Below are 72,089 nucleotides of genomic sequence, written 5' to 3' on the forward strand. Positions count from 1 at the left end.
GGCTTGAGATTTTAGGAGATACATCTTGGGGTCATATAATACCGTTTGGAACCATATATGAACCATATATGTTGTCATAAATGTTCGTGGTAGGCTTGAATTCATGAAATCGGTGCAAGTTGTAAATCGGTAAATTGGTCGTTTAAAGGCGAATTGGATGGTTCCACCCAACCAATTGGACTCCTAGAGGTTATTAGGGACCATGGTAAACTTTTCGGGAATTTTTATTTTCGGGCAAAAAAAAGACAAAAATTTCTAAAATTGAAGGCGATATCCACGCTTTTTGAGAATTTTTGGTGTTTTCGGAGAATGGTGTCAAAAAGGCTTGAGATTTTAGGGGATATATTTTGGAGTCATATAATGCCATTTGTAACAATATATGCTCATTATATATTGTCATAAATGTTGTGGTAGTCTTGAATTAATGAAATCGGTGTAAGTTGTAAATTAGTAAATTGGTCGTTTAAAGGTGAATTGGGTGGTTCCATTGCACCCAACCAAGTGGACTCCCAGTGGGTATTAGATACCATGGTAAACATTTCGGAAATTATTATTTGCGGGCGAAAAAAAGTCAAAAAATTCAAAAATTGAAGGCTAACATCTGAGAAATTTTCGAGGTTTCGGGCCTGGTGTCGAAAAGTCTTGATACTCTATGGGATATATCTCGGGGTTATATATTGCCGTTTAGAACTATATATGATCATTATTTGTTGTCATAAATGTTTATGGTAGGGTTGAATTAATGAAATCGGTGCAAGATGTAAACCGGTAAATTGGTCGTTTAAAGACAAATTGGATGGTTTCAACCAACCAATTGGACTCCCGGCGGGTATTAGGGAACATGTTAAACATTTCGGTAATTTTTATTTCCAGGAGAAAAAAAGTCAAAAAAAATTCTTTAATTGAAGGCTATCCACGCGTTTTTTGAAATTTCTAAGGTTTCGGGGCCAGCTGCTGAAAAGAAATGAGATTTTATTAAATACATCTAGGGGTCATATAATGATGTTTGAAACCATAAATGACCAATACATGTTGTCATAAATGTTCGTGGTAAGCTTGAGTTAATGAAATCGGTGCAAGTTGTAAACCGATAAATTGACTGTTTAAAGGCAAATTGGATGGTTCCACTCACCCAATTGGACTCTCGAAGGGTATTAGGGACCATGGTAAAAATTCCGGCAATTTTATATTCGGGCGAAAAAAAGTTAAAAAATTCCAAAATTGAAGTCTAATATCCACGCTTTTTGTGAAATTTTGGAGGTTTTGGGAACAAGTTTCGAAAAGGCTTGAGATTTTAGGAGATACAACTGGGGGTCATATAATGTCGTTTGGAACCATATATGATCATTATATGTTGTCATAAATGTTCCTGGTAGGCTTGAATTCATGAAATCGGTGAAAGTTATAAATCGGTAAATTGGTTGTTTAAAGGCGAATTGGATTGTTCTACCCAACCAATTGGACTCCTAGAGGGTATTAAGGACCATGGTAAGAATTTCGGCAATTTTTATTTCCGGGCTAAAAAAAGTTTAAAAAAATCCAAAATTGAAGGCTAATATTCACGCTTTTTGAGAAATTTCGGAGGTTTCGGGGCCCAATGTCGAAAAGGCTTGAGATTTAAGGGGATACATCTTGGAGTCATATAATTCCGATTGGAACCATATATTCTCATTCTATGTTGTCATAAATATTCGTGGTAAGCTTGAATTCATGAAATCGGTGCAAGTTGTAAATCGGTAAATTAGTCGTTTAAAGACGAATTGGATGGTTCCATCCAACCAATTAGAATCCTAGAGGGTATTAGTGAGCATGGTAAACATTTCGGCAATTTTTATTTTCGGGCAAAAAAAAATGAAAAAATTACAAAATTGAAGGTTAATATCCACACTTTTTATGAAATTTTGGAGGTTTCCGGGCCCGATGTCGAAAAGTTTTGAAATTCTAGGGGATATATCTCGGGTCATATAATGCCGTTTGGAACCATATATGATCATTATTTGTTGTTATAAATGTTCGTGGTAGGATAGAGTTAATGAAATTGGTGCAAGTTGTAAACCGGTAAATTGGTTGTTTAAAGGCAAATTGGATGGTTCCACCCACCCAAATGGACTCCCAGCGGGTATTAGGGACCAAGGTAAACATTTTGGCAACTTTTATTTTCGGGCGAAAAAAAGTATAAAAAAATTCCAAAATTGAAATCCACACTTTTTGAGAAGTTTGTGATGTTTCGAGGCCCGGTGTCGAAAAGTTTTGAGATTTTAGGGGATACATTTCGGGATCAAATAATTTCGTTTGGAACCATATATGATCATTATATGTTGTCAGAAATGTTCGTAGTAGGTTTGAGTTGATTAAATTGGTGCAAGTTGTAAACCGGTAAATTGGTCGTTTAAAGGCAAATAGGATGGTTCCACCAACCCATTTGGTCTCCCAGAGGGTATTAGGGACCATTGTAAATATTTCGGCAATTTTTATTTCCGGGCAATAAAAAGTAAAACAATTCAAAAATTGAAGGCTAATATCCATGCTTTTTGTGAAATTTCGAAAGTTTCGGGGCTGGTGTCAAAAAGAATTGAGATTTTAGGGGATATTTCTCGGGGTCATATAATGTTGTTTGGAACCATAAATGATCATTATTTGTTGTCATAAATGTTCAAGGTAGGCTTGAGTTAATGAAATTGGTGCAAGTTGTAAACCGATAAATTGGACATTTAAAAGCAAATTGGTTGGTTATTATATTAGGGGATACATCTCGGGGTTATATAATGCCGTTTGGAACCATATATGATTATTATATGTTGTCATAAATTTTCGTAGTAGGCTTGAGTTAATTTAATCATTGCGAGTTGTAAACCGGTAAATTGGTCATTTAAAGGCAAATTGGATGGTTCCACCCACCCAATTGGACTCCCAGAGAGTATTAACACTACAAAAAAATGAGAATAGGCAACACTTAAGATTGCAACACTTACATAAATGTTACTCTTAATAATCTAACGCAACAATACTTATTTGTTACCTTGAACTAAAGTAATAACAGAAAAAAAAAAAAAAAAAAAGTGTTGCTCTAGACTATATAAGGAAACAGTCGCTGAAAGTGTTACCTTTTTCTTGTTTAAGACAACAAATATAATAATTGTTGCATGAAAAGATAATAATAATAAAACTATTGTTTGAAAAATGTAAATTAATATCTATGTTGCCATCTATAGCAACATTTATATTAAAATGACAACACACACACACACACACACACACACATATATATATATATATATATATGAGCAAGTTTGGTAGAGTTGGTGGAGAACTCACCTTGTGACTCTGAGGTCACAAGTTCAAGCCCTACCAACTACTAAATGCTTGGGAGTGACAACGTTTTTCATTTGTTGTCTTTGTTAAAGTGTTGCCTTATGTATCATTTTACCTAAGCTTTCAAAATTAGTGCCTTTGAATAAAAATGTGATGCCTTATGAATAGACAATGGGGGCATAAATTACGCCTCATATGTGTTGTCTTAGCTACAAGGCAACACTTTTTTTATATTAGGCAATGGTTTTGCATTGTTACCTTTGCTTTATTTTTTTGTAGTGTAGAGATCATGGTAAATCCTTTGGCAATTTTTATTTCCGGGCGAATTAAAGTCAAAAATTCAAAAATTTAAGGCTATATCCAAGCTTTTAAAGAATTTTTGAAGTCTTCGGGGCTCGGTGTTGAAAAGTGTTGAAATTCTAGGGAATACATTTCGGGGTCATATAATGTAGTTTGGAACCATATATGATCCTTATTTGTTGTCATAAATTTTCGTGGTAGGCTTGAATTAATGAAATCGATGTAAGTTGTAAAACGGTAAATTGGTCGTTTAAAGTTAAATTGGATGGTTCCACCCACCCAATTGGACTCCCAAAGGGTATTAGAGATCATGGCAAACATTTCTGCAATTATATTAGGGCAAAAAAAAAGTTAAAAAATTCCAAAATTGAAGGCTAATATCCACACTTTTTGAGAAATTTCGAATGTTTCGGGGCCAGGTGTCGAAAAGCATTGAGATTTTAGGGGATACATCTTGGGGTCATATAATGCCGTTTGGATCCATATATGATCAATATATGTTGTCATAAATGTTCGTGGTAAGCTTGAGTTGATGAAATCGGTGCAAGTTGTAAACCGGTAAAGTGGTCGTTTAAAGGCAAATTGGATGGTTCCACCCACCCAATTGTACTCTCGGAGGGTATTAAGGACCATGGTAAACATTTCGGGAATTTTTATTTTCAGGTGAAAAAAAGTCAAAAAAATTCCAAAATTGAAAGGTAATATCCACGCTTTTTTTTTTGAAAATTTGGAGGTTTCAGATAATGCTGCAATTCGGGTTTGTGTCGGTAAGAGTGGGTTTGGTCATCTCGGGTCGGGTCAATTCGGATTAATTCCATCACCTATGCGGGTCGGGTTTGGGTTAGGTCATGCTTGTGTCGGGTCACGTCAGGTCATACTTCTTATCGGGTTTAGGTTGGGTTAATAAAAAGTCCGGTTACATTCGGGTCTGTTGAACTATAGGTCGGTTTAATTCAGGTTTTCACGGTTTAAAACGGGTTAGGGTAATTCTAGGGTTTGAGTCAGGTTTGGTTTAAGTCAATTATTTGCGGGTTAAAATTAGGTCGGGTCTTTTTCGGGTTTTAGTCAAGTTCGGTTCAAGTCAATAATTTGCGGGTTATAACCAGGTCGGGTCCTTTTCAAGACGGGTCATTCTCGGGTTGAAGTCGGGTTTGGTTCAAGTTAATAACTTGTTGGTTATAATCAAGTTGGGTCATTTCCAAGTCGGGTGATTCTCGTAGTCATGTCGGGTTATGTTCAAGTCAATAATTTGCAGGTTACAATCAGGTCGGGTCATTTCCAAGTCAGGTCATATTCGGGTTCAACTAACTATAAATAGATAATTATCATTTTTATCAAGCTAATTATTTCCTTTGACTATAATATATATGACAATATAATAGGGAACTATAGTTTATAATTTAGGAAGATAATTATCTCCTTTGACCATGCAACAAATTAACTCTTAAATTTGAGGATGATGCTCTTTTCTTTTGCTGGCCTGGACCGACTTGGTCTCCCAAGGCAAAATGCTTTGATCAACAATAATAAGGTGGTCTAAATTGCATTTAAGGTGATATGAAATCGGGTCAGTAACAATTTGGGTTGAATTTAGGTCGGGTCAATAACAAGTTGTGTTGATTTCGAGTCGGGTTAGTAACAGATTGGGTTGAATTTTTTGGGTCGGGTTATTAATAGGTTTGGTAAAATTCGGGTCGGGTCAATAACAAGTCAGGTTGAATTTGGGTCAGGTCAATAACAAGTCGGGTTGATTTTGGGTTGGGTTTGTAACAGGTTGGGTTTAATTCGGGTCGGGTAGGAACGGGTCGGGATGAATTCAGGGTCAGGTTAGTAACAAGTCGGTTAAATTCGGGTTTTGACGGGTTAAAATGGGTTTGAGTTAATTTCGGTTCAAGTCGGGTTCGGTTCAGGTCAATAATTTACGGGTTACATTCGGGTCGGGTCGGGTCATCTCCAGGTCAATTCATATTCGGGTTCGGGTCTCACATATTCGGGTCAACTCGGGTCTTGGGTTAGTTCCAGGTCGGGTTTGGGTCACCATTTTTTTCGAGTTCAGATGGGTCGGTTAATAATCGAGTTTGAGTCGAGTCAACTTTTGACAGCTCTAGTGGTGAACACTTATCTCCTTGAATTGCTTCGTTATGGGGCACTTAAAGAAATCTTGATGCAAAATCACCAGCATGATCGTTGATCAATCCCAATTGCATTATAAGTGCAATATCCCCAACACATTCTGCGTTAGGCAGCAAGTAGAGGAAAAGAGGCTCATCAATATACCCAAGGCTAAGCAGGACATGAGTAGCAAGGTTAAATTTTTGCTCGGCAACATCTAATAGTAGAGGAACAAGATATTTTGATATGATACATTAGGTACATTCATAAAATACATGAATTGTATGCTGTCAATTCGAGAGAAGTAGGAGAGGATATAGACCGGTTTTTTTTTTATCACAGCAGATACGTTTGAGCTTAAACATTCTGGCCTTTGCTTGGCAAATACAGGTAGAGAGCCAGATGTGGCATCAATGTCTCTGTTGTGTGCTTGACTATGTTTAGCTCAGGCAAAAGAATGACAAAAAAGGCCATAACTCATTGATCCATCATTAACAATGACATCGTCAAAATTTCTCACATCGCGAAAAACCACTCCAGATTCGATATTAAAGATACACTTGCCAATGGCTTAGTTACAGATCTTGACACCATCTTCACCATCACCATTGTCTTCGTCATCTCTGCTCAATTCCGCATATTCATCTAGTGACACAGCAGAAAACAATTCCTCAACTTTCCCATCCTGAACGGCCGGGGTTTTGTCTTGCCCTTTGGCTTTATCCTTGTTAATCTGTTGCAATAAGTTGGCAAATTTAATGACTCAATGAAACATACAAATTGAGCAACACCAGCACTGATGTAACAATAATATCGAGTAAAAACTTTCATCAGTCATCAGCATAGACCAATAACAAAGTTGACAAAACTAATAACACGGGATAAGCTTGAATACTTGATACAGTACATTGTTCTCCCATATTGTTTACCAGAAAACCTTTATGACCCAGGTGTTAAGCAATTATAGATTTTTGGCTTGAGGATTAGGGAATTTGAAAACCAATGTCATGGTAGCGATAATATTACTACCACCCATCCCTATATATTCATATTGTATAATAATCAATAAAGGTATGCAACAAGTAGATAGCAAGCAAAGTCAAAAGCTGAATGCATAGGTTCCACTAATATTATTCAAAAATTACAATATGAAGATTATGTTTACAAACATGGTGCTCTCAACTTATTCAATAAATTCAACACAAATACATTAAGTTTACGTAAGTCAAATTAATTTGAAGAGAACACAACCTATGACCATCATTTCATGCAGCATCAGCCTATGCATTCAATCTTATAGAAAAGGCTTGGGTTTCAATCTATACTCAGCAAGCTTACATCTAAGCATTGCATGTGGTTTTCTTTGTTGCTTTAAATGGACAGCTAATTCATATTTTCTCAGTTTGTTACTATAGTTTCATAAGGACGGCACAATTGAGCAATCCGCTAAATTAAAGTAGCAATTATCCAAGGTAGTAGGCAGACACAGTTACCAGCTTACCGCCAGATGATCATAAAAGTTCTATAACCAAGTTTAAATTATACATTCACGGTAGCTTTTATGTCATTGGGCTCATCCGTACACAGGAGGAACGTTAGTGAAGGGAGTAAGTTCAATAAAGGCAAGTTTCCCAACTATTACTGAATATAGTACGAAATGACTGCCAAATAATAGGCAAAACAGCAAAAGTAACAGACAGCAGATGACTTACAGATCGCAATAGCGTCCTCCTATCTCTCTCTCGAGCATTCTTTATAGCCTGCATTATGACACAGAAATCCAAACTATCAGATATCAAACGAAAAAACAACTACAATCTTTTCTCCCCACATTATTAGCTACTTATGTTAGAAGACAATGTCATTACCTCCTCAAGCACCTTCTGCTCAGCTTCTACTTCTGCCGCATCCCTAAATAGATTCACAAAGTTCACATATCAAACAAAACTACAATAAGAAATATAGCAATTATAACAACATAGTTTACAATCTCAAAATTTAAGGAAAGTAAGATCAAAACCTTCCAACAAGCTGACCCACGCGACTACAACACTTAGCACATACACCCTGTTCTTTAGCACAGCCTGCAACCCATTCCAAAGACAAAGAATCACACTTAAGCATTTTTTATTTATATTATTGTGGGTTGTGTAAGGAGCCGCAAAAGGCAATGATGTAGACGGGATTTGATCTAAGTCCTTGACTAGTTGGGTATTACAATTTAAATTGGCAATAACAATTTCAATCTTTGAACCCTAAAATTTCAACTTAGCAGCTGCATTGCATAACATAATCAATAAAATTCTAAGCATTAAAATAAGTTAAATAAAAAGGATTAAGACAAACCAGGGCAGAGATTAAGGTAAGCTTGACGAACAGCCCGCTTAGAACACTTCTGACTGAAAAATTAGCACAATAAATCACAAATTAAATCAATACCCATTATTCATTAACAAATTAAATCACAACCCATAATCAAAATTCATCAATACACCCAATTAAAAGTATCTATTTTTAGAAAGGATAAAAAAAAAAACCATTTAGAGGGTTCAACAAGGGGTTTATATTTGCCATATTTGCGCTTCCATTCAATTTGATCTCTACAACGAGGACAAACCCCTGTAACTTCTGGAAATGGCCTGAATCTTCCACCTGGTTCCTGAATTTGTAAACAAAGATATATTCTTCAATAAATTAGAAAAAAAAAAAGAATTTTTTTTAAAAATTTATTAGTTTTATTAATTGAATTTTTGTACCGTTTCATTGATTTTGATACCAAGATGGGGTTTCCATGCGAACTTGTTCTGATGCTTAGGTGGACCTTTCTTGCTCATCTTGTTGAATTAGCTCAAGATTGAAGATGAAGTAGCGCAAATGAGCTTCAATGGCGGCTAAACGCTAGGTTTTGCACTAGTAGAACAGAAAATTTGTGAATTTGTTATTCTTTTCATCTTTTGGCTCTTTTATGAATTTCTGATACGTAGTATTTTTATATGGGCCGTTTTATGATAGGGCATGGAAATCGGATATAATGGTCCAATAATAATAACGATGAATTTACTATTGAATAGAAGCCCAATAGATGGCCCAAATGGAATTATTGCTTAATCTTTATGGGTGCTTATGAGACGAGGCAACTCGCGAGTTCTTCGAGTTTTCAACTCAGTCAAAACTCAAATCAAGCTTGATATTTAAGTGTTAATGAGTTGAGTCGAGTCGAGTAGCTCGTGAGGAGCTCGAATTCTTTTACTACCTTCTATTTTTTTTAGTTGCAACTTTGGAGTATTATTTGAGAGACATAAAATATTTCAAAGTTGTAACTAAAAAAAATCGGAGGTAGTATATAATATTATATTTACTAAAAATTTATTTTTTTGATTAAAAAAACTTTTTTTTATTTACATTAATAATTAACAAATAAAACATTATATTTCCTTAAAAAAAACATTATTCATGTACTCGTATCGTCATATGTATATTTCTCAAATGAGAATATTACATAAATGAAGCGATTGTACACTAAATAGAGAATTCTAATATGATAGATCAAATTGCAAGCTACTCGAGATCGACTCGGGCAAATTTGATCAAAGTTGACTTGGTCAAAACTTGACTCAATTATGCTCGACTCCATATGTTAACAATACAAGTTGAGCTACCCCAAGCTCGAAAACTTAAACTCGACTCGCATCATAAGCACCCCTAGTTATCATGTTTATTATTAGGGTGGGAGATTTTTTTTTTATTTTTTTTAAATTAAATGTGTGACAAACGAAGTTCTTTTCATTTTTGTACATAGGTCATAAATTTATTGGTTAGTGGACTAGTTATCCTCAAGCATGTTTTGTATCTTGCTATTAGGTTCCATTCCTAGCAATTTAAATGTCCGAGGCAGGATAATAAGTTTGGGCCTCTACTAGTCATCTACATAGAGTATGTTCGGCAAAATATAGATGTGAAGGTAGCTGTAGCTGTGGAGATCGATGTTAGCTGTGTATGTAGCTGTTAGTTGTGAAGATAAATAATTTAGATATGATGATTCGGTAAAGTAACGGTTGACTAGCTGTTACCTATACAAATCAACATTTTATTTTTAAAACTATAGATTAAGGGTCTGTTCTCTTACGTTGAAATTCAATTCAGTTCAGTTCAGTTCAGCTCAGCTCCTAATTTCCTTCTCTAATAAAATATTCATTTTAGTTCAGTTCACTAGTAGAAAAAGGCTCATTTGCGTCGCTCATTTATAGTGTATTTGCGTCGCTCCTAGGCGCGACGCAAATAAGAGTCATTTGCGTCGCTCCTTTATAGATAAACTTCTTTTTTGTTATTTGCGTCACTCCTTTATAAAGGAGCGACGCAAATGACTCTTCTGATAAACTTCTTTTTTGTTATTTGCGTCACTCCTCTATAAAAGAGCGACGCAAATGACTCTTCTAATAAACTTCTTATTTGTTATTTGCGTCACTTGTTTATATAGGAGTGATGCAAATGACTGAGTAGACACTACAAAATTGTTGTATTTGCATCACTTGTTTGTTTAATGAGTGACGCAAATGAGGTGATTTTTTTTAAATTATAATAATTGCCTTGTATATGTTTGTAGTACCTGTTTTCCTTACTAGTGGTATAAAGTAATATTCTAACGCTAATATAATTGAAATTAAAATGCAATATTATTGAATAATGCAAATGTAAATTTCGGCATAGTCTCCTTTGTAATTTGGCCTACCCATAAAATTGGGAATGACGACATTATATTAACAACATGTCCAATAAATTACATCTCAATATCATAGACATTATACTCATCATCCCAACACCAATTAACCAAATTCATTCATTTCAAGCCTATAATCCAAAACAAGAGTCCAACATGCGCTAAGTGTAAATCTAAAGTTCAACATTACATATAAAATACTCTGCCCAAATATCTCGAATCTCATTTATCTCCTCCTCGGTGTACGGTGTAGTTCTTGAAAAATCCTATCAACACAACAAATATACAAGAGGAAAGTTTTAATTCAAGATTGTAGCTAACAACAAATTGTATTTATCAAACAAAAATGAAATATTTGACAACTCATACCTGAATAAGATCCTCATTGCTATGGTGATGTTCAAGTATTTCGTACATATAACGCATGACGTAGTAGCCATACTCACGTCCACCCAATTGTTGAGGACACTACATGTAATATATTTATAAGTTGAATTAAATTGTTATACTTAAATTATTAAGAAACTAAAAGTTAGGGTAAGAAATTAAGGTAACCTGTCCCAAATGCCATGTCAATTTACTTCCCCTAGATTGTCCACTTAATGCTTTAAAACTTTGAAAAGCACTACACATTTGAAACAAATAACATATATATTACCCTTACACACCAGAACCTCGTATATATACCACAAGTGAAGACAATCTCGTATGCGTACTACCGCCTTAATCGTTTATCCACAACCAGTACCTCGAGCAACTTGTGGAATTCACTTCCGCATAATTAAGAATCTGCCATAAAAAATTACATATATTAAACCAACATAGTTGATTCAACTTAATCTGTCATGTGACATAAAAGTTGTTATTCGGCATTGCTTATTAGCCAATCATGGTGTAAAACTTGAAGACCTGAAACGAGTGTTAAGCCATCCGCAGGTATTTAGATCTTATACTAATCAGAAAAGTACTTGGTACTCCGTATTAAATAAGCAGACAAGATAGTTTGAAAACAAGAAACTCAAAAGACCATACAAACATACAAAGACTTGCACAACAAAACTGTATGGCAATCACCCCTCCAGAAGCTCCACAGAGAGCTGCCGGTATAGTAAACAATTGCAAAAACAGCCTCTTTATACTTGAAAGTATCTCTTGACATTACCCAGTGGGCTGTGGCATTCTCATAACACAACAGATATAAGAAGACAACATACCAATGATCTAATAGCAACCAGGGCACGAAATTTTGAATCTAGATCAATACTCTCTGCTTCAGCAATCTGCAACCAGAGAATAAATCAAACTTTTTACCCAACAAATAAAAGTAGCACTTCTGCATTATTATACTTAAACAATTTGTAAGCTCAATCCATGAGCATCGCAAATACTCCTCGATTTTAAATTATCTTTTAAGTTTTCCAAACAGATTTAGTAATTGTTGGCCACTGTATACAATCAAAATTTATTAATATATTCCTACATTCTCAAACATAAATGCAAAATGATCCCATTGAACAGTTGAATCTGAGCAAGCATTATAAGATTGCTATAGTTTTAATTGCATCAACACATAAGACAGAAACTTAATACAAAGGGCAGTTGAAAGGAACCAGAGGATTTTAGTATTTTACCTCAAGTGCAGCTGATAGTACTTGTAATTGCCCTTCTTCATCTCTCTTTTCAATCAACAGCACAGCAAAGCTAATACAATTACAATGGTCAGGCAACAACATTTCATAGTATCAGTCCACAGAAAACCTCAAAAAACACTCTTCTAACATATATGTAAATACTGACTTCCAACTAAATAAGAGACCCAATAACATATATGTAAACACTGACTTCCAACTAAATAACATATATGTAAACACTGACTTCCAACTAAACGAGTGCAAGTCTTACATGTATTTTGTAATTTATTTAGCAGCATTTTTACAGCAAATTAAAGATAAGACAGTTGAAAAACAACGGTCAATGTTATTGAATTTAATGGCCAGGATGAAGATCAACAACACGTGGCTTATCTATTTTTGCAAAACCGCTTATATAGTCATACCATGCACTCGATTTTAGTTATATATTTGAAATCAGTAATATATTGCAAACCAGCAGCACAAAAATCAGCAGCTCAAAGATGCAACCAGTTATATATTCAACTAAAATCTGCCATATATATTTTCTAATTAATGAACTAACACTAAACCTGAAATTAAACTAAGTCATTGTTCAAGTTAAATGTTACATTCTATCTACCATGAAAAGAATGAACATAAATAGAAGCAATCTTACCTTAGGTGAAATTGACTTCACAAATTCAACAATGTCAAGCCGAAATCCCCCCTCGATTTATTGTTGTTGTAATTTCTTGACTGAAATTCGAACAATTTCTATTTATGACTGAAATGGGGGATTTCGAACCCTTAAACCCAGAAAAAGACGTAATTCGAACAATTATTGTTACTGTAATTTCTTGACTGAAACTATTGTTGCTGTAATTTCTTGACTGAAATTCGAACAAAAATTATTTATGACTGAAATGGGACGAATTTCTTAGGGTATATTGCGTCGCTGCCAAAAACCCAAGAAATCCCCCCTCGAAATCCCCCAATCGAACTTGAAGACCGAAATTGAATTTTTTGGGGTTTCTAGGGTTCGAATTTGTATGCTTTTGAGTTGATTTTTTGCTCGAAATGGGGGATTTTTGGTCGGAAACAATCAATTTTTTTGGGTTTAAGGGTTCGAATTTCTTAGGGTTTTTGGTCTAAATTTTTGCTCGAAATTGCTCGGATTTTCTTCAACTTGACTGCAATTTTAATTTAGATGTTAAATTTGCTGGGGAATCGCAGTTTTTTTGGCCTGATTTGTTGGATTTCAGAGACAAATTTGTGGGTGTTTTGCTGTAGCAATTCACTGGAATTGAAGAACTCTTGTTTTTTTTCTTTTTGTTTAGTGAATGTAGGCGTATGTGATGAAAAACTAAAGTAAAAAAACGCAGAAAATCTAAAGCCAAAAGAGTTATTTGCGTCACTTTATTATAAAAAAACGACGCATAACCTTGTTTATGATATTGTACACACCTCATATGCGTCACTCATGTAGTAAAAGCGTGACGCAAATTACTTAATCACTTATTTGCGTCGCTTGTTAACAAATGAGTGACCGCAAATAAGTTTATTAATTGCGTCGCTTTAATAAATAAGAGCGACGCAAATGAGAGAAAGCTGAAATGCACTTGAGTTTTACGTCGCTTCCTGAATAACATGTGACGCAAATAACTTAAAAGGATGGTAAAAATAAACATTTGCTTCGCTCCTTAGAATGAGTGACGCAAATATGGGGACGCAAATGTACATTTTTCTACTAGTGGTTCAGTTCAGTTCAGCTCAGTTCAGTTGAGTTCAGTCAATGAGAACATACCCTAAATTTTCAACAGCTACCTGAAAAGCTACCTCTAATTTCAAAAGCTAATCTTTTTAACTTTTCATAAAAGCTACATCCATCACTAAAAGCTACCCAAACCACTATTTTGCCAAACACTCACATTTTTTGTCAAGTAGTGATTTGACTTGGTCAAACCACTAAAAGCTACTCAAAATCTAGCGCCGAACACGCCCATAGCATGTACGAGCATTCATTTACCACTTCCTCCATTTTTAACTACTTGTTTCACTTTTCTTATTTAACTAATTCCTCCATTTTTATATATTTGCTTCATTTCTCTATGCATGGAGTTTTAGGAGAAATTGGAGAAAGTAATAAAATATGGAAGTAGTGGGGTTGGTGGAAGAATAAAAAATTGTAAAAAACCAAAAGTAGTGGAGAGAATTGAAGGAGAGATAATATGGTGTGAAAATTAATTAAATATTGTAAAAACTTTCCAAATAAGGAATTGGAGCAATTATTTAAAAACGGCCGGAAAAGGAAAGTGGAGCAAATATTTTAAAACGGAGGGAGTACTTGCTTCACTTTTCTTATACAGTACGACCACATTTTATCGTTTGCTCCATTTCTTATTTTTTAAAATTTTTAACCACATTTTACCATTTCCTCCCTTTAGTGGTCTCATCATATTAAATTTTAATATTTTTCATATATTCTCCCCCCCTCTTCACTTATACTTACTTTTTCCTTTTTATAATTTTTTTTTTATTCTTCAATAAGCTTCGATTCCATTATTTTTCCTATAAAAAAAAACCTCCAATTCCATTATAAAATATCTATCTATTAATTATTATTAAAACAAAAGTTGATGATGTCACCAAATACCCACGTGTCGCTTTCTCAATAAAAAATTTCCCGCCTAAATGCAATGATGATGTCATCTTTTTTTTTTTTTTTTAGAGATATCATATTTAACATTTAACTGTTGGAAGCTTCTACATTACAATTAAAACCTATCAATTTATCGTAGAAAATTGAAACAATTTTAAATAACACACTAATAAATGACATCCTACATTGAACTATGAATTATATTAGACAACGTTGAGCACAAATACTAAATTATAATTTTGATGAAAATATTAAAATTTAAAATTATAAAATATACGTAATTCTTATTTATAGTCATGTATAATAGCGATATATTTTTAAAATGTACAAATTAAAAATAGATTTTATATAAATTGTGCATCGCACAGGTTCTAACCTTTTTCTACTATTTTTCAAACTTCATGTCCTGAAAAATGGAGCAAGTAATCAAATACGGTGGGAGTATATATATTTATATTTACATATATATTTTTTTACACATACTAGTTTTAGATATCACAATTTCCTTGAAAAAAGATATACAAAACTACTCCGTAATATACTATTTCTTTTTCAAATTATGTTTAATAATTGAATCTTTTATCTCTCGCAAAAAAATTAAAAAATGAAATGAATGGGTATAGTATTTATGAATATTGAATGACTTGTAATTATATGATTTGTTCAGTTATTCAATAATATAGCTAGCATAAGGTGGCAAACTAAATAATGCAAAACAAATTAAGTGTTTAAGAAGCTCTAGTTAAACTCAGGAGAGACAAAATTTGAATAACTTTATACTACCGAATAAGTTGTTGCTTCTCGTTACTATCTAAAAAATAAATTTCTTAATTCGCCCAAACTTAAAGATAAATCATTTTTTTTAGGTATTTGATGAAATTATTTTTGTATAAAAAAATAAAAGTATTTGATGGATTTTATCATTAAAAAATGGCTCCAAGTTTTTTGGTGTTCAGATGGGGTGAGAATCGATCCCTAAATGTTTTAAAACCGGAAGGAAAACTCTAACCACTTGAGCTATCCCTTTCTCTCAAAGACTCCAAGTTTTTGAGAACTTGAGAATAATCATTAAATCCGGGTCGTAGACTTGTATTCAAGTGAAAGAGGCAAAACAATGTATGTCCCTTTACTCCTTTAGACAATCATAGACCTTTCTCATCCTGCAAATTGTACACAAAAATATTTGGGTGATTGTCATCTTTATTAATTTTGTTGTTACATAGGATTATTGTCATCTTCATCTTTGTTATATTCATGCTCAAATCAGATCAATTGCTCATTGGTAACATTACATATGTGCCCAATTGCCCATTCTCATGGGCACTTAGACCCACTAAAATCCTTACTCTAAAAATTGCAATAAAATCCTTTTTTTTTTGGGTAAATGATGGAAAAGTCACCTATAATAATATTACAGTTAGAAGAGATCAGATGGGTCACATGCATGCATACTATTCGATTGTAGTCATACGTACGATGTATATCTTAGTTACTGTATTTTGTTAACAGATAACGTCACGTATATAGAATCTTATGGGTAAAAGACGTTCTACCAATCTACCTTAATACTCAGTGGTCATACTCTACACGAATTGAAGTTCATTGATTAATGTAACATTTTCATGAAAATTGTATTGGTCCATAGCATAACTCCAGTCGTACAAGTTAATGAATATTTGTCTTGTTCAATATGGCATACAATATTACAATTTAATGTTTAAACTTACCAAGTACTACGACGACGACCATTGACTATTCAAGTCAATTACATGATCACTTTAATTTTGTGCAACTTGTACAATCACTATACGTTATAATCAATCAATTCAATACCACAATGTTGTAAGGAAAAAATTCAACATTTGCATGGAATTTGCTCTCCACCACTTAACGTACTCTTGATACATATCTAACTAGTGGACCTTTATTTGAACATGGAAATGACAAGAAAAAGGAACACTATTATAAAATAAAGCTGGCTAATTGTATGGGTTCGTTGATCTTGACTCTTGACTCGTTATGATAATTTAAACCGTCCTTTCAATTCATCACTCTCATTGTTGATCAATCATCTTTGTATATATTATTGAGCCACTTGTAGGACACTTCTTAAATTTGCTAGTCTCTTTTACTTTTATGTCTTTGCTTTGTTTGTCTAGTTCTAATAATTCTTGCTACTCTTCTTTTACTTTTCTTCATTTCCTACTTTTATAGTTACTTGATTAGTTTCACTCTCAAAGAAAGCTAGTATTGAAAGGATGCTGTTTGGTTTCTTTTTAAAAAGCAAAAGTCTAGTAAACAAAAGCAAAGAGATATAAGGTAAGAGATTTATTTAAAAAGTGACTTAAGTTCTTTAAAAAAGAATAAAAGTGACTTAAGTTCTTTAAAAAAAGAATAAACAGTGACTTAAGTTTTTTTTCCTCAAGTTTGAATATTGAAATACAAAAATGAGTTATTTTTTACCTTCAATGGTGATACCGTACACACTTTTTAATAGTGAGACTCTCTAAAGTATACAAATGTCACTTTCAATTTATGCCCACCAAATCCATTTCATTTTTAATACTATCAAATATGGGAAAATACAAGTTAATCTGCTAGATAAACGAATTTTTGTTAATCTGGTGGCATTTTTGTAAATATATTGAAAAAACAGGGTAATTTATTCAGTACTTTTGATGAGCTGTCCAACTACTATTTGCCTTTTGCTTTACTGTTTGGTAAGGAAATTATACATGTACCCCTCAACTAGTACATGAAAAGACGCATATACCCCTCCACTGATACTTGAAAAAACAATTACACCCCCAGATAAACAAATTATGTTTATCAACAAATTATGTTAATCTAGGGAATTGATTGGATATCCCTCATCAAATATTGTAAGATTAAATAATAATAATAATAATAATAATAATAATAATAATAATAATAATAATAATAAAAGGTAAACTTAACTAAATTATAAAATATATTAAAATATTGACAAGGAGCCCACACTTTTCGTTAAATGAGACTCAAAGTTGAATATCTAAACTTAACAACTTTCTTTTGGAGTTGCTAAGTTTAGATACCAACTTATTGTTATATATTATAAAAAATAACTACTTTCTCTCTTCTAAAAATACTCACTTGAGTCTCACCATAGGAGAGGGTTTAAAAGGAATAAAATAAAAGTGAATAGAACTTAGATCGAGTATTATTTCAAAAAAAAAAAAAAAAAAAAGAACTTAGATCGAGTAACTAACGAAAACCTAAAGTGAGTCGAACAAAATTAGGAAAATGCAGGGTTAAGTATTCCTTTCCATTTTATTTTTATTTTATTTTATTTTTTGTTTAGTCCATTTTTTTCACCTTATTTCTATGCAAGAAAAATAAGCTCATATAACATAGGGAAAAAAAAATTCTTACAAAGGTTTTGACTACCGAAATTCAATTTAAAACTTATATATTTATGATAATTTCATTTAAATGAATTGAGTGAATATAGAGCGCACTTTAGATACATGTTTGTTATTGCCTAAACCAAACCTTAGAAGAAGATTACTACTCCTTAACAAATATTTTGCTCAAAGGATGAAGTGATTTGTAATGATGATGTATATATCTCATATAGTCATATACATGGCAAAAATAAAAAATTACATGAAAGTTGTTTTTAATATAGCAATATAACTAGTTTCTTGTAAAAAAAGATGGAATAGATTCATCTTGATGTCGGATGAGTGATCTCAGAAAAGACTGAACCAGGTTTGGAATGAGCAAGATAATCCGAAGATGAACTCGTCGTAGATTTACTGTTACTGTCCATAAACTTCTTTGAAGTACCTTCGACAACACTACTTTGAGAAAAGTTATCTCCTGAGTTCGTCGATATATCATTATCTGTAAAACCAACATCGATAGCACTTAGATAACTAATACTTAGATCGAAACTTTCATCCGGTGTACCATTTGCGATGTTGTTATCTTCGGCAGTTTCTTGAAGTTGTAACGCAAACTCTAACCCCCACACTACGTCTCCCATCGAGGGACGCTCGATCGCTCGATCACGAACACACATGTTAGCTATCTCACCGAACTTCCTTAGACTCTCGGGTGCAATCTGCCCCGTAAGGTTCGGGTCTACAATAGTATGGAGGGTTCCTTTTTTGTAGTGACTTCGTGCCCATATTGCTAAATTTGCTTGTTATTTAGGAAGGTTTGGGTTCACTGCAGCGCGAGCACATAAAACTTCGAACAAGACTACTCCAAAGGAGTACACATCGGATTTCTCCGTCAATTGGTGACATCGATAGTATTCAGGATCTAAGTACCCTGCACTCCCTTTGACCGCGGTGCTAACATAAGTAGCACCCGCTTCAGTATGGTCAGGTCCAACCTTGGAGAGGCCAAAGTCGGAGACTTTGGCCGTCCACTTTTCATCGAGAAGGATGTTGGTAGACTTAACATCGCGGTGGATGATAAGGTGTTTTGCACCCGCATGGAGATAATGTAGGCCGCGAGCTGAACCTAAGCAAATCATTAGGCGTTGCTTCCATGACAATGATGTGTGACTTATTTGAGGGTTATGCTTATACAACAAGTGATCTCGTAGGGTGCCATTTGGCATGTACTCGTACACGAGGATCATCTCACCAAAGTCTTCACAGTATCCAATCAAGGACACCAAGTGCACATGTCTTAGCCTCGACAACATCTCGATCTCAGTTTGGAACTCATGAGCTCCTTGCTTTGATGTCGAGTTAAGGCGCTTGATAGCCACAGTAGTGTTTCCATCATCGAAAGTACCCTTGTAAACTTTTCCAAACCCACCAGTTCCTATAATAAGGTCTTTGTCGAAATCACGAGTGGCGGCCTTAATTTGGGCTAATGTGAAATACCGGCAAAGATCAGACGGCAGTTTAGAAGCCACACTAGCTGTAGTTACCGTGGAGCTGGCGGAATCATATAATGGTAATATCCACTTTAACTTGCTACTCTTCTCCGTGGTGGTTGTACTCACGTATTTTTGCTGCTTCTTATTCCTTCGATATATGATGATAAGACATACAAATATCAAAAGTGAAACTAGAGTCGCTCCAAGGATGCTTCCGATGATTAGAGGCAAATGTTTTGATTTTGCTGGTGTTTGTGTACTAATAGGAGCTTGTATCATACTTTTGGAGGGAGCAGGATTTGGTGCAGCAAGCGAACCACTTGTTGAGCTCAACTTGAAAATCTCCAGCCCATTGAGCAATGCATCGGCATAGCTAAATGCAACATAAATTACCAAGGATATCAAGTTTTGCAAATTAAAATTGCTTCAGTCAGAAATTAAAGTAAATACTTTTAAATACTCAGATTTTTTTTAATTTAAAATAAAAATAATGTAGCAATTTTAGCAAGGCATAATCCTTCGAAATAGTTGTACAAAAAATTTTGACATGCAACTGTTGTAAACATATGTTGTACATATACTAAATTATATTAACAAAAAAAATATGTTTGTCTATTTTAATCTACTCGCTTAATTAGCTTAGATGGACACAAAAAGTATGTTATCAAGTTAATTTACACTTATAGATTAGTTGCGTACTTGTTCATTTGATCAATTGTTTGTTAAAAAAAAAAACGAAATAGAATGAAGAACTTACTGTGTATCAAAGTCGGGAATAAGGGTCACCGAGAGAAGAACTCTGCTCCGGCTACTAGTTTCATTGACAAGAATTACAAAATCTGTATGAATTGGAATGTACAAGCCGCCAGCAACACGAAGGACATCCATATTTTGCCAGGCCATTTGATTGTTGATGTATATAGAGAACAATCTACGGTTAATATTGCTGAAGAAGGTAGAGTCTAACTCACAAAAATGGAGTCTCACCAGATAATTAAATCCATTATCAACCTCGAACTCCCATGTCATGTTCTTCTTTAATGTTGTAACATAACATGATTCAAATTAAAACCACTTTCTTTATACAAATATTTTATGAGAGTTAAATTAATTAAAGATATTATAATTCAAATTTCCCATTAGATGATGTGCTAAACAATAAGTTTTGTGTAAGACGGGTGTACATTAATTTCATTGTAAGACGGTCAGTTTAAGGGTAACTTTAACTATTTTTATGGTAACTTTAACCCCTTAAAGTGTAACTTATAATTGTATCTTATAGTTTCATGATTACATACTATAAAAAACTAATACTTGTAAGATAAATTAATATACACTCGTCTTTTTGGAGAATTTGGGAATAAACAATACAAGAGAAAGAGAAGTAATTACCGCACAAAGTTAACGTCATTGTACCAAGTCCGGTCAATCCCAGTGTCTTGAGAAGGATCCACAGTGTATCCACCAACATTCAACCGTATAACATTTTCCATAGCTAAAGAGTTTGGAAAATCATAAGGATCCAACACATAACCTGGAGGACCACCTTCTAGATAAAGAACTTGTTGCGGGTTATCCGATGACCGGTTAATGTACAGCCATTGAGGCACAGATATAATCTCTACGCTGTTGATGAACCCGAACCCATTAGGACTGCTTGGAGAGAAGGTTAAGTTGATAGATTTTTTACTATGATCTCGTTCTTCTGCTACGGTGACGTAGATCTCCCTCACAAGGCCATTACTTACTTGCGCTGTGGTATTTGGGTTGGCATTAGCGTTGGAAGCAACAAGGTATGCGCTAAAGTTGCGTAGTACTTGGAATCCATTTATTATGAGGTTGAGGGAAGATGTACTGGTGTCGATAACGGGGTTATAGATTGTCGAGGTTGGTGGGTATAAGTAGAGGCGGACGAGTTTAGGCCCCGAAGAATTGACGGGAATGGAATAAGTGACAGTGGCTCGAAACATTCTGGCCTTGTCATATGGTGATTTGACCCCCACCGCCGTAGCTGATGTGTTAGCAGCTACGGCGGATGGTGGATCAACGAGAAAATCTTCGTCGCTTCGCCATTCAAGGGATTGGTCAAATTTAGAGAGGCCAAATTTGATAAAACAATGGTCTTTTGGATGGTACGATTCATTATGTTGGTAAGAGGTAGCAATTGGTAGGAAGAGGAGTAGTGAGAAAATTGAAGGGAGAAGTTGAGGGTAGATAAGCATGGTTGATTGAATTATCTGCACAAGAAAATTAAATTAATGATGGGTATTGGGTAGTGCTAATTAGGATTCTGTGGAATTGAAATTTAAGGCTAGTATTAGCAGAGAGTTTTTGGTTTTTGGTTCATCTCTTTTACTCTGGAAGTCAATGTTTTTCTACGTTTACTATTCAACTCTATTATATGGAGACGAGTCAGGTGGTACAGAGTAAAATCTAATTTTGTGTATGTATTTTTAAAATTAGCTAAGAAAAGTCTTAATTTGCTACTTTGCGTGTCATTATTTTTTTCTTTGTTTTTTTTTTTTTAAAAAAAAAAAAAAATAAAAAAAATCAGTTATATTCTTTATTGAATCCTTACCATGATGCCAATTATATAAACATAACAGGATTTTAATTTGAAATTAAAAAAAATATATATATAGTTTGATTAAATTAATTTTTTTGGTTTTTACAAACATCAACATAATGATAAATTGATAATGTTAATTGGTGGCGTTGCTTGGTTTATAGGCTTAGAGAAATTGAGATATTGTCATATTGAGATGCATCCGTATCGGTTTGTTGTGTGTCCAAAACAACCCTGCAGACAGACCAATTATATCTTCAATTGAACTTATGCTCAGTAACAATTCTGTCACTCTTCAAGCACCATCACGCGGCCTGCATTTTTTTACACACAGCCAGTGTCTATCCAATATGCATTCCCAGCCAAGCCGTAGATTTGAAGGTTCAGTAAATTATTTAGCCAAGATAATAGTATGTGTATGTAACATATACTACGTAGTACGCAGCGTGTCATTATTTTCGAACCAAGATAATAGTATGTGTATGTAACATATAGTACGCACAAAGTGAGTATAAACTAAAAGAAATGGATATATAGACTAAAAAAAGTATGAAGTGTCATATTCAAATTGAAGTACTTAGGTATTGAAATGATAAAGGGGTAAGTTTGACAAGTTGATCGATGTTCTTATCATTCCATCTTTTTGAATCTACAAACATCATATCCATGATAGATTACATACATTTTATACCAAGCTACCAAAGCATGAACAATATAACAAATTACACTTTCGTTTAGGACACAAATAATTGACATCAGACTATCCCGGTACATTTAATCATCGGATCTAGACCCTGGTGCACGAGGGCATCTCAGGTACGGTTTGCACCTATCAGTTGACCCGCCTCCACATAAGCAGTTCCCATAAATGTTAGCTTTACAGATAAGGTTGTTCCGCATACCAATTGTTCCGGTGCATTGATTGGCAACGACAAGGTTGGTGCTCAAACTGAAAACTAGTAGGATCAACAGAAGAGTTGAAGGGGAGAAACAAGGACGACGAACGAACAGAATGTTACTCTTACTCATGGTGTTTACCTCTCTCGTATGATCGATTTAATTTCTTATAAAAATGGAAAAAATAAGTGTATTGTGTAGTATGTGATTGGGAGGTTACTTCTGAAGATATAAAATATCAAATGAAGCTTATATAGTGAATTTGATCTCATTAATTATGTAAATAGTACTTGACCCACCAATTATTTTATGTACTTTGTACAGCTTTTTCTAATACTCACTTATATATGGTCTTTTATTTGATAAATTCGGCTTCATCTTTAGTGAATAGTAAAGGCAACAAGCTTCACCATTGTTGATTCGCCAAAAAGTGTAGAAAGTTAGTTTAAATAAAATACAATATTGTACAAGACTACAAGTGAAATTTGTTGAAGGATTAATAAAAATAAGGCAAAAACCTTACTGAGTGAGCATGCATATTAATTATTAACTTTGATGATACAGTAATAGAGTAGTTTCATTCAAAACTTTTTATAAATAGTCATTTTATTTGAATACGCGTATAATATTAGTTTTCATGTGCCTAAAAATATCATTTTACTTTTCATGTGGTCGTCGGTGCAGCCGTATAGATGGGACATTTGGTGCACCCAATCTCACGGAAGCCAAGGACCAATGATATTGATCAGAATACTTATCTTGGGATGAAAATTGAAGTCATAAATTAGAAAAAATTAAAAATCACTTTACGGCGACTGACGCTTGCAGTCTACTACGGAGTATAATATCAGCAATGTACATAACTTAAGATGAAACTATCCACATTCAGTACGTACACAAAATAAAATAATAATTAAAAAAATGCTAAACTTATTGCAATCCTTCTCCTACATTATTAGCCTTATTACACTAACAGCCCTACTAATCACACCAAGCAGTTGCAAGACTAACAATTACCTCATCAACTGCGGATCACCCACCACCACCTCTGCGGATAACAAAACATGGTACACCGACGAGGACTCAACCTTCGCGCCTTTAACAGCCAACAAAGATGCCACGAAAGTAGCCCACGTCACCAATGAGGATCCATCCTATTCAGGCAAACCCCCTTGTAGCGGAGCTCGCATTTTCCATTCACCTTTCACTTATTCCTTCCCCATCTCGCCCGGCCCTAAAATCGTGCGCCTTTACTTCTACACTTCAGCCACCTACGACAATACCTCCGTTGATAACTTCTTTCTAACTCTAAAGGCCGACGGAGGCAATGGTTCCTTCACCCTTTTAGGTAACTATAGCGCTTATCTTCACCAGCAATTCTTCAAGAACTCTTTTCCTGATCCTGTTATTGGGAAAGAGTTCCTTGTTATGGCTACGTCCTCGCGGCTCAAACTTACCTTTTCACCCACATTGACGGGTTCTTTGGCCTTTGTCAATGGCATTGAGATTGCCGCGGTGCCAGACAACCTCTACGATTATTTCAACCCCCAATCTTCTGATGAAACATTGTCTTCCAACAGGTATACAAAGTTTCGGACTCTAGTAGATTAAAATTAAATAAACACTGTATTTTTATTTGTTCATTCTTTGGTAGTTGACATATTTTAAATTTCGACACTATTCATAAATTCTACTTTAATTTAATTTAGAATTTTGATAAATATAGTGCAATGTGAATTTGTAAAAATTGTTCTAATATATGTTTTCAAAATGTCACCTTATTAATTGTAACTTTTACCAATTAATGATTGAAAATAATAATGGGTGAACTTGTACATTGATAACCATAATAAACGAAAGAATAAACTAAAAAAACAAAGGAAATGCTCTCTCCGTTTTTAAATACTTGCTCTATTTGCCTTTTTCGGTCGTTTTTAAATACTTGTTTTATTTCTTTTTGGAAAATTTGTCAAAAATAACACGACCTTTGGCCGGTCTTCCCTAAATAACACCACCTTTTGATTATTCCACAATAACACCACCTTTCCTATACTTCTTCCCAAAATGAAACAAAATTATGGGTGACCTGATGCAGCAGGTAAACTTGATGACGTGGCCTGTATGTTGGGGTAAAGTCAAGGATTGACTTAAATTCCCCCTCCCCTTAGCCTACGTGGAATATAACCGTTAGGTTATTTCCACTTTCTCTATAAAATATCCCCCTACCCTGTTCTTTTCCCCTGTTCTTCTCCTCTTTGTTTCTTCCCTTTTTATTTTTTTTTGTTCGTTCTTTCTTTCTCCATCTTCTTTTTCCATTCTTTGAACTGAGCATGGCTGCTAGGAGGTCTAACTCATACGCATCAGGTTCATCCTCGAGCAACATCAGGGTTGGGAATGCGCAAGTTCGCTGCAATAATTGTGGGAAAAAAACTCTAATTAAGATAGTGAGAAAAGGCCCTAATTTTGGGATGAAGTTCTATGGTTGTCCTATGTGGCCAGTAAGTTAAATCTAACTTTGTGTTGAATTGTGGCAAATGGATTGTTTGTGTATTTATTTTGTTTATTGATTTGTAATTTGTGTAGGACACTCAGTGCGATTTTTTCAAATGGGTAAATGAGCACACTGATGTTGAAGAGTACCAGTTCAAGTTGTTGGAAAAGGATACTATCATATGTGAATTAGAGGTTGAACAAAATTTCAGAGATGAAAAAATAAAGAAATTGCAGTTGAAGAAAGCTAAGTTGGAGGAAGAATTGAAAGAAATGAAGAAAGAAGTCATTGAAATGAGGATTGAGTTAGAGAAATTGAGTAGGACTGGAAAAACTTTGTTTTTGGCAATGTTTGTTTCTTTGATGTTGTTTGTTGTTGTTTTTTTTTTAAATAGTTTGACTCATAACTAGGGGCTGTAATGGATGTGTTATGGATAAGCTATATTGAATAATGTATGGAATTTGGTTAGTTTTTGTTTACAATTTGCACACCTGTTTTGACAGCACTTGTATAATCTTTGATGATAGCAAATTTTGCAAAAAATGACATAAAAAATAGGCATAAAAAATGACATAAAAAATAGGCATAAAAAATGACATAAAAAATGACATTAAAATTAGGCCTTTGACATAAAAGTTGACATAAACTGATCACAGTAGTTTGCTAATACATCAAAAGAGGCCCAACATTGTTTAATAGCACTTGTTCAAAGTGCACAACCACATAAAAAAAACACAGCATGTTTGTTTAACAGAAACAAATGAAAATAGTACTAGTTCCATGGACTAAAACATAAGTACACAAAAGTTTCATGATTCTTCACGCATAAACCACAGAAAAGACTTCAGCTCCATCAAGGATTCAGGCTGCACAAGGACTGATGCATCATAGGTCAGATATAGATCTTGCCCTTGTTGCTGGAACCTGAGACATAAAAAAATTGGTAAGAAATTGACAGAAAGGCATGAAATTGGCAAAAAAAAATTTAAAAAAATACACAAAAAATTCACAAAGCTGCATTAGCTTACCATTGGGTTTCCATCATCACCAAACAAGACACCAATTCCAATTATTGACTTTGCTCTCCCTTTACCCCTAGCCCTTCCTCTCCCTTGTCCTGGAACTGGTGCCTCACCAGATTCAAAGCCTCTCTCTGCAACTCCCCTTCCTCTGCCCCTCCCTCTTCCCTGAGCTGCAGATTGGGATCTAGTAATGGTCTGAGACACACCTCTAGACCCCTCACCAGAGAGAATGAGCCTTCCACCCCTTCCTAACTGACTGGGTTGTGCAGAAGTGTTGTGATGGGCAGAGGTTCCTGTTGCAGTTGGGCCTGTTGCTGGAGTTGAAGATGAAGCTAACTGGGATTGTTGTGTTGGTACAGGTGTTGCTGCAGGTCCTTTTGGTCTTCCCTTAGGCTTTTTTGCAGGTGGTGCTATTGCTTCATAATCCTTCTCTTGACAGCCCCTCTTGTTGTGCCCCTTCTTGTTGCATTTGGAGCATGTCATCTTAATGTCTGACCTACTTAGAGAACCTGGCTTCTTAGGATTCTCAAGGGGGTGCTTGATCCTGTTCTTCCTGGGTCTGCCAGGACCTATCTTGATAGGTGGGGGGTCCAAATTACATAGAATCATTGGCCAATACTTCTCCCCTTCACAAGGAGGAATGGACCCACTATACACCTTCTTATAAGTTTCCACTTTGTAGCAGTCATCAACATAAGCCTCAGGTTGTCTATTTTTTTAAAAAAATGCAAGCAATAGCATGGCAGCATGGAATGCCTACCATATTCCACTTTCTACAACTACAACTCCTACCAACTAAGTCTACATTGACATGGTCATAGTAAAATCTCACATTAAACTTACTCTCATATGAAGGCAGTACATCACAGTTTGCTGCCTTTTCTTTCTCTTTCTCTAACCTAGCTTATACCCTAGGACAAATTACAGAAGTCCATTTCTCCATTTCTTCTCTTTTTTTTTTTTTTTACTAACCTTTGCATCAAGGCAACCCTAATATCCTCAAACATGAAAATTAAGTGCTTAGTCCTAGCATTAATGATGTAAGCATTAAATGTTTCAGCCATATTGTTTGTGATAGCATCAGTTTTGATACATGGGTTCATGAATGCTCTACAAAAGAACTTAGGGTTATACCTCTTGAATGCAAGAGCAGCCTCTGGATTTATTTCAGTCAGTTTTTCTATTGCATCATTGAAATCAGCTTCATTGTAGCATTTGGCTATCTTCCAGAACTGCAGCTTCATCTCCTCTCCTTTATATGTCCTGTGCCAAAGGGCATAAATATGCCTGGCACAGTGCCTATGCTCTGCCTTAGGGAGCACCACAGCAACAACACTAAGTATAGCCTACAAAAAACAGCATCAAACACCATAGCATTACATACATTTATAATCAATGAATTAAGAAAACCAAACAAATGAAATAAGCATAAAGTGTCACCTGATGCTCATCTGAAATCACAGCAACCCCTTCACCATCCCCAAGGTCCAAACATGACTTGAGATGGTTGAAGAACCACTCCCATGACAGACTGTTTTCCCCTTCCACCACAGCCCAACAAATAGGATACATTTGCTCATTAGGGTCCCTTGATACAACACTCAAGATCTGACCCCCTAGGAAAGTCTTTAGAAAAGCTGCATCAACACATATCACTCCCCTACATCCTGCCTTCCACCCCTCTCTAACACCATCAAAACATGTGAATAACCTTTGAAACATTAGGGTAGAAGTATTGGGTTGTGGAGCAACTACCAACTTCAACACAGTCTGTGGACTTTCACCTTGCAATGCCTTTAAGTATCTCTCAACCTTCATGTAATGCTCTTTCATAGAGCCATGCAACAGCCTGTGAGCCCTATACTTGACTTTGTATGCAAAGTCTCTAGACACAATCATTTTGTAAGCTCTTCTTACAGTTTCAACAATTTCTTTACTGGCCAATGTGGCCTAGCTCTGAAAACCTCTAGCAACTTCTTTGCCACCCAAGTAGTTTTAAGTTGCCTATTCTTACTCATGTTCCTATGGCATGTATGTGAATCAACTGCAGTCTTCACCATCCATGTTGAATCCCTTGAATGCATTGAACAGTACACATAAAAGGGGCAATCTCCAACACATTTAACTCCTAACCTCTGCTTGTCTTTCCAACTCACAGTGTATTTCAAATCCCTCCCCTTGCATCACTGCATATTTAGTTACAACATCCTTAAAGTCTGTATTGTTTGCAAATCTTTGACCTACCTTCCATTTAAACTTGGTGAAATCACCATCAGGCCTCACTACCTCCCCCTTAACACCTTCTACCTCATCATCACTGCCAGTTGGGGTGTCAATGTCTTCATCATCATCACAATCACTTCTCAAACCTCCCTCATATTCTACTTCTTTGCCAACACCACTATCATCAACTACCTTCCCCTCGCAGGCTTCCTTTTCCAACTGCTAAGCTAATTTAAGTATCCTAGAGTTACAATCCTTAACTCTATCCCTTGCTTCCCTTAGCTCATCATCACTCTCATTAGTTTCTGCATCAATGAATTGAGTTTCTTCTATATCTTCAGCTGCCTCAGCTTTTAGATCTTTAGGACCCTCATCACCATCACCATCTACACCCTTATCTTGATTCCCTCCCTCACCTTCTCCATCATCCTCAGGGTCATATGGTGGATCTTCTCCATCACTAGACTCACCATCAGAACCAACTAAATCTCTCCAGTTCAAAGGGTTGTCTAGCCTACTATCCTCCCAATCATAGTCTTCCACAAAATTTGTGTCTACAGTAGGCAAACTAGCAGTAGAGGCAAAGTCTAAATATGGGAATTGAGAAAGGTTTGGAAACTCAGTTTGACTAAAGGTAGGAATCTCATAAGAGGGTAAGGGGGCTTCAGGTTCTTTGTGCTTGGGATTATATCTGTTATATTAATAGTGGTGGTTGGGTCAGTGTGTTGTGATGAAGATGTAGGTGGATTTTGGGGAAGGTAGGCATCTTTTTTAAAAGATGATGTGGTGGCTGCTTTTGGTGATGATGTGGCAGCATCTTTCTTTTGACCAGGACAAGTGTTTGGGGGTGTGAACAACTTTGTCTGTGGTCCCTTCTTGGGAGTCATTTTTTTTCTTTTCTTGGATTTAGTTGGGGGAATTTCAACTATTTTTCTGCTGTTTTGGATTGGGTAGATTTGCCAACATCACTTTCCTTTGGAACAGGTTGACTCACACCAACTTCCTTAGTTTCACTAGGCTCAATATGTGCATGAAGTGTGTCATAATCATACTGCATAGCATACACAACAATACCCCTATTTTGAACCCCTAACTCACTCATCACTCTACATTCTTCATCCCCATGGATTACTCTCAAACCTTTGTCCACACTCAACCCAGGAATTTGGTAAAACAGTTGATTCACCCAATCCATCCCACTTTGCTTCCCAAACTCAAAAAACTCCCAATAACAGAGTTCATCTGGGTCTATAAGAAAATTAGTGCACTCCCCACCCTTATACACCAATTCACCATTCTTACCCAATTCAAATTCACCCCCATGCAAGAATCTGACAGTCAAACTGTCAAAATTCTTACTCTTTGCAACCTATAATTAGACACCACAATTAGGCTACAAACAACAGTGCATACATCACATCAATACTACACCAAATCCGCAATCCTACGTACATCAATAATCTAACTAATCAACAAACATTCATCACAACAAGCATTTAAAAAAAATATATATACCACTGATTCCTCAAATTGCCCAGCACAATAATAACAAAGTAAACAAACTAAATTGCATAATTAATCACTTCAAATTGAAATTAAAATGCATCCAATTCATAATCCAAAACACCACAATGAATTTCAAAGTATCTAAACAAAAAAAAATCGTACCTTTTTCTTAGGCATTTACACAAAATATCGAAACTTTACTATCTTCAATCTGCAACAATCGTACTCAATCAACCTCCAAAGTTTCCGCAATTAATTTTTTACCTTCAATTGAATTATGATGCCTTTGTTTTTCAGAAAGAAGAATTGGAGATAGAGTGAAATTGAGAGGGAAATGAATTAAAGAGGGAAACAGAGAGTAGTTGAGGCATTTAATTCCACGTAGGCTAAGGGGAGGGGGAATTTAAGTCAATCCTTGACTTTACCCCAACATACAGGCCATGTTATCAAGTTTACCTGCTGCATCAGGTCACCCATAATTTTGTTTCATTTTGGGAAGAAGTATAGGAAAGGTGGTGTTATTGTAGAATAATCAAAAGGTGGTGTTATTTAGGGAAGACCGGCCAAAGGTCGTGTTATTTTTGACAAATTTTCCTTTCTTTTTTTGGAAAGGTTTTAAAATATTTAATTAATTTCTCTCATCAAGTGGACCCAATAATATTAATTCCATATTCCCTATCCTTCAATTCTCTCCACTACTTATGGTTTTTTTTTCATTTTTATTCTTCCACCAATCCTGGTACCTCTATATTTTATTACTTTCTCCAATTTTTTCCTAAAACTCTGCGCATTGAGAATAGAAGCAAGTATTTAAAAATAGAGGGAGTACTTCGTAATGTATTTATACATATTTAAGTAGTAAAGGACACTTCATATATATTTGTATGTTTGGTATTTCAATCCCTTTGATGATTATATTTGAAACAACTAAATTTTTCACAAATAAAGTAATTCAAAAAAAATAAAAAAATCTTCCCTCAGAATCAAATTAATGAATCAAATACGAGTACTTGTATAATCTAATAAATACCTTCAACCTCCCTTTATACATGCTTTGCAATGTTTGGAAATTTACAATATTTACTCGTATATTATTCTATTTGACCTATTTGTTTAGCAAAATATAATCACCCTATCCCAATTTAAATCTTCATTGTACCTAGCTAGGTTTTTACATTTTTGGAATTTAGAGATATAATTTGTTGAAACTATACATTGACAACCGTAAAAACTAAAAATGCGTTGCAACTAATTGAGAACGGATGATTGAAATATTTATTTATATAACCTAATACAATTAATCTAAAGGAATTTTTGACAATTACCATCTACTATTTTTTCAATTTTAGCAATTACAACCTACTATTAATTTTTTTTTTTTTAAATTACCACCTACTCTTTTATGAAAATCAAGTGAGATATGAGAAAATGGAGGGAAAAGAAGAGGAAAGGTAATGTTTTATTAATTTGTGTAGGTGATGCTTATGACCCTTCAAATCATGGAGGATTGAAGATGGTGGAACAAGACAAGAATCTGTTGAAAAACATTGAAAGTGAAATTGGATCTAAAGTGGTGCTAAAGATATGCGAGCTACAAATTATTGGAGGACAAACAGTGTATTGTTGTCTTACATATAAATGTTACAATAATAAAGACGCTTGTATGCGAGATTATAATAAAAATCATTGTATGAAGGCATGATAACAAGTTTTATATAATAGTAAATCATAAATAATATAAAATAATGAGAACAAATTTCTTGATAGAGTATAAAACGGTGGAGTAATGTTAAATTATGGAGTTATGCCTTGTTTGTAAGTCAAGATTTACAATTTTGATCACTTTCCCAAACAATGATTATCACCAACTTTTGTAGTTTTGTAGTACTATGTTCTTGTCATTAACAATAAGAAAACGTACTAGCCAGTCAGATCAAGGCCAAGATTTTAGGGAAGAAGACTATTGTGCCCGTGACATTTTTTGTATGAACGTGTTTATGTTGTTTGTCGGCAAAGGCGGGGCAAAGAATTTCAGGCCCTGTGTGATTTTTAAACTTGGGCCTCCTTTTTTATAATTTAAAAGGGTATTTTAATAAAATACTCTCTCCGTTTCAATATGATAGTTTCATATGTAATCAATCACATAAAATAAGAAAAGGATAATATTTGGAATCTAACATTAAATTAAAAAAAAACAATTCATAAATAGTTTTGCGTTATTTAATTTTTTTAATTTTTTTTAGGAAAGTTTTAATCATATTTGCATAAATCAAGGGAGTAATTTCTTTACTTAGAGTCATGTCATTAATTCACAATCAATTAATATAACCAATCAGAATTTAATATGAATAAAATAGGAAATAAAAACTAAGTTAAAAGTGGAATACATTCAATATGGGTATATCTTTTTGAAACGCCAAAAATAGTATATGGGACTAACAAATTTAAACGGAGGGAGTAATACTTTGTAAATGAGGAAATCCAAATTGATATCCTATATCAACAAAATTCGTTGATATAGGGGCAGCATTGTCATTTCATTCATTAAATGAAGGTCAAATATGGAAGAAAGTTGAAAACCCCTAAAACCCCGTTTTATGTTTAACATTTTCAGATGTGGGGTCTTTACCTTCTTCCAAACCATAAATTGTCTCCATCTTTGTCATAGAGAGAAACAAAAAACCAAGCTCACATAGTACATGAATGGCGAAATCGAAAAGCACGAACAACTTCAATGGAGAAGGAAGCAAACCTTGCCCTTAGGGTTAACCATGCCCCAAGATTTTAGGGAAGAAGACTATTGTGCCCGTGACATTTTGTGTATGAAAGTGTTTATGTTGTTTGTCGGCAAAGGCAAGGCAAAGAATTTCAGGCCCGTGTGATTTTTAGACTTGGGCTTCCTTTTTCATAATTGTTGAGCCTTTTGGTTTTGATGGACAAATTGACAAACTCGACTAATGAATGTTTTGAGTCTTTGGTGAATAAAGGGTTCAAGCAAAGTTCGTTCCGGAGTAGGAACTTGGATGCGGAGTAGCATTCTCTAAAAAGCCTCATGCAAATCTCACGTTCTAGTTTTAATTGTGAGCACTCAATAATATAAAGTCGGAAAGGAACTCAATGACTGATGTTATTAAAAAGACTACTGGAATAAAAGTTATTTTTAAAAGATAATTTCTTAAGGAAAAAGATAATTTATAAAAGTTTTATCTAGTAATTTAATTTCGAATAAAGATAATTATCGAAGATAATTATCTAGTGGTTTTAATATAAATAATTAAATTATCTTTTCAAATAAAATCCTTTTTAAAATAAAATCTTTTTAAACAAACTTTTGATAAAGTTAGCAAGCAGTTCTCTTTGTGAAAATCGCTGATTATACGGTTTATCATAGCTAATGTTTATCAAGTTGTTGAGATAGTGGATTAGTGAGATAAGGCTAGGAAACCTCCTTCATGATCACCATCTGTCAAGATAACTCCACAAGTTGTTAGTGGGGTGTTGGCATGTGGACGTGATTATAGTGGAGGTTAATGACTAAGCCTTCTCTATAAATACTCATGCAAATTATCTCAGCAAAACATAACTCTTGAGCATAAAAATTCCAGTAGCCATCTAATAACATAAAGAGAGTTATTATCCTTCTTATATTCTTGAGTGCAATAGGTATTTGTAATCACAGATTGTATTCAAGTACTTTGGGGTTGGGATTGTGAGTTTTTGTAAAGTGAGGTCAAGGAAGCTTCGCTGCTGAATGCTTCTGTGAGAGTTGGGAACAAGTTCCTAATTTGTGGAACTTGTTAACGGGTTTGAATCTTCACTTGTAAAGAGTTTGATTACATAGTGGAAATTTAGAAAAGCCTATATCTTCTCTCGTCATTATTTCATTTAGTTAAATTCCGCTAAAGTTTTTAGATTTCACCTCAAATACAATTCACCCCCCCTCTTGTATTAGCCAGTTAGACTTTCAGTTGGTATCAGAGCGGGAACTTAGAGTACGCAGGAAACCCTGTTGAGTAAGTTCCTGGGAAAATGGCTTACACAGAGGAAAAGGAATTCGGGAGTACATCCATTCAAAGGCCTCCATACTTCAACGGCAAATATTATCCTTATTGGAAGGATAAGATGGAAATCTTCATCCAAGCAGAGAACTATCAGGTATGGCGGATTATACAAGTAGGAGATTACGAAATTACGAAAACGAATGCTAACAATGAGGTAATCCCTAAACCTATGGATGAATATGAAAAAACTGATTTCGAATAACTAGAAATGAATGCTACTGCCAAAAAGTTTCTACTTTGGGGACTTGGACCCGATGAACATACTCGTGTCAAAGGGTGCAAATCCGCAAAGGAAATTTGGGATCTTCTGGAAGTTACACATGAAGGAACGTCAGATGTTAAACGTTCCAAAATAGACATTCTTTTATCTCAGTATGAGCGCTTTGAAATGGGAAACAAAGAATCCATTAAAGACATGTTTACTCGATTTAAAAGTATTACTAACGAACTAACGTGTCTTGGTAAGATAATTCCTATAGATGAGCAGGTCAGAAAGGTCTTAAGAAGTCTTCCAGACAACGACAGATGGAGAGCAAAGGTTGCAGCTGTGCAGGAATCAAAAGACTTCACCAAGTTCAATCTGGAACAGCTTACGGGTTCCCTCATTACCCACGAGATCCAGTCGAACAATCGGACTCAGGAGACTGTCAAAAGTCAAGGGCTAGCACTAAGAGCTAATGAAGAATCCGAAGAGAAGTCTGACATTGATGAAGAAGAAGCTGCAATGTTGGTGAGAAGGCTGAAAAAATTCTACCGTAACAACAAGTTTTTAGACAAGAAGAAAGGATACAGTAAAAGAAATCAGGAATCCAAAGCCAAGTCTTCTTGTCACAAATGTGGAAGCACCAACCACTTCATCAAAGAATGTCCATTATGGGAATCTGAGAAAGGCAAAGGAAAAGAAGCTGATCAAAACAGAAACTCCAAGCCTAACTTTTCTAAAACAAATTTCAGGAAAGCAATGATTTCCACGTGGGGAGAATCAAGTTCCGAAGAAGAGGAACAGGAACACACAGACGATGAAGTAGCAAATCTCTGTCTAATGGCAAAGCATGATGATGAGGTAGCCATTCAACCTAGTTATTTGAAATCTCTCTCAAAGGATAAGTTAATCTCTTTATTGTTAGAAACCTTATATGAATATAAAGAATTATGTGCAAAACTAAGGCAAGCCGAAAAGGCAACTGGAATTTGTAGAGATCATGTTAAGTATCTGAATAGCTTAAGAAATGATGTTCAAGGCAGATTCTTTGAATTGTTAGATAAAAATATTATGCTAAAAGAATCCCTTGAAAGAGTCAAGAGTGAGAATATCATGCTGAATATTGAATTAACTCAATATAAAATGCTGTGTACTAACATTGATTCTTGCAGGTCTACTGAAGTTCCTTTAATCATGTTTAATAATGAACTAGAGCATGTTAAGAAAGAGATAAAGGATACTAATGATAAAAATGAAAAACTAGAAAAGGACCTAGAAATTGCAAGAAAAAGCAAAAATACAGCAAGCACGGGTGTTCCCAAGTGGGTAAAGGAAGCTCAGACAAAAAGAACAGAAGGTCTAGGCTATGTTCATCAGAAGAAGTCCACTGGAAAGAAAAAGAAGTATGCGAATTTACCTAGTGAGACCATTTGTTCTTTTTGTGGTAAAAAGGAACATCGCAGTGAAGAATGTACTAAGAAAGCAAATCAGTACAATAAGAATGTGAACTATGTTTGGCAGAAGAAAACTGATTCAAATGTGTCAACACAGGAACCCATGAATGAAAGGGTTCCTGCTACTAACCCTTAATTTCTTTTGCAGGTCGCAGTGAGGGGGAACAACCAGTGGTACCTCGATAGCGGTTATTCTAAGCACATGACAGGAGATGAATCCAGATTTCTCTCACTGACGGCCTATACAGGGGGAACAGTGACCTTCGGAGACAATAAGTAAGGCAACATTGTTGCTGTTGGCAAAGTAGGAAGGTCAAATTCCCATGCAATTGACAATGTATTTTTAGTCGAGGGTTTGAAGCATAATCTACTCAGTATTTCTCAGTTTTGTGATAAAGGAAACTCTGTAAGCTTTTCTTCTGAAAAATGCAAAATCATCAACAATAACACTGGAAAAATCGTTTTGGAAGGAACTTGTAAAGGGAACACGTATACCGTGGACCTTAACAATGTTCCAAAATACAATCTATCTTGTTTAAGTGTTATTGAGGATGATCCACTTCTATGGCATAAACGTTTTGGACATGCTAGTCTTTCATTGCTTGACAAATTAAGGTCAAAGGACTTGGTAATCGAACTACCTTCTATCAAGTTCCTAAATGACAAAATCTGTGAAGCCTGCATCAAAGGAAAGCATGTTCGATCATCATTTAAATCAAAGAAAATGGTAAGCACCACAAAACCATTGAAACTCATTCATATGGATTTGTGTGGCCCCGTTAGAATTCAAAGTAGAAGTGGAAAAAGATATGTCTTAGTTCTTGTGGATGATTATTCTAGATTTACATGGGTCATATTCTTACATAGTAAAGATGAAACTTTTGATATGTTTATGACTTTCTTGAAAAAGACACAAAAATCAATAGGTAATCAACTTATTCATATGAGAACTGACCATGGTATGGAATTCGAAAATTCCAAGTTTGATGAATTTTGCAGGGAACAGGGAATAAGTCACAATTTCTCAGCGCCAAGAACACCACAACAAAATGGTGTGGTTGAGAGGAAGAACCGAACATTGGAAGACATGGCAAGAACGATGCTAATAGCAAGTGGACTACCAAGGAACTTTTGGGCAGAAGCCGTCAACACAACATGCTATATTATCAACCGGGCCATGCTTAGACCAATGTTGGACAAGACACCTTATGAACTGTTAAAAGGGAGAAAACCTAACATTGCTCATTTAAGAGCCTTTGGATGCAAATGCTTTGTTCACAATAATGATAAAAGAAATCTTGGAAAATTTGATGAAAGGAGTGATGAAGCAGTCTTTTTAGGATATGCATCTAATAGTAAAGCTTATAGAGTTTACAATAAGAGGACTATGTGTGTAGAAGAAAGTATACATGTGATTTTTGATGAAACTAATAATTATGATTGTGTACAGGAATATGAAGATTGAGATTTTGAAATTGGTCTCACTCGTTCAACAGACCAAGATGAAGAATTAATTCCCAGAAAGCAGCCTGTTCGAATTACTGAAAATGCTGAAAAAGGAACCTACTGGAGTTCCAAATAATGCTGAAGCTTCTGTTCAAAATACAGAAGAAACAGAAAACACAGAAGGTGAAGCAAATGCAGAAGCAGAACACCATGAAGAAATGGAAGAAAAAGCAACCCAAAATAACACTTTTATACCAGCTCAATCATTTCAACCAAAGCCATGGAAACATCAAAGGTGGCGCCCAAATGGGAAGAAGACAGAGAAAAAGAGTCGCCAACAAGTTTTAGGAACTTGTAAACCGTTCATAGGATGAAGGTTACACCCCTTAACGATCCAAGAGATCGTCAACTCCATAAGGTCTAGAACCAAATAAGGGTTCGGGGATGAAGGTACAAATCCAACCTAAAAGAGATTGAACTTGCCCTAATAATAGGCCTCTACTTTATTCTGATCGTATTCATGTGCGCTTTTTAATTAACATGCAATCATTAGGATTAACCCTAAACCTGTTTAATCTATGTTGATTGAATTTAATGCACAAATAAACTATTATTGGTGATCACTTGAATTACTATCATATTAAACCTAACAAGATTATTAATTATCTTATTAAGCGTGATTACAAGTACCAAATTCCCTTTAAACATGCATAAAAGGTGTGATCAAGCAATAAATAATAAATATATATCAAGCAACATAATAAATAATCAATCATTAGAATAAACATGAATAATAATAATCATCATAAAAATAATAATAATAATAATATTCATAATCATCATAAATTATAACGATTATAATCATAATCATGTTCATGTTAACATTAAAGCATAATAGTAGCAAGATCCTAGGCATGATACTAACAAGATTAATAACAAACCCTAACATGTCACTAAACAATAAAAATCAAATCTTTAACCCTAACATGATACTAACAATCATAAATATTAGGAAGAAAATAGGAAGCATTGTAACAATCATATTTAATATCAAAGTTACCCTAGACATGATACTAGGAATATCATAATAATAATATAAACATGATTTCTACATCATAACATCAATTAAATCCATTAAAGCACTTACTTTGATGCTTCGTACCTCTTTCTAATAACAAAATACACACGTTAGTAACTTCAAGGAAAATAATAATAAAAACAATTAAATTAAATAATTAAAAGGGAGATTTGGGACCAAACCCTCAGAAATTAAACCTTTCACGTCTAGGGAGAAGGCAACTTCGAATATGGATAGGTGTGTCTAGATCTTGCGAATGCGGAATTTTGTATGTGAAAACAAAGTTTAGAAAAAGAAAGAGAGAGAGATGAAATAATCAAGAAAACTTGATGAGAATTAGTGAATGATTAAGAGAGAATTAGAGAATTAATGATTGCGAATGAAAACTGATTGTAGGTGAAAATTCGTGAGAATTGGTGAATGAAAACGAAGTTTTTAATACCTTATTTAAAGAGGAATCAACCAAAAAGATAAAATATCAAAACAGAGCACTTGGCGCACGCAAAACGAGATTGGCGCACGCAAAACAGAGCTGGCGCCAGCACCAGCTTATTGGCGCTAGGCGCCAATGGCTAGCACCGGGCGCCAGGCCTGGTTCCAGGCGCCAATGCCTAGAGTCAGGCGCCAGACCTGTTTTTGACGCGTTTACGAAAATCAGATAAGTTTGCCGTACTGGAGGATAAAACCGTATCTTTTCCTCGAAAACACTTTTTGATTTTAATTAAAACTCTGAAAAGTCAACAAAAAGTCAATTTATCAATGCTAATTGAATTATGAATGAAAAGAACCTTCTAGAAGAATCTAGAAGACTAAAACCATTCCTAATTGCATTAGGAATGATAAATCATATTAGGCCCCCCCCCTAGATCATTGGGCCGTACATAAGGCTCAAACCGGGCCCAATTTAGTAAATTGGCCATAACTTCCTCAATATTCATCGGAATTATATTGGGCTTATAATATATCCTTGGAAAGGTCTTTGCAAGCCCCATCCAACTACACTACTATTGGACCCATATCATGGACCAACCAAACTGGATTGGCTGTTTTCTTAAAATAATTTTTCAAAAACAAAGAGAAGAGAAAAGAAATTAAAACTATCCGCAACACTAGACTTTCCACACTTTCACTTCATTCGATTATGATTCGACGCGAAAGGTACTCATCACTGGGTTTGGTTTTGGGGAGACACAAACGGGTGTCTACAGTTCCAAACGGCATTATATGACCCCGAGGTGTATCTTGTAAAATCTCAAGCCTTTTCGACACATGGCCCCGAAACCTCCAAAATTTCTCAAAAAGCATGGATATTAGCCTTCAATTTTGAAATTTTTTGACTTTTTTTGCCCGGAAATAAAAATTGTCGAAATGTTTACCTTGGCTTCTAATACTCTCTGAGAGTCCAATTGGGTGGGTGGAACCATCTAATTTGCCTTTAAATGGCCAATTTACCGATTTACAACTTGCATCGATTTCATTAACTCAAGCCTACCATGAACATTTATGACAACATATAATGATCATTTATGGTTCCAAAAGGAATTATATGACCCCGAGATGTATCCCCTAAAATCTCATTTCTTTTCAACACCGGGCTCTAAAACCTTCGAAATTTCCAAAAAAATTAAAGCATGGATATTAGCCTTCAATTTTGGAATTTTTTTTGAATTTTTTCGCACAAAAATAAAAAGCCAAAATGTTTACCATGGTCCATAATACCCTCCCGGAGTCAAATTGGGTAGGTGGAACCATCCAATATGCCTTTAAACGACAAATTTATCGATTTACAACTTGCACCGATTTCATTATATCAAGCCTACCACGAACATTTATGACAACATATAATGACATATGGTTCTAAACAGCATTAAATGACCCCGATATGTATTCCCTAAAAACTTAAGGCTTTTCAACAATTGACCCCGAAACTTTCAAAATTTCTCAAAAAGCGTGGATATTAGCCTTCAATTTTGGAATTTTTTTACCTTTTTTCGTCCGAAAATAAAAATTGGCGAAATATTCACCATGGTCCCTAATACATTCCAGGAGTCCCATTGGGTGGGTGGAACCATTCAATTTGCCTTTAAACGACAAATTTACCGATTTATAACTTGCACCGATTTCATCAACTCAACCCTATCACGAACATTTATGACAACATATAATAATCATATATGGTACCAAACAACATTATATGATACTAAAATGTATTCCTTGGAATTTAAAAACTTTTCGACACCGAGTCCCAAAACCTTAAAATTTCGTAAAATGTGTGGATTAATCAATTTTGGAATTTTTTGACTTTTTTCGCTCGGAAATAAAATTGCCAAAATGTTTACCATGGTCTATAATACCCTCCGGAGTCCAATTGGCTGGGTGGAATCATCCAATTTTCCTTTAAACAACCAATTTACCGGTTTACAACTTGCACTAATTTCATTAACTCGAGCTTACCACGAACATTTATGACAACACATAATGATCATATATGGTTCCAAACGGCATTATATGACCCCGAAATGTATCCCCCTAAAATTTCAAGGATTTTCGATACCGGGCCTAGAAACCTCCAAAATTTCTCAATAACCGTGAATATTAGACTTAAATTTTTGATTTTTTTTTTTTTTTTTTTTTTACTTTTTTCACCTGTAAATAAAAACTACCGAAATATTTACCATGGTCCCTAATACAATCCGGGAGTCCAATTAGGTTGGTGGAACTATCCAATTTGGCTTTAAATGAAGAATTTATCGGTTTACAACTTTCACTGATTTCATTAACTCAAGCCTACCACGAACATTTATGACAGCATACAATGATCATTTATGGTTTAAAACAGTATTATATGACCAAGAGATGTATTACTTAAAATCTTAAAGCTTTACGACACTGAGCCCCGAAACCTAAAAAATTTCTCAAAACGCGTGGATATTAGTCTTCAATTTATGAATTTTTTAACTTTTTTTCGTCCGTAAATAAAATTGCAAAAATGTTTACCATGGTCACTAATAAGATTTGGGAGTCTAATTGGGTGGGTGGAACCATCCAATTTGCCTCTAAACAGCCAATTTACCGATTTACAACTTGCACCGATTTCATTGATTAACTCAAGCCTACCATGAACATTTATGACAACATATAATGATCATATACGTTTCCAAACGACATTATAGGACCCCGAGATGTATTCCCTAAAATCTCAAGGTTTTTAGACACCGTATCCAATCTCAAAATTTTCTCAAAAACGTGGATATTAGCCTTCAATTTTGGAATTTTTTGACTTTTTTTGCCTGTAAACTAAAATTCCCGAAATGTAAACCTTGGTCCCTAATACCCTCCGGGAGTCCAATTAGGTGGGTAGAACCATCCAATTTTCCTTTTAATAGTGAATTTACTGATTTACAACTTGCATCGATTTCATTAACACAAACCTACCACGAACATTTATGACAATATATAAAGATCATTTATGGTTTAAAACAGTATTATATGGCCCCGAGATGTGTCCTCTAAAATCTCAAATCTTTTCGACACCGGGCCCCGAAACCTCAAAAAATTTTCAAAAAGTGTTGATAATTAGCCTTCAATTTTTGAATTTTTTACTTTTTTTTTGCTTGAAAATAAAAATTGCAGAAACTTATACCATGGTTCCTAATACCCTCCGATAGTCCAATTAGGTGGGTGGAACCATCCAATTTGCAATTAAACAACCAATTTACCAGTTTCCAACTTGCACTTATTTCATAAACTCGAGCCTACCACGCACATTTATGACAACATATAACGGTCATTTATGGTTTCAAACGTCATTATATGACCCCGAGATGTATCTTATAAAATCTCATTTCTTTTCGACACATGGCCCTAAAATCTTCGAAAGTTCTCAAAAAACGTGGATATTAACCTTCAATTTAAGAATTTTTTGACTTTTTTTTTGCCTGGAAATAAAAATTGCCGAAATGTTTACCATGATCCCTAATACCCTCTGGAGTTCAAATTGGGTGGGTGGAACCATTTAATTTGCTTTTAAACGACCAATTTACCAATTTACAACTTGCACCGATTTCATTAACTCAAAACTACCACGAACATTTATGACAACATATAATGATCATAAATGTTTCCAAACGGCATTACATGACCCCGAGATGTATTCCCTAAAATTTCAAGTTTTTTTCGACACCGTACCCAGGCCAATCTCAAAAATTTCTCATAAGCGTGGATATAAGCCTTCAATTTTGGATTTTTTTGACTTTTTTTTCCCGTAAATAAAAAATCCCAAAATGTTTACCATGGTCACTAATACCCGGCCTCCGAAAGTCCAATTAGGTGGGTAGAACCATCCAATTTTCCTTTTAATGGTGAATTTACCGGTTTACAACTTGTACTGATTTCATTAACTCAAGCCTATCTATTTTGGTTTATGGTTTACAACTTGTACGAACATTTATGACAACATATAATGATCATTTATTTATGGTTTAAAACAGTATTATATGACCCTGAGATGTGTCCTTTAAAATCTCAAACCTTTTCGACACCGGGCCCCGAAACCTTAAAAAAATTTCAAATAGCGTGGATATTAGCCTTCTATTTTGGAATTTTTTAACTTTTTTTCGCTCGAAATAAAAATTGCAGAAATATTTACCATGGTTCCTAATACCCTCTGGTAGTCCAATTAGGTGGTTGGAACCTTCCAATTTGCAATTAAACGGCCAATTTACCAGTTTCTAACTTGCACTTATTTCATAAACTCAAGCCTACCACGAACATTTATGACAACATATAATGGTCATTTATGGTTTCAAATATCATTAAATAACCCCGAGATGTATCTAATAAAATCTCATTTCTTTTCGACACATGGCCCTAAAACCTTCGATAGTTTTCAAACACTACTAGAAAATAGCTGAATTCCAACGGACTGCTTCCGACGGACCCAATATTCCGTCGGAAAAAGGGAAATTTACGACGGATTTTTTTTTTGTCGGAAATTTTTGACGAATTTATAGTCCGTCGGAAGTTTCCGATGGAATATTGCGTCGGAACATAATTTCTTTTTTTTAAAAAAACATTTCCGCTACAAAACCCTAAACGAACTTGAGAAGCCAACCCGCCTCTTTTCTCTTCTCCTCGCCACTCTCTCTCTTCTCCCTTTATGTTCCTCTCACTCTCTCTCCTTTCGTTCTCCTCTCTCTTCTCCCTCTTATCTTCTTCTCTCGATCTCCTCTCCCCCTCTCTCTGTCTTTCCTCTTCTCTCTGTTCTCTCTCCTCTCGTTCTCTTGTACTTTCCCCTCTTTCGACCACCACACCACGACATCAATAACAAAACACCACCGTCATCAACAACACACCAACGACATCAACAATAATTAACCACCGACATCAACAACAACAAAGGTTAACTACTTGAAAGGTTTTTTAGGCCAAATTCGGCCATGAAAAATTTAGATCTTGACTTTTCATGGCCGAATATGGCCTTGTTAAACCGTTTCCGTGGTGAAATTTGAAGCATATTTCAATTTCAAGTATGTTTTATGTTTTAATTTTTCGATTTTTGTTTCCGATTATTATTTTTATTAAAATATGGATTTCGGTGGTGGTGGTGGGTGTGGTTGATGTGCGTGCGTTTAGCATTTGCAGTGGTTTGTGGTGGCTGTGAGATATGGGCTTAGGTGGGGTCGGGTTTGGTCTGGTCTGGGTTAGGATTTGGGTGTTTAGGTGGGTGGATCTGGGTATGGGTGAGGGTGGGGTTTTGGTTAGAGTTCGGTCAGGGTGAGAGTAAGGTGGTGGTGGTGGTGGTGCTGTGGATAGGTTAGGGTGGTTGTGGTGGTGGTGATGTGGATCTAGGTATGGGTGGGGTTGGTGTTGTGGATAGGTTAGGGTTAGGAAGTAGGTGTGGTTGGGGTTGACAGGGGTGTTTTGGGTGGTAGGAGGTGGTGATACGCCATGCCGGTGGTGGCGCGACGTATTTTTTTCGATTTCTTGAAATTGTTTTCCGACGGAATTTCTGTCGGAAATTTCCGACCGAATTCTAAATTCCGTCGGAAATTTCCGACGGATTTTGCCGGTGCCAGAACTGACTCACGACGGAAAATTCTGTCGGAATAGTGTTTCCGACGGAAATTTCGTCGGAAAAGGTCATTTTTCCTACGAACGCTTTTCCGACAACCATTTTCGACGAAATTCCGTCAGAAACACCTTTTCCGACGGATTTCATGGTGTTTTCGACGGAATTTTTCCGTCAGAAATGGGCCTATTTCTAATAGTGAAAAAGCGTGGATATTAACCTTCAATTTAGTAATTTTTTGACTTTTTTCGCCCGAAAATAAAAATTGTCGAAATGTTTACCATGATCCCTAATACCCTTTGGGGTTTCAATTGGGTGGGTGGAACCATCCAATTTGCCTTTAAACGACCAATTTACCGGTTTATAACTTGCACTGATTTCATTAATTCAAGCCTACAACGAACATTTATGACAAAAAATAATGATCACATATGGTTCCAAACGACATTATATGACCCTAAGATGTATTCCCTAGAATTTCGAGACTTTTAGACACCAGTCCTCGAAGACTCCAAAATTTCTCAAAAAGCATGGATACTAGCCTTCAAATTTTGAATTTATTGACTTTTTTTCGTCCGTAAATAAAAATTGCCGAAATTTTTACCATGGTCACTAATACACTCCAGGAGTCCAATAATTGGGTGGGTGGAACCATCCAATTCGCCTTTAAACGACCAATTTACTGATTTACAACTTGCATCGATTTCATTAACTCAAGCCTATCACGAACAATTATGACAACATATAATGATCATATATGGTTCTAAATTGAATTATATGACCCCAAGATGTATTCCCTAAAATCTCAAGGTTTTTCGACACCGTACCCAACTTCAAAAAATTCTCAAAAAGCGTGGATATAAGCCCTCAATTTTGGAATTATTTGACTTTTTTCGCCCGGAAATAAAAATTGCCGAAATTTTTACCATGATCCTTAATACCTTTCGGGAGGCCAATTGGATGGGTGGAACCATCCAATTTTCCTTTAAATGGCAAATTTACTGGTTTACAACTTGCACCGATTTCATTAATTCAAGCCTACCACGAACATTTACGACAACATATAATGATTATATATGGTTCCAAACGGCTTATATGACCTCGAGATGTATCCCATAATTCTTAAGGGTTTCGACACCGGGCCCCGAAACCTCCAAAATTACTCTAAAAGCGTGGAAATTAGCCTTCAATTTTGGAATTTTTTTGACTTATTTTCGCCCGGAAATAAAAAAATTCCGAAATGTTTACCATGGTCCCTAATAACCTATGGGCGCCAAATTGGTTGGGTGGAAATCAGGTTGACCGGAACCCGAATAAATAAGGTTAGGGTTAGGATTTATGACTCGAAAAATTAAATGGGGCAGGTTCAGGTCAGGGGTTTTTGACCATAAACCAAAATGACCCGAATCCGAAATGACCCAACCCGACCCCGATTGCCACCCCTACTTTAAACGTCCAATTTACCGGTTTACAACTTGCACTGATTTCATTAAGTCAAGCCAACCACAAACTAACATTTATGACAACATATAATGATTGTATATGGCTCCAAATGGCATTATATGACCCCGAGTTGTATTTCCTAGAATTTCAATACTTTTTGACGCCGGGCCTCGAAACCTCCAAAATTTCGCAAAATACGTGGATATTAGACTTCAAGTTTGGAAATTTTGAACTTTTTTTCGCCCGGAAATAAAAATTGCCGAAATGTTTACCGTGGTCACTAATATGCTCCGGGAGTCTAATTGGGTGGGAGGAACCATCCAATTTGCCTTTAAACGGTCAATTTACCGATTTACAACTTGCACCGATTCCATTAACTCAAGTCTACCATGAACATTAATGACAACAAATAGTGATCATATATCATAACTAAAATTCGGCCATATTGCGACTGCCTCTGACGGTCGTTGAAAATAGCAAAAACGGTCGTTGAAAATGATTGAGGCCGTCAACGGTCGTAACGTGGTGGTCGTTATTTACATGGTCGCAGAAAACAATAATTACGGCCGTTTGACGGTCGTCGATTTTTTACGACCGTTTTTAATATTTCAACGACCGTTAGGTAAACGGTCGCAAAAATTAAATTTTACGACCTTTTTTATAAGCAATTGCAAATTTGAGAATTAGCGACGGCCAAAGGCGGTCGCTAAAAAGTTTAAAAAAAAAAAATCCACCCACATCCTGTAATCCGCAGCCAGGGATCCCACCATCCAAACCAACTGTACCCAACGCTACTACACACCACCATCACTTCCCACCTAATCCACCACCACCACCCTAAACAACATTGACCCACCATCGTCGCCCACCCAAACAGCCACCACCGCTACTTCACCTCAACCCACCGGCTCTCACCCGAAACACCCTCAACACACAACCACCAAACGCCTCACCCAAAAAACCCTCAACCCACAACCACCCATCGCCTCTCACCCGAAACCACCTTTACCCACCAAACACCTCTAACCCAAAACCTCTTTTTTTTTTTCTTTTATACAATTGAATAAAAATATCTTATATTCATCTTCAACCTATATTATCTTAAACCACCATATTCAACCTACAAAATTCATTCTTCTGGTTCAAAAATTAATTAAATTCTTATATTTTGTTTAATTTCATAATTACATTAATCATCATATAATCAAAATTTTAGCTTCATATAATCGTTTTTCCCTTTATTCATGGAGTACAAAATCAATGGAAAACTTCGTTAATAATCTCTTATTGTAGTCTCTTCACCCCCACCCTTTTCAAGTTAAAGTAATTTATTTAATGATTCGAATAATAATTGTTTTAGTATTAGTCAAAATTATATTGTGCTTGAGTTTGATATAATTTCAAATTCATCTGCAATTGGATTTTTTTTTTGAATAGCAATCCGCCATTGTTAAATATTAAAGTTGAATAAAGGTTGAAGATGAGTATAGGTTGAAGATGAATAATATTGTTTTATTTTTTTTAAAAAAAATTAAAATTATGTAAAAAAAAACTACTAAAGTAAAAAAAAAAAAAAAAAAAAAAAAAAAAGTGAACAGGACATTTCAGACTTTAGAGGCATGATTTTAGGTAAACTTACTTTCTTTCTTTTTTTTTTGAAACATAGAGTGATTTTTTGGAATATTTTTAACAGAATATATGTATCCTTTTTTATCTCAAGTTTGAAGAAACTAATTAGCTAAAAAAGATACTGTACAATTATTTACCCCAAAAAAATTAATTTTTTTTTTTTGCAAATAAAAATTGAAACTTACGTTGTAGTGGTTTCAAAAAGTAATTTTTTTTTTAGGGGGAAAAAATAGTTTCCTACTTTCCTTGAATCATGGTAATTTTTTCCCCTAAATTTATCCTTAATTATCTTTGCCCAAAAAAATTACAGTATTAAAATAATACATTGTTGAAAGGATATTCAATGGCTATACAAATATTGTGGCCACTATATTGAATGGGCACTATATTTTTTTTTCTCATCAATATGTTCAGCTTAGACAACATTTTCTGTTATAACCCCATACTTTTGGAATACTTCTCTCTGTGGTTGATAACTTTTCCATAAGACTACTCCATATACTAAAAAAAAGGAAGAAAATTCAAACAATTCTCTTCACCTCAATGCACTTCACATGGTTATCATTAATTTGTTTTTCTATTTCCAACCACTCCAAGCGTAATATTCTCTTTATATCGTTATCATAATTAAATTGGACAAATTTTTAAATAAATCGGATGTACAATAAATATTGTAATCCGTTATAAAGTTATCTCTAAATTGAGTAAAAGTTACCCTAATATGAATAAAAGTTACCCTAACATAAATAAAAGTTACAAAGTATTTATGCATTGTTAACAAAAGTTACCAAAAAAATTGTAAAAGTGACCCTTAATTTAATAAAAAGTGACCCCCGATACACAGTAAATTACTGTACATCGGATGTACACAAAAGTTATTCATTAAATTGTAGGTAATAAACATTGCATAATCAAAATACAAACTATTGTGTGAGGCAAGCACATTTTTTTACTTCGGATGATATTATCCAACTGTTTATTGGATGTGATTAATTGGTTGGATGATATTATTTATTGTGTGGATGATATTATTAATTGTATAATATTTGATGGATGTTATCATTTAAAAATGGCTCTAAGTTGTTTTTTGATGTTTAGAGAACCATAAGATTGGGGTGAGTAGGGATGACAATTTAATCTGGGTTCGATTCGAGTCCAATTCGATCCGAAGGAAAAAATTAGATCCGAAACCGAAATTAAAAAAAAAAATCCAAATTCGAATCCGATAAAAAAGTGCGAGTCCTAATAGAATTCGGATCGGATTCGGACCCTGTAAAGAGTCCGATCCGTGAAGAGTTCGATCCGAGTCCGGTTATTTTATGTATATGGGCTGTAGAAATATGCTAACTATAAAAGCCCAAGTGGAAACCCTAAAACTTTTTCAGCCGGACCACTTGAGCTATGATGGAAAAGTCACCTATAATAATATTACAGTTAGAAGAGATCAGATGGATCACATGCATGCATACTCGGTTGTAGTCATACTTTACCGTATTTTGTTAACATATAACGTCACATATGTAGTATCTTATGGGTAAAAGACGTTCTACCAATTTACTTAGTGGTCATACTCTACACGAATTGAAGTTCATTGATTCCTTCCATCTTCTCCAATATAACAACTCACATGCAATGTAACATTTTCATGAAAATTGTATTGGTCCATAGCATAGCTCCAGTCGTACAAGTTAATGAATATTTGTCTTGTTCAATATGGCATACAATTTAATGTTTAAACTTACCAAGTACGACCACGACGACCATTGACTATTCAAGTCAATTACATGATCACTTTAATTTTGTGCAAATTGTAATCAATCAATTCAATGCCACAATGTTGTACTGTAAGGAAGAAAATTCAACATTTGCATGGAATTTGCTATCCACCACTTAACGTACTCTTGATAAATATCTAACTAGAGGACCATTATTTATATGAATGGAAATGACAAGAAAAAGTAATATTATTATACCATAAAGCTGGCTAATTGTATGGGTTCGTGATCTTGACTCGTTATAATAATTTAAAACGCCCTTTCAATTCATCACTCTCACTATCGATCAATCGTTGTATTTATTGAGCCACTTGTAGGACAATTCTTAAATTTGCTTGTATCTTTTATTTGTATGTCTTTGCTTTGTTTGTCTAGTTTTAATAATTCTTGGTACTCTTCTTTTACTTTTCTTCATTCCTACTTTTCTAGTCACTTGATTTGTTTCACTCTCAAAGAAAGCTAGTATTGAAAGGATGTTGTTTGGTTTCTTTTGTAAAAGCAAAAGTCTAGTAAACAAAAGCAAAGAGATATAAAGTAAGAGATTTATTTTAAAAGTGACGTAATTTTTTTAAAAAGAAGAATAAAAGGTTGTCATAAAAGTAATAAAATAAAAGTGAGTAGAATTTAGATCGAATAACTAACGAAAATCTAAAGTGAGTCGAACAAAATTAGAAAAATGCGGGGTTCAGTATTCCTTTCCACCTTTATTTTTTTGAGTCAATTTTTTTAACCTTATTTCTATGCAATTATATTAAGAAAAATAAGCTCAGATAAGATAGGAAAAAAAAATCTTACAAAGGTTTTGACAATCGAAATTCAATTTAAAACTTATTAATTTATGATAATTTCATATAAATGAATTTAGGTGAATATAAAGCGCACTTTAGAGACATGTTTGTTATTGCCTAAACCAAACCTTAGAAGAAAATTACTACTCGTTAACAAATATTTTGTTCAAAGGATGAAGTGATTTGAAATGATGATGTATATATCTCTTATACATGGCAAAAATGAAAAATTACATGAAAGTTGTTTATAATATAGCAATATAAATAGTTTCTTGTAAAAAAAAAAAATGGAATAGATTCATCTTGCTGTCGGATGAGTGATCTCAGAAAAGACTGAACCAGGTTTGGAATGAGCAAGATAATCCGAAGATGAACTCGTCGTAGATTTACTGTTACTGTCCATAAACTTCTTTGAAGTACCTTCGACAACACTACTTTGAGAAAAGTTATCTCCTGAGTTCGTCGATATATCATTATCTGTAAAACCAACATCGATAGCACTTAGATAACTAATACTTAGATCGAAACTTTCATCCGGTGTACCATTTGCGATGTTGTTATCTTCGGCAGTTTCTTGAAGTTGTAACGCAAACTCTAACCCCCACACTACGTCTCCCATCGAGGGACGCTCGATCCCTCGATCACGAACACACATGTTAGCTATCTCACCGAACTTCCTTAGACTCTCGGGTGCAATCTGCCCCGTAAGGTTCGGGTCTACAATAGTATGGAGGGTTCCTTTTTTGTAGTGACTTCGTGCCCATATTGCTAAATTTGCTTGTTGTTTAGGAAGGTTTGGGTTCACTGCAGCGCGAGCACATAAAACTTCGAACAAGACTACTCCAAAGGAGTACACATCGGATTTCTCCGTCAATTGGTGACATCGATAGTATTCAGGATCTAAGTACCCTGCACTCCCTTTGACCGCGGTGCTAACATAAGTAGCACCCGCTTCAGTATGGTCAGGTCCAACCTTGGAGAGGCCAAAGTCGGAGACTTTGGCCGTCCACTTTTCATCGAGAAGGATGTTGGTAGACTTAACATCGCGGTGGATGATAAGGTGTTTTGCACCCGCATGGAGATAATGTAGGCCGCGAGCTGAACCTAAGCAAATCATTAGGCGTTGCTTCCATGACAATGATGTGTGACTTATTTGAGGGTTATGCTTATACAACAAGTGATCTCGTAGGGTGCCATTTGGCATGTACTCGTACACGAGGATCATCTCACCAAAGTCTTCACAGTATCCAATCAAGGACACCAAGTGCACATGTCTTAGCCTCGACAACATCTCGATCTCAGTTTGGAACTCATGAGCTCCTTGCTTTGATGTCGAGTTAAGGCGCTTGATAGCCACAGTAGTGTTTCCATCATCGAAAGTACCCTTGTAAACTTTTCCAAACCCACCAGTTCCTATAATAAGGTCTTTGTCGAAATCACGAGTGGCGGCCTTAATTTGGGCTAATGTGAAATACCGGCAAAGATCAGACGGCAGTTTAGAAGCCACACTAGCTGTAGTTACCGTGGAGCTGGCGGAATCATATAATGGTAATATCCACTTTAACTTGCTACTCTTCTCCGTGGTGGTTGTACTCACGTATTTTTGCTGCTTCTTATTCCTTCGATATATGATGATAAGACATACAAATATCAAAAGTGAAACTAGAGTCGCTCCAAGGATGCTTCCGATGATTAGAGGCAAATGTTTTGATTTTGCTGGTGTTTGTGTACTAATAGGAGCTTGTATCATACTTTTGGAGGGAGCAGGATTTGGTGCAGCAAGCGAACCACTTGTTGAGCTCAACTTGAAAATCTCCAGCCCATTGAGCAATGCATCGGCATAGCTAAATGCAACATAAATTACCAAGGATATCAAGTTTTGCAAATTAAAATTGCTTCAGTCAGAAATTAAAGTAAATACTTTTAAATACTCAGATTTTTTTTAATTTAAAATAAAAATAATGTAGCAATTTTAGCAAGGCATAATCCTTCAAAATAGTTGTACAAAAAATTTTGACATGCAACTGTTGTAAACATATGTTGTACATATACTAAATTATATTAACAAAAAAAATATGTTTGTCTATTTTAATCTACTCGCTTAATTAGCTTAGATGGACACAAAAAGTATGTTATCAAGTTAATTTACACTTATAGATTAGTTGCGTACTTGTTCATTTGATCAATTGTTTGTTAAAAAAAAACGAAATAGAATGAAGAACTTACTGTGTATCAAAGTCGGGAATAAGGGTCACCGAGAGAAGAACTCTGCTCCGGCTACTAGTTTCATTGACAAGAATTACAAAATCTGTATGAATTGGAATGTACAAGCCGCCAGCAACACGAAGGACATCCATATTTTGCCAGGCCATTTGATTGTTGATGTATATAGAGAACAATCTACGGTTAATATTGTTGAAGAAGGTAGGGTCTAACTCACAAAAATGGAGTCTCACCAGATAATTAAATCCATTATCAACCTCGAACTCCCATGTCATGTTCTTCTTTAGGCGTTTGATATACGGCCCCATCATCCTCATCGTGGAGTAGACTAAATTAGGCGCTAGTACTGTGTAAGGGATGTGTGTACTAGAATTGTGAATGGCTGTGTAGCTTGGGGTGCCGTCAAAAGAACTGTAAATCAACACAAGAAAAATATTTAATGTTGTAACATAACATGATTCAAATTAAAACCACTTTCTTTATACAAATATTTTATGAGAGTTAAATTAATTAAAGATATTATAATTCAAATTTCCCATTAGATGATGTGCTAAACAATAAGTTTTGTGTAAGACGGGTGTACATTAATTTCATTGTAAGACGGTCAGTTTAAGGGTAACTTTAACTATTTTTATGGTAACTTTAACCCCTTAAAGTGTAACTTATAATTGTATCTTATAGTTTCATGATTACATACTATAAAAAACTAATACTTGTAAGATAAATTAATATACACTCGTCTTTTTGGAGAATTTGGGAATAAACAATACAAGAGAAAGAGAAGTAATTACCGCACAAAGTTAACGTCATTGTACCAAGTCCGGTCAATCCCAGTGTCTTGAGAAGGATCCACAGTGTATCCACCAACATTCAACCGTATAACATTTTCCATAGCTAAAGAGTTTGGAAAATCATAAGGATCCAACACATAACCTGGAGGACCACCTTCTAGATAAAGAACTTGTTGCGGGTTATCCGATGACCGGTTAATGTACAGCCATTGAGGCACAGATATAATCTCTACGCTGTTGATGAACCCGAACCCATTAGGACTGCTTGGAGAGAAGGTTAAGTTGATAGATTTTTTACTATGATCTCGTTCTTCTGCTACGGTGACGTAGATCTCCCTCACAAGGCCATTACTTACTTGCGCTGTGGTATTTGGGTTGGCATTAGCGTTGGAAGCAACAAGGTATGCGCTAAAGTTGCGTAGTACTTGGAATCCATTTATTATGAGGTTGAGGGAAGATGTACTGGTGTCGATAACGGGGTTATAGATTGTCGAGGTTGGTGGGTATAAGTAGAGGCGGACGAGTTTAGGCCCCGAAGAATTGACGGGAATGGAATAAGTGACAGTGGCTCGAAACATTCTGGCCTTGTCATATGGTGATTTGACCCCCACCGCCGTAGCTGATGTGTTAGCAGCTACGGCGGATGGTGGATCAACGAGAAAATCTTCGTCGCTTCGCCATTCAAGGGATTGGTCAAATTTAGAGAGGCCAAATTTGATAAAACAATGGTCTTTTGGATGGTACGATTCATTATGTTGGTAAGAGGTAGCAATTGGTAGGAAGAGGAGTAGTGAGAAAATTGAAGGGAGAAGTTGAGGGTAGATAAGCATGGTTGATTGAATTATCTGCACAAGAAAATTAAATTAATGATGGGTATTGGGTAGTGCTAATTAGGATTCTGTGGAATTGAAATTTAAGGCTAGTATTAGCAGAGAGTTTTTGGTTTTTGGTTCATCTCTTTTACTCTGGAAGTCAATGTTTTTCTACGTTTACTATTCAACTCTATTATATGGAGACGAGTCAGGTGGTACAGAGTAAAATCTAATTTTGTGTATGTATTTTTAAAATTAGCTAAGAAAAGTCTTAATTTGCTACTTTGCGTGTCATTATTTTTTTCTTTGTTTTTTTTTTTTTACAAAAAAAAAAAATAAAAAAAATCAGTTATATTCTTTATTGAATCCTTACCATGATGCCAATTATATAAACATAACAGGATTTTAATTTGAAATTAAAAAAAAATATATATATAGTTTGATTAAATTAATTTTTTTGGTTTTTACAAACATCAACATAATGATAAATTGATAATGTTAATTGGTGGCGTTGCTTGGTTTATAGGCTTAGAGAAATTGAGATATTGTCATATTGAGATGCATCCGTATCGGTTTGTTGTGTGTCCAAAACAACCCTGCAGACAGACCAATTATATCTTCAATTGAACTTATGCTCAGTAACAATTCTGTCACTCTTCAAGCACCATCACGCGGCCTGCATTTTTTTACACACAGCCAGTGTCTATCCAATATGCATTCCCAGCCAAGCCGTAGATTTGAAGGTTCAGTAAATTATTTAGCCAAGATAATAGTATGTGTATGTAACATATACTACGTAGTACGCAGCGTGTCATTATTTTCGAACCAAGATAATAGTATGTGTATGTAACATATAGTACGCACAAAGTGAGTATAAACTAAAAGAAATGGATATATAGACTAAAAAAAGTATGAAGTGTCATATTCAAATTGAAGTACTTAGGTATTGAAATGATAAAGGGGTAAGTTTGACAAGTTGATCGATGTTCTTATCATTCCATCTTTTTGAATCTACAAACATCATATCCATGATAGATTACATACATTTTATACCAAGCTACCAAAGCATGAACAATATAACAAATTACACTTTCGTTTAGGACACAAATAATTGACATCAGACTATCCCGGTACATTTAATCATCGGATCTAGACCCTGGTGCACGAGGGCATCTCAGGTACGGTTTGCACCTATCAGTTGACCCGCCTCCACATAAGCAGTTCCCATAAATGTTAGCTTTACAGATAAGGTTGTTCCGCATACCAATTGTTCCGGTGCATTGATTGGCAACGACAAGGTTGGTGCTCAAACTGAAAACTAGTAGGATCAACAGAAGAGTTGAAGGGGAGAAACAAGGACGACGAACGAACAGAATGTTACTCTTACTCATGGTGTTTATCTCTCTCGTATGATCGATTTAATTTCTTATAAAAATGGAAAAAATAAGTGTATTGTGTAGTATGTGATTGGGAGGTTACTTCTGAAGATATAAAATATCAAATGAAGCTTATATAGTGAATTTGATCTCATTAATTATGTAAATAGTACTTGACCCACCAATTATTTTATGTACTTTGTACAGCTTTTTCTAATACTCACTTATATATGGTCTTTTATTTGATAAATTCGGCTTCATCTTTAGTGAATAGTAAAGGCAACAAGCTTCACCATTGTTGATTCGCCAAAAAGTGTAGAAAGTTAGTTTAAATAAAATACAATATTGTACAAGACTACAAGTGAAATTTGTTGAAGGATTAATAAAAATAAGGCAAAAACCTTACTGAGTGAGCATGCATATTAATTATTAACTTTGATGATACAGTAATAGAGTAGTTTCATTCAAAACTTTTTATAAATAGTCATTTTATTTGAATACGCGTATAATATTAGTTTTCATGTGCCTAAAAATATCATTTTACTTTTCATGTGGTCGTCGGTGCAGCCGTATAGATGGGACATTTGGTGCACCCAATCTCACGGAAGCCAAGGACCAATGATATTGATCAGAATACTTATCTTGGGATGAAAATTGAAGTCATAAATTAGAAAAAATTAAAAATCACTTTACGGCGACTGATGCTTGCAGTCTACTACGGAGTATAATATCAGCAATGTACATAACTTAAGATGAAACTATCCACATTCAGTACGTACACAAAATAAAATAATAATTAAAAAAATGCTAAACTTATTGCAATCCTTCTCCTACATTATTAGCCTTATTACACTAACAGCCCTACTAATCACACCAAGCAGTTGCAAGACTAACAATTACCTCATCAACTGCGGATCACCCACCACCACCTCTGCGGATAACAAAACATGGTACACCGACGAGGACTCAACCTTCGCGCCTTTAACAGCCAACAAAGATGCCACGAAAGTAGCCCACGTCACCAATGAGGATCCATCCTATTCAGGCAAACCCCCTTGTAGCGGAGCTCGCATTTTCCATTCACCTTTCACTTATTCCTTCCCCATCTCGCCCGGCCCTAAAATCGTGCGCCTTTACTTCTACACTTCAGCCACCTACGACAATACCTCCGTTGATAACTTCTTTCTAACTCTAAAGGCCGACGGAGGCAATGGTTCCTTCACCCTTTTAGGTAACTATAGCGCTTATCTTCACCAGCAATTCTTCAAGAACTCTATTCCTTTACCATTACTAATACACTTGAAATGAGAGACTGATTGGAGCAAAACTGAAATGAATATATTATGATAGAGGGAAATTAGGAGCTGAACTGAATTGAACTAATTGGAGCTGAGCTGAAGTGAACTGAAATTAAGTAAATGTGAACATGCCTTTAATGAATCAAATAAATACGAGTACTTGTATAATCTAATAAGTACCTTCAACCTCCCTTTATTCATGCTTTGCAATGTTTGGAAATTTACAATATTTACTCGTATATTATTCTATTTGACCTCTTTGTTTATGTATATGTTGAGCAAAATATAATCACATACATAAAGTCTATCCCAATTTAAATCTTCATAGTACCTAGCTAGGTTTTTACATTTTTGGAATTTAGAGATATAATTGGTCGAAAATATACATTGACAACCGTAAAAACTAAAAATGCGTTGAAACTAATTGAGAACAGATGATTGAAATATTTATTTACATAACCTAATAAAATTAATCTAAGTGATTATATTTTTACATAGGTCTCCACCGATAGGCTGTTTCCCAGCAAAGACTAACGTGGGCAGTCAATTACCATTCTCAATCTTAAGGCCAACAGCCTTAGAGACAGTGAGACGACTAAATGTTGGTGGCAGTGACGTGATTTCGGAAATGGACTCCGGCGGAATGTCACGGACATGGTATAACGACGCTAACTACATCGGCGGGAATTTCAAAGGTGCGATCCCTAACCCAAACAGAACCCTGATAACGGACATCTCTTACACAATAGTGCCCAAATACACTGCACCCAACCTCGTGTACTGGACAGCCAGGATCATGGGTCCTTACAATAACAGCTTTAAGTTGAAGAACAATATTACGTGGGCATTTTCTGTGGATTCTGGGTTTGACTACCTGATTAGGCTCCATTTTTGTGAGATTGATCCTAGTGTTACAAATAGACGTCAAAGAGAGTTTGAAGTTTTGGTAAACAATGAGCAGGCTGATAATGAGGTTGACCCCTTCCACTTGGGTAACAGTTTGCGGTCGACTCCGGTGTGTAAGGACTATGTGACTTCCATATATGAGGGTTCAAGCAAAGCTAGTCTATCAATTACTCTTCGTCCAGATACTGGAAGTTATCTCACGTAAGTTTGTTTATTCAATTTTTTTTCAAATTTTAATCTGATAATATTTTCTAAAAAATAATATCATAAGATAAGTTTAAGTGATGGGTAAGTCTTGTATGTGGCTAGCCACACGGTGTGGCAACATTAATTTATAAGAGTAATCTTAAAATCTCTAAATCAACCAATTAACTTTAGTCATTTTTTATTATTTTTATTTTGACGGGTTAGTCTTAAATAATTGCCTTTAGGTATCATGATGTGATATTAAATGGATTGGAAATTTTCAAGATGAGTCAACCAAATGGGAATCTTGCTGGGCCAAATCCTGTTCTCCCCGGCGATCCAAATAGGCCCAATAAGCCAAATTCGTTACCACCAAGAGGTGGTACAAACTCTAATCACTTAATTGAAATTCTGGTTGGTGTGCTAGGCAGCGTTGTTTTCATAGCCTTAGTCATTGCATCGGCATTTTGTTGGTTGTTGCGGGAATCAAGCCAAAATTACTGTAAGAGGCTCCTTCCATCCAATGGCTCCGGATTCTCCTCCACCAGCAGCGGCGGCTCCTCATTACCGTCTCATCTTTGCCACTGCTTCACGTTGCAGCAGATCATGGTCGCAACAAACAACTTTGATGATCATTTTGTCATTGGCGTGGGTGGATTTGGTAAGGTATACAAAGGATCCATTACAATAAATGGTAAGTTCATCAGTATATATGATTAATGATTATACTTTTTTTTTTTTTTTTTTTTTAACAATTCATTTGCATACATCTAATACAAAATTGTTTATCAAGAGGAGCCCTTGTAGTATAATAATTAAAAAGCTTTTTTTGACTTTTTCAACCAAGAAAAAACACAAAATTGTTTTATATCACCAAACTTTTAAAAGTTTTATTTTACCTCCAACTAAAAATTTAAAATTTGTTTTTCACCACATACAATCAAAATATTAAAGTTATAATGTCAAGTGTTGTTATCTCGTGGTATGACTAAAAGTTTAGCTTTATATATTAGTAATTGATCATCAAATTCATGCGTACAAATTACTTAGCACCGTATTAACGAAACTTGTTGCAGGTGGAACTGAAATCATGGTCGCAATCAAGCGACTAAACCCATCATCTAAGCAAGGGGCTCTTGAGTTCCACACGGAGATTGTGATGCTAACAACACTTAGACACGTGCATTTGGTGTCATTGATCGGATTTTGTGACGAGAATGGTGAAATGGTTTTAGTCTATGATTACATGCCTCTAGGAACCCTTCAGGATCATCTCTACCATAAATATTCTTTTAGACACAGTGACAAAATGGATACCCCAATATATGCTCCCATGTCTTGGAAGCAACGACTCTTGACCTGCATCAGGGCAGCACGAGGCTTACACTATCTACACACGGGTACAGGGAGGGTTATCATCCACCGTGATGTTAAGTCCACCAACATCCTCCTAGACAAGAACTGGATAGCCAAAGTCTCCGACTTTGGCATATCCAAAGTAGGCCCCTCTATGAAAGAAGGGGCTCCTACATATGTTAGTACAATAGTAAAGGGTAGCATTGGTTACCTAGATCCAGAGTATATTCGGCTGAAGCAACTCACAGAAAAGTCCGATGTGTACTCATTTGGAGTAGTGCTATTTGAGGTCCTATGTGCTCGGCCTGCAATGATGCCCTTATTGCCAAACGAACAAGTAAATTTGGCTAGGTATGCAAAAAGATGCTACGAAGAAGGTACCCTTCATGAAATTGTTGACCCTAATGTAAGGGACGAGATTGCACCAGTGTGTCTAAGGAAGTTCGGAGAGATTGCTGAGATGTGTGTGCGTGATCAAGGGAGCAAACGACCCTCAATGGAAGAGGTAGTATGGTACCTAGAGTTTGCATTGAAGCTTCAAGAAACTGATGAAAACAACAATGAAATTACTACTAGTAGTATTATTCCTAATTGACAATGACAATGGAATGCGTCGTACTACCAGTGATTTTGAGTTGATCACCACCTCATAGGAAATAATAATCTCATCCCAAACTAGTTCTAATGATCCTATTATAACTACATACATTTATACATCCCAAAGTAGTTCTCTTTATATCGTTATCATAATTAAATTGTAGGTAGTCAACATTGCATAATCAAACTACAAACTATTGGATGAGGCAAGCACTATTTTTTCCCCTTCCGATGATATACTATCCGTCTGTTTATTTGATATGATTAATTGGTTGGATGATATTATTAATTGTATAAATGATATGATACATTTGTTGGATGATTATTTGTATAGATGATATCATATATTTTTTTTTTATGATATGAGTGTTTGTCAAGATGGTTTTTTATTAAATCTAATTAATAATTCGGTGGGGTAGAGGTTAATTAGAAGAAATAAGAAAAAATTAGAGTCTAGTTAAGTAAATTAGTGAGTCATTAAGGAAATAGGTTTACATTATGATGCTTTTAAAAGGTTTTTTCTAACAAATTTTCCTATGATTATTTATCTATAGAAAAATTTAGAATCTAGACCTCGAAATTAAATATCATGTTTTGATTTTCGTTCAATATCTCCTCTTATTTTGTGCAAAAGTCAGATCCATAATGTAAAAAAATTAGAACCAAAATATTCAGCAAAATAAAATTTTGGAAAATTTGATAATTACCACCATCTATTATTTGTCAAAATTTAAAATATCACCTCAAGTTTTTTTTTTTTTTTTTTTTAATTTTACCACCTAGTTTTTTCCAAAAGTTTTAAAAACCCCACCACTTTGTGAGATGACGTCATAGTGAGACCTACAATGACGTTTTCCATCTCTTTCCCTCGTTCTATGGATAACTATGGTCTATGGATGTTCGAAATTCGTTGCAAATACTCTGTAATTTCAACAACAAGGTTTTTTTTTAACACAAAACGAAGAGAAATATATTACTAGCCCCTTGGGCTATAAATATTCAGTACAACAAAAGAGCAGCAAACTCTAACATTACCAAGGCTAATGAAAATTTTGGTAATGCTAGAAAACAGCTGAACCAAACTGTTTGGGTCCAATTTAGTCCAATTGGGCCTAAGCACTAAATGATCCAATTAAAAGCCCAAGGTCAAGGTTCAACTCTCCAATTGTGCTAAAGTCAAAGGTCAGCCCACAAAGCAAGCCAATTGGGCTAAGGCCCAACCTCTCCATGTATGATGAGGTATAAAAGCCATCATATTGATACATTCAAAAGGGGGGGGGATTCATTCTGATTCATTGATAGATTCATATGTTCATTGATATATTCCATAAAAGCCTCAAGCAAAAAACTCTTTTGCATAGTGTCTTCTTCTCACACATTGTACTGACTTTAGCATCGGAGGGGCCTTCCTCGGCAACACCCCCGAGGCTAGTTTACGTGTGTTTACTGTGCAGGAAACCTTCGGCCCAACATAACTTGGACCGAATCCAGCCTTCTCCATTTCAGCGGACCTTCGGCAAGGTCCCATTGTTTTCACCCGAAACAATTTGGCGCCGTCTGTGGGGAAGACTTTCAAAAATCTTTAAGCCAAATACCTAACCAAGATCATCTTGCAATTATCTTAGCAGCAATGGCTAAGAACCGCAAGAGCAAAAGCCTCCGTCAAGGAGCGGGCGAAAAGCCTAAAACCCCTACACCATCGCCCTCGCCGGACCGGAACTCTCCCAAGGGTGCCGGCTCGGGGGGAGGATCATACAAGGAGGATTCCCTATATCCCGTAATTCATGACTCTCAATATAGGCCGGGCCACTCTCGGTCTAGCAGGGGTGAGTCCGATCATAGGACATATTCAGTGTCCCAAAGCCAACCATCGGCTGCGCGCCCTCATTCCCACACTCGGCCGAGGACCCCTTTGACGGGGCCCAGCTCGGAAGAGGTGGCCAGAGCGCTGGCAGTACTCATGGAGGCGATGAGGGCACAAAATATGTCACCACCTCGTGATCGAACTCCTCCGCATACCCGGCATCAGCGGAGGAAGTTAGACCATGATGGTGGGAAGCTTCCTTCCTTCCGGGAACTGGAAGAGTGGGAGGAGGATTCTTGGAAAACCGATTAGACTAACAACAATAGAGCAGTGGTAGATATAATAAAACCTAAAATAAAAACATAAACTAATTAAGAAAGCAGACTAGCTTTAAAGTTTTGAAACAACATCCATAACAGCGATTACACACCCAGATTACATTAACCAGATTAAGAGGAAGCGTCAAGATCAGCATCATAGAGACGTGCTTAGCAAATGGAGGAACTAGGAAGTGATCCTTGTGTCCAATGCTCATCTCCAATCCATAGGCAGCTAAACTGTGAGCCGGAACGTTGTTCTCCCTTGGAACATGCCTAATCAGAATGTTACCATTGGTTCTGAGCAGTTCAGAAACATCATTGATGACTGCGTAATGCGCAAAGCTCATGACGTGGAACATGATCCACTGAATTAAAAAGCTTCTTCAGATATTCAAGGAAATTCTGTGACTTTTCATCATATATATATATATATATATATATATATATATATATATATATATATATATACATATATGATGAAATACTACTACGTACGGACTTGCTATTACACTTAAATTTCATCATATTTTGGAATTATTAATAATTAATAATTTGACCGTACCCTAGGGCAATTATCTACATACTCACAGCCACGATTTGAAATTTGATTCGTCCTGAAAGTATACCCATACAAGCAGCTTTGTTGTGTTGGATAACCACAAGTTTGCGTGCGTTGATATGTAGGAAAACTGAAAAAGTCCGGCCGATTGCCATACAGGATATTGTCATAACCGCCGCCGCCGCCAACAGCATCAGCTACCCCAACATATGATTGTGGTGTGCTCATTCCACTGCTTGCAACTGCTACACAAACAAGTATTTGAACAATTATTACTACTTTCACCATCTTCATTGTGGATTTTTTTTTCTTGCTTTGACTAGATAAGATATGATAGTTGCAACTTGCAAGCACTTGTAATTTTAAAATGAATTATTTGCATCACTTTATAGAGTGGGCGCTTACATTTACGTACGATTTGGATAAGAAATCATAGGTCACTTATGGTTTACCATATTACTCACTATTACACCAAGTCTTAGCCTATTGAATATTGATTCCCTTATCCTTCTACTCACTCTTTAAAAAAATATAAAGTAAAACGTAGAGTTAAAAATCAAGTTAAAAATCAAGACATGTCAACTAAAATAGATCAAAAGAGAGTATAACAATGATAGTAGTTTCTTTCCTTATAAAATGTTTTACTCTTTATTATTATTATTATTGTTGTTGTTGTTGTTCGTTATTGTTGTTGTTGTTGTGATATGTTATGCCTTTGAGAAAACCCACATATGAGTAATGTGTTGTCCCACATTAGTTTAGTTTATAAGTAAGAGTTTGTACTGGGAAGTATATCCCACATTGAAGAAATAAGAAAGTTGTGTCCACTTCATAAGGCTAAAGGGCTACTCCCCTCATTTCCATATAGTTTTGAGGTGAAACCTCCTTGGTCGTGCAAAATGAGAAGATGTGTCGGGTAAGGCCCAGACCCGTTTATCATGATACACTAACATTTATTTTTTAATAAGATTATCCATCAACAAAGATTACCAAGCTACAAAAATAAATTTCCCTCAAAAAAAAATAAACAATAGTTTTATTAATACTATACTCCTACTTAGTATTTACTGCCGGTATACCACTATGATATGTTACACCCTCCATTTTTTAATACTTGCTCCATTTCTCCATGGCGTAGTTTTAGGAGAAATTGGAGAAAGAAATAAAATATAGAGATAATGGGGTTAGTGGAAGATAAATTAGAGGAGAGAGAATCTAAAAGTAATTATTTGAGAGAAATGAATTAAATATTATGAAAGGTTTCCAAATAGGAAAATAGAACAAGTATTTAAAACGATCGCAAAAAGAAAGTGGGGCAAGTATTTAAAAACGGCGGATTAATATTAAATTACGGAGTTATGCCTTGTTTGTAAATCAAGATTTACAATTTTGATCACTTTTCCGAACAATGATTATCACCAACTTTTGTAGTTTTGTAGTACTATGTTCTTGTCATAAACAATAAGAAAACGTACTGGCCAGTCAGATCAGATTTTAGTGAAGAAGACTATTGTGCCCGTGACATTTTTTGTATGAACGTGTTTATGTTGTTTGTCGGCAAGGGCGGGGCAAAGAATTTCAGGCCTGTGTGATTTTTAAACTTGGGCCTCCTTTTTCATAATTTAAAAGGATATTTCAATTAAATAATACTTTGTAATTGAGGAAATCCAAATTGATATCCTCTATATCAACAAAATTCTTTGATATAGGGGTAGCATTGTCATTTCACTAATTAAATGAAGGTCAAATGTGGAAAAAAGTTGAAAACCCCTTAAACCCCGTTTTAGGCTTAACATTTTCAAGTGTGGGGTCTTTACCTTCTTCCAAACCATAAATTGTCTTCATCTTTGTCATAGAGAGAAAAAAAAAAATCAAGCTCACATAGTACATGAATGGCGAAATCGAAAAGCACGAACAACTTCAATGGAGAAGGAAGCAAACCTTGCCCTTAGGGTTAACCATGCCCCAAGATTTTAGGGAAGAAGACTATTGTGCCCGTGACATTTTGTGTATGAACGTGTTTATGTTGTTTGTTGGCAAAGGCAGGCAAAGAATTTCAGGCCCCGTGTGATTTTTAAACTTGGGCCTCCTTTTTCATAATTTAAAAGGGTGTTTCAATTAAATAATACTTTGTAAATATTAAATTCAATTATGAGATTAAATGTAAAATCACAAGAAATAAAACCATAACATTTTCACAAGTAATTTCAAGGCCAATTGTCTCAATAATTTAAGTATATAGCAAAAGACATTATCATAAAAATTTTAAGGTAAGTTGTATCTAAAAACCCTGGTAAATCATAGACAATAATATACGATAGAAAGTTAATAAAAAAAAATAAAAAAACAATCAACTAATCGTTGATGAGTCGAACCACTCACTTCCATTTTGAAACTACTTGCTCATAACCAGTAAATTAAGGAGATTTATATTTAATTATATACTCATAAAAGTTATTTATCTGATTTTGGAGCCCCACTAATTAAGGGGTCACACGCAGTCACTCAACTTGTACCGCCTTTCCGCCGCCCCTGTTTGTCGGTCTAGCTCAATCTAAATAGAAAATTTTTCGAATCATTTTTCGACACCTCAATCTAACTATTTCCTCCTTTTCCTATTACTAGGGAAGCCTACGCACGCGATACAACTAGCATTCGTAGGGGAGTTATACATTCGAACCTCAAAGTTTACGTACTTTGAGTTGTTGTTGAATTATACTTGTCTTAGGTCGATCAATAAGAGATTATATCTTAATTTATGAAATTGTAAATACATGTTTTGTGTTATGATTATTTATTTTGAAAATGATCATATATATTATAACTCGCCAATGTACGCATTACTATATAAAAAGGCAATCAAATCTATTGCATCATTCTATAACTACAATAGGAGTATTATGGAGAGGACAAAACCCTCATTGAACACCCTGGCACAAGGCTATGTGAATTAGTATATTTCCCTGCAATTCGATAGTCTTTGGACCATATAATAGAGGAGATAGCATTTATGAGCTACGAGTATTTAACTGATGATGTATGAGTATGTCTTAAGCTTTCCTATAATCATAAACTATAAGCTTTTCCTAGGATAAAAATCGAGCCAATGACATAGTAACTAAAGCAAAATACATCTTCAAACATTCTCTTAATCAAAAGCATAAGACTATACTACCTCATATGTAAGACATAATTTTGGAATTTTTTTACTTTTTTTCGCCCAAAAATAAAAACTGTCGAAATGTTTACCATGGTCCCTAATACTCGTCGGGCATCCAATTAGGTGGGTGAAACCATCCAATTTGGCTTTAAATGACCAATTTACCGGTTTCCAACTTGCACCAATTTCATTAACTCAACCCTACCATGAACATTTATAATAACAAATAATGATCATATATAGTTCCAAACAAGCATTATATGACCCCGAGATATATCCCCTAAAATTTCAAGACTTTTTAACACCAGGTCCCGAAAACTCCAAAATTGCTCAAAAGTGTGGATATAGGCATATAGCCTTCAATTTTGGAATTTTTTGACTTTTTTTTGCCCGGAAATAAAAATTGCCGAAATGTTTACCGTGGTCCCTAATACCCTCTGGGAGTCCAATTGGTTGGGTGAAACCATCCAATTTGCCTTTAAATGGCCAATTTACCGATTTACAACTTGCACCAATTTCATTAATTCAAGCCTACCACGAACATTTATGACAACATATAATGATCATATATGTTTCCAAACGGCATTATATGACCCCGAGATGTATTCCCTAAAATCTCAAGGTTTTTCGACACCGTACCCAATCTCCAAAATTTCTCAAAAGCGTGGATATAAGCCTTCAATTTTAGAATTTTTTTTTACTTTTTTTTGCCCGTAAATAAAAATTCCCAAAATTTTTTACCATTATCCCTAATTCCCAGCCTCCGAAAGTCCAATTAGGTGGGTAGAACCATCCAATTTGCCTTTTAATGGGGAATTTACCGGTTTACAACTTACACCGATTTCATCAACTGAAGCTTATCTACCACGAACATTTATGACAACAAATAAAGATCATTTGTGGTTTAAAACAGTATTATATGACCCCGAGATGTGTCCTCTAAAATCTCAAAACTTTTCGACACCGGGCCCCGAAACCTCAAAAAATTATCAAAAAGCGTGGATATTAGCCTTCTATTTTGGAATTTTTTTTTACTTTTTTTCGCCCGAAAATAAAAATTGCAGAAATATTTACCATGGTTCCTAATACCCTCCGGTAATCCAATTAGGTGGTTGGAACCATCCAATTTGCAATTAAACGGCTACTTTACCAGTTTCCACATAAGCAGTTCCCATAACTATTATTTGCAGTCTTACAGTATGGGCTCAGGCCATTAGTTTTATCGATGCAATTATCGGCAACGACAAGGTTGGTGCTCAAACTGAAAACTAGTAGGATCAACAGAAGAGTTGAAGGGGAGAAACAAGGACGACGAACGAACAGAATGTTACTCTTACTCATGGTGTTTACCTCTCTCGTATGATCGATTTAATTTCTTATAAAAATGGAAAAAATAAGTGTATTGTGTAGTATGTGATTGGGAGGTTACTTCTGAAGATATAAAATATCAAATGAAGCTTATATAGTGAATTTGATCTCATTAATTATGTAAATAGTACTTGACCCACCAATTATTTTATGTACTTTGTACAGCTTTTTCTAATACTCACTTATATATGGTCTTTTATTTGATAAATTCGGCTTCATCTTTAGTGAATAGTAAAGGCAACAAGCTTCACCATTGTTGATTCGCCAAAAAGTGTAGAAAGTTAGTTTAAATAAAATACAATATTGTACAAGACTACAAGTGAAATTTGTTGAAGGATTAATAAAAATAAGGCAAAAACCTTACTGAGTGAGCATGCATATTAATTATTAACTTTGATGATACAGTAATAGAGTAGTTTCATTCAAAACTTTTTATAAATAGTCATTTTATTTTAATACGCGTATAATATTAGTTTTCATGTGCCTAAAAATATCATTTTACTTTTCATGTGGTCGTCGGTGCAGCCGTATAGATGGGACATTTGGTGCACCCAATCTCACGGAAGCCAAGGACCAATGATATTGATCAGAATACTTATCTTGGGATGAAAATTGAAGTCATAAATTAGAAAAAATTAAAAATCACTTTACGGCGACTGACGCTTGCAGTCTACTACGGAGTATAATATCAGCAATGTACATAACTTAAGATGAAACTATCCACATTCAGTACGTACACAAAATAAAATAATAATTAAAAAAATGCTAAACTTATTGCAATCCTTCTCCTACATTATTAGCCTTATTACACTAACAGCCCTACTAATCACACCAAGCAGTTGCAAGACTAACAATTACCTCATCAACTGCGGATCACCCACCACCACCTCTGCGGATAACAAAACATGGTACACCGACGAGGACTCAACCTTCGCGCCTTTAACAGCCAACAAAGATGCCACGAAAGTAGCCCACGTCACCAATGAGGATCCATCCTATTCAGGCAAACCCCCTTGTAGCGGAGCTCGCATTTTCCATTCACCTTTCACTTATTCCTTCCCCATCTCGCCCGGCCCTAAAATCGTGCGCCTTTACTTCTACACTTCAGCCACCTACGACAATACCTCCGTTGATAACTTCTTTCTAACTCTAAAGGCCGACGGAGGCAATGGTTCCTTCACCCTTTTAGGTAACTATAGCGCTTATCTTCACCAGCAATTCTTCAAGAACTCTTTTCCTGATCCTGTTATTGGGAAAGAGTTCCTTGTTATGGCTACGTCCTCGCGGCTCAAACTTACCTTTTCACCCACATTGACGGGTTCTTTGGCCTTTGTCAATGGCATTGAGATTGCCGCGGTGCCAGACAACCTCTACGATTATTTCAACCCCCAATCTTCTGATGAAACATTGTCTTCCAACAGGTATACAAAGTTTCGGACTCTAGTAGATTAAAATTAAATAAACACTGTATTTTTATTTGTTCATTCTTTGGTAGTTGACATATTTTAAATTTCGACACTATTCATAAATTCTACTTTAATTTAATTTAGAATTTTGATAAATATAGTGCAATGTGAATTTGTAAAAATTGTTCTAATATATGTTTTCAAAATGTCACCTTATTAATTGTAACTTTTACCAATTAATGATTGAAAATAATAATGGGTGAACTTGTACATTGATAACCATAATAAACGAAAGAATAAACTAAAAAAACAAAGGAAATGCTCTCTCCGTTTTTAAATACTTGCTCTATTTGCCTTTTTCGGTCGTTTTTAAATACTTGCTTTATTTCTTTTTGGAAAATTTGTCAAAAATAACACGACCTTTGGCCGGTCTTCCCTAAATAACACCACCTTTTGATTATTCCACAATAACACCACCTTTCCTATACTTCTTCCCAAAATGAAACAAAATTATGGGTGACCTGATGCAGCAGGTAAACTTGATGACGTGGCCTGTATGTTGGGGTAAAGTCAAGGATTGACTTAAATTCCCCCTCCCCTTAGCCTACGTGGAATATAACCGTTAGGTTATTTCCACTTTCTCTATAAAATATCCCCCTACCCTGTTCTTTTCCCCTGTTCTTCTCCTCTTTGTTTCTTCCCTTTTTATTTTTTTTCTGTTCGTTCTTTCTTTTTCCATCTTCTTTTTCCATTCTTTGAACTGAGCATGGCTGCTAGGAGGTCTAACTCATACGCATCAGGTTCATCCTCGAGCAACATCAGGGTTGGGAATGCGCAAGTTCGCTGCAATAATTGTGGGAAAAAAACTCTAATTAAGATAGTGAGAAAAGGCCCTAATTTTGGGATGAAGTTCTATGGTTGTCCTATGTGGCCAGTAAGTTAAATCTAACTTTGTGTTGAATTGTGGCAAATGGATTGTTTGTGTATTTATTTTGTTTATTGATTTGTAATTTGTGTAGGACACTCAGTGCGATTTTTTCAAATGGGTAAATGAGCACACTGATGTTGAAGAGTACCAGTTCAAGTTGTTGGAAAAGGATACTATCATATGTGAATTAGAGGTTGAACAAAATTTCAGAGATGAAAAAATAAAGAAATTGCAGTTGAAGAAAGCTAAGTTGGAGGAAGAATTGAAAGAAATGAAGAAAGAAGTCATTGAAATGAGGATTGAGTTAGAGAAATTGAGTAGGACTGGAAAAACTTTGTTTTTGGCAATGTTTGTTTCTTTGATGTTGTTTGTTGTTGTTTTTTTTTTTAAATAGTTTGACTCATAACTAGGGGCTGTAATGGATGTGTTATGGATAAGCTATATTGAATAATGTATGGAATTTGGTTAGTTTTTGTTTACAATTTGCACACCTGTTTTGACAGCACTTGTATAATCTTTGATGATAGCAAATTTTGCAAAAAATGACATAAAAAATAGGCATAAAAAATGACATAAAAATAGGCATAAAAAATGACATAAAAATTAGGCATGAAAATGACATAAAAAATGACATTAAAATTAGGCCTTTGACATAAAAGTTGACATAAACTGATCACAGTAGTTTGCTAATACATCAAAAGAGGCCCAGCATTGTTTAATAGCACTTGTTCAAAGTGCACAACCACATAAAAAAAACACAGCATGTTTGTTTAACAGAAACAAATGAAAATAGTACTAGTTCCATGGACTAAAACATAAGTACACAAAAGTTTCATGATTCTTCACGCATAAACCACAGAAAAGACTTCAGCTCCATCAAGGATTCAGGCTGCACAAGGACTGATGCATCATAGGTCAGATATAGATCTTGCCCTTGTTGCTGGAACCTGAGACATAAAAAAATTGGTAAGAAATTGACAGAAAGGCATGAAATTGGCAAAAAAAAATTTTAAAAAATACACAAAAAATTCACAAAGCTGCATCAGCTTACCATTGGGTTTCCATCATCACCAAACAAGACACCAATTCCAATTATTGACTTTGCTCTCCCTTTACCCCTAGCCCTTCCTCTCCCTTGTCCTGGAACTGGTGCCTCACCAGATTCAAAGCCTCTCTCTGCAACTCCCCTTCCTCTGCCCCTCCCTCTTCCCTGAGCTGCAGATTGGGATCTAGTAATGGTCTGAGACACACCTCTAGACCCCTCACCAGAGAGAATGAGCCTTCCACCCCTTCCTAACTGACTGGGTTGTGCAGAAGTGTTGTGATGGGCAGAGGTTCCTGTTGCAGTTGGGCTTGTTGCTGGAGTTGAAGATGAAGCTAACTGGGATTGTTGTGTTGGTACAGGTGTTGCTGCAGGTCCTTTTGGTCTTCCCTTAGGCTTTTTTGCAGGTGGTGCTATTGCTTCATAATCCTTCTCTTGACAGCCCCTCTTGTTGTGCCCCTTCTTGTTGCATTTGGAGCATGTCATCTTAATGTCTGACCTACTTAGAGAACCTGGCTTCTTAGGATTCTCAAGGGGGTGCTTGATCCTGTTCTTTCTGGGTCTGCCAGGACCTATCTTGATAGGTGGGGGGTCCAAATTACATAGAATCATTGGCCAATACTTCTCCCCTTCACAAGGAGGAATGGACCCACTATACACCTTCTTATAAGTTTCCACTTTGTAGCAGTCATCAACATAAGCCTCAGGTTGTCTATTTTTTTAAAAAAATGCAAGCAATAGCATGGCAGCATGGAATGCCTACCATATTCCACTTTCTACAACTACAACTCCTACCAACTAAGTCTACATTGACATGGTCATAGTAAAATCTCACATTAAACTTACTCTCATATGAAGGTAGTACATCACAGTTTGCTGCCTTTTCTTTCTCTTTCTCTAACCTAGCTTATACCCTAGGACAAATTACAGAAGTCCATTTCTCCATTTCTTCTCTTTTTTTTTTACTAACCTTTGCATCAAGGCAACCCTAATATCCTCAAACATGAAAATTAAGTGCTTAGTCCTAGCATTAATGATGTAAGCATTAAATGTTTCAGCCATATTGTTTGTGATAGCATCAGTTTTGATACATGGGTTCATGAATGCTCTACAAAAGAACTTAGGGTTATACCTCTTGAATGCAAGAGCAGCCTCTGGATTTATTTCAGTCAGTTTTTCTATTGCATCATTGAAATCAGCTTCATTGTAGCATTTGGCTATCTTCCAGAACTGCAGCTTCATCTCCTCTCCTTTATATGTCCTGTGCCAAAGGGCATAAATATGCCTGGCACAGTGCCTATGCTCTGCCTTAGGGAGCACCACAGCAACAACACTAAGTATAGCCTACAAAAAACAGCATCAAACACCATAGCATTACATACATTTATAATCAATGAATTAAGAAAACCAAACAAATGAAATAAGCATAAAGTGTCACCTGATGCTCATCTGAAATCACAGCAACCCCTTCACCATCCCCAAGGTCCAAACATGACTTGAGATGGTTGAAGAACCACTCCCATGACAGACTGTTTTCCCCTTCCACCACAGCCCAACAAATAGGATACATTTGCTCATTAGGGTCCCTTGATACAACACTCAAGATCTGACCCCCTAGGAAAGTCTTTAGAAAAGCTGCATCAACACATATCACTCCCCTACATCCTGCCTTCCACCCCTCTCTAACACCATCAAAACATGTGAATAACCTTTG

At 35.3% G+C, this 72,089-nt stretch overlaps 5 protein-coding genes, 1 long non-coding RNA gene and 1 pseudogene across 6 annotated transcripts; 3 read left to right on the forward strand and 4 right to left on the reverse strand.

Moving 5' to 3' along the window:
- Positions 1-5,948: 5,948 nt before the first annotated feature.
- LOC110705791 lies at positions 5,949-8,695 on the reverse strand. Its single transcript, XM_021883727.1, has 7 exons — positions 8,481-8,695; positions 8,262-8,383; positions 8,071-8,123; positions 7,745-7,808; positions 7,593-7,635; positions 7,437-7,484; positions 5,949-6,457 (listed from the first exon to the last, which is right to left on the reverse strand). Exons 1-7 carry the CDS (start codon positions 8,556-8,558, stop codon positions 6,296-6,298), a joined length of 570 nt encoding a protein of 189 aa, XP_021739419.1. The 5' UTR covers positions 8,559-8,695; the 3' UTR covers positions 5,949-6,295.
- Positions 8,696-10,514: 1,819 nt separating this feature from the next.
- Positions 10,515-11,078, reverse strand: LOC110705792. The gene is made up of 3 exons (XR_002508131.1): positions 10,997-11,078; positions 10,811-10,909; positions 10,515-10,707 (listed from the first exon to the last, which is right to left on the reverse strand). It is a non-coding gene; the product is annotated as an uncharacterized LOC110705792 (long non-coding RNA).
- Positions 11,079-18,290: 7,212 nt separating this feature from the next.
- On the reverse strand, positions 18,291-22,098 carry LOC110705282 (annotated as a pseudogene).
- Positions 22,099-24,095: 1,997 nt separating this feature from the next.
- Positions 24,096-26,086, forward strand: LOC110705795. Its single transcript, XM_021883730.1, has 3 exons — positions 24,096-24,635; positions 25,420-25,553; positions 25,639-26,086. The coding sequence occupies exons 1-3, from the start codon at positions 24,551-24,553 to the stop codon at positions 25,954-25,956; spliced, it is 537 nt and encodes a 178-aa protein (XP_021739422.1). The 5' UTR covers positions 24,096-24,550; the 3' UTR covers positions 25,957-26,086.
- A 24,286-nt stretch (positions 26,087-50,372) lies between these two features.
- LOC110705793 (receptor-like protein kinase FERONIA) lies at positions 50,373-54,361 on the reverse strand. Its single transcript, XM_021883728.1, has 3 exons — positions 53,258-54,361; positions 52,470-52,877; positions 50,373-52,087 (listed from the first exon to the last, which is right to left on the reverse strand). The coding sequence occupies exons 1-3, from the start codon at positions 54,085-54,087 to the stop codon at positions 50,542-50,544; spliced, it is 2,784 nt and encodes a 927-aa protein (XP_021739420.1). The 5' UTR covers positions 54,088-54,361; the 3' UTR covers positions 50,373-50,541.
- A 2,460-nt stretch (positions 54,362-56,821) lies between these two features.
- Positions 56,822-59,998, forward strand: LOC110705794 (receptor-like protein kinase FERONIA). Its single transcript, XM_021883729.1, has 3 exons — positions 56,822-57,850; positions 58,081-58,529; positions 58,912-59,998. Exons 1-3 carry the CDS (start codon positions 57,372-57,374, stop codon positions 59,784-59,786), a joined length of 1,803 nt encoding a protein of 600 aa, XP_021739421.1. The 5' UTR covers positions 56,822-57,371; the 3' UTR covers positions 59,787-59,998.
- Positions 59,999-67,880: 7,882 nt separating this feature from the next.
- Positions 67,881-69,907, forward strand: LOC110705796. The gene is made up of 3 exons (XM_021883731.1): positions 67,881-68,420; positions 69,206-69,339; positions 69,425-69,907. Exons 1-3 carry the CDS (start codon positions 68,336-68,338, stop codon positions 69,725-69,727), a joined length of 522 nt encoding a protein of 173 aa, XP_021739423.1. The 5' UTR covers positions 67,881-68,335; the 3' UTR covers positions 69,728-69,907.
- The last annotated feature ends 2,182 nt before the right edge of the window (positions 69,908-72,089 follow it).

The sequence above is a fragment of the Chenopodium quinoa genome, unplaced genomic scaffold (genome assembly GCF_001683475.1).
Source record: "Chenopodium quinoa cultivar QQ74 unplaced genomic scaffold, ASM168347v1, whole genome shotgun sequence".
In the NCBI taxonomy this organism is placed as follows: domain Eukaryota; kingdom Viridiplantae; phylum Streptophyta; class Magnoliopsida; order Caryophyllales; family Amaranthaceae; genus Chenopodium; species Chenopodium quinoa.

Excerpts from the sequence above, each read along its gene's own strand:
- LOC110705791 (XM_021883727.1), bottom strand. The coding sequence starts at position 8,558 with ATGAGCAAGAAAGGTCCACCTAAGCATCAGAACAAGTTCGCATGGAAA. Across the intron at positions 7,809-8,070 it reads TTACCTTAATCTCTGCCCTG|GCTGTGCTAAAGAACAGGGT; the intron begins GTTTGTCTTAAT and ends AATGGGTTGCAG. Across the intron at positions 7,636-7,744 it reads GTGGGTCAGCTTGTTGGAAG|GGATGCGGCAGAAGTAGAAG; the intron begins GTTTTGATCTTA and ends GAATCTATTTAG.
- LOC110705795 (XM_021883730.1), top strand. The coding sequence starts at position 24,551 with ATGGCATTGAGATTGCCGCGGTGCCAGACAACCTCTACGATTATTTCA. Across the intron at positions 24,636-25,419 it reads GAAACATTGTCTTCCAACAG|GTTCATCCTCGAGCAACATC; the intron begins GTATACAAAGTT and ends CATACGCATCAG. Across the intron at positions 25,554-25,638 it reads ATGGTTGTCCTATGTGGCCA|GACACTCAGTGCGATTTTTT; the intron begins GTAAGTTAAATC and ends TAATTTGTGTAG.
- LOC110705793 (XM_021883728.1), bottom strand. The coding sequence starts at position 54,087 with ATGCTTATCTACCCTCAACTTCTCCCTTCAATTTTCTCACTACTCCTC. Across the intron at positions 52,878-53,257 it reads AATGACGTTAACTTTGTGCG|TTCTTTTGACGGCACCCCAA; the intron begins GTAATTACTTCT and ends GTTGATTTACAG. Across the intron at positions 52,088-52,469 it reads ATTCCCGACTTTGATACACA|CTATGCCGATGCATTGCTCA; the intron begins GTAAGTTCTTCA and ends TGTTGCATTTAG.
- LOC110705794 (XM_021883729.1), top strand. The coding sequence starts at position 57,372 with ATGGACTCCGGCGGAATGTCACGGACATGGTATAACGACGCTAACTAC. Across the intron at positions 57,851-58,080 it reads GATACTGGAAGTTATCTCAC|GTATCATGATGTGATATTAA; the intron begins GTAAGTTTGTTT and ends AATTGCCTTTAG. Across the intron at positions 58,530-58,911 it reads AGGATCCATTACAATAAATG|GTGGAACTGAAATCATGGTC; the intron begins GTAAGTTCATCA and ends AACTTGTTGCAG.
- LOC110705796 (XM_021883731.1), top strand. The coding sequence starts at position 68,336 with ATGGCATTGAGATTGCCGCGGTGCCAGACAACCTCTACGATTATTTCA. Across the intron at positions 68,421-69,205 it reads GAAACATTGTCTTCCAACAG|GTTCATCCTCGAGCAACATC; the intron begins GTATACAAAGTT and ends CATACGCATCAG. Across the intron at positions 69,340-69,424 it reads ATGGTTGTCCTATGTGGCCA|GACACTCAGTGCGATTTTTT; the intron begins GTAAGTTAAATC and ends TAATTTGTGTAG.